General features: G+C 48.6%; 1 protein-coding gene and 2 long non-coding RNA genes across 4 annotated transcripts; 2 read left to right on the top strand and 1 right to left on the bottom strand.

Moving 5' to 3' along the window:
- On the bottom strand, positions 13,803–38,799 carry LOC108637483. Its single transcript, XR_001919096.1, has 3 exons — positions 38,753–38,799; positions 16,151–16,264; positions 13,803–14,183 (listed from the first exon to the last, which is right to left on the bottom strand). It is a non-coding gene; the product is annotated as an uncharacterized LOC108637483 (long non-coding RNA).
- TRIM62 (tripartite motif containing 62) lies at positions 18,582–56,431 on the top strand. The gene is made up of 6 exons (XM_018058094.1): positions 18,582–18,709; positions 19,141–19,665; positions 34,597–34,692; positions 39,733–39,989; positions 41,118–41,233; positions 53,917–56,431. Exons 2-6 carry the CDS (start codon positions 19,258–19,260, stop codon positions 54,465–54,467), a joined length of 1,428 nt encoding a protein of 475 aa, XP_017913583.1. The 5' UTR covers positions 18,582–18,709; positions 19,141–19,257; the 3' UTR covers positions 54,468–56,431.
- On the top strand, positions 59,724–68,319 carry LOC106503418. 2 transcript variants are annotated; one of them, XR_001919094.1, is made up of 6 exons: positions 59,724–60,089; positions 60,197–60,389; positions 63,065–63,188; positions 65,064–65,211; positions 65,508–65,626; positions 66,650–68,319. It is a non-coding gene; the product is annotated as an uncharacterized LOC106503418 (long non-coding RNA). The 2 variants fall into 2 exon arrangements; XR_001297100.2 differs by lacking the exon at positions 60,197–60,389 and having other exon boundaries at positions 59,979–60,089.

Genomic DNA, 70,973 nt, shown 5'->3' with positions numbered 1-70,973 from the left:
GGCAAGAATATTGGGTTGCTATTTCCTTCTCCAGGGGATGCTCCCAAACCAAGGGTTGAACCCACATCTCCTGCTTTGGCAGGCGGCTTCTTTACCATTTGAGCCACCCAGGAAGCCCCATTTCCAATTTGAGCTATTATAAATAAAGCAGCAAGGAACATTTGTGTACAAGTTGTCATGCAACAATGGTTTTATTTCTCTTAAACACCTTGGAGTAGAATGGCTGAGTTATGTGGTTGGTGTATTTTTAACTTTTTAAGAAACTGCTAAACTGTTTTCCAAATTAGTTGTACATTGAACAGTTCTCCAGCAATTTAAGAAAGATTTTGTTACTCCACATCCTCACCAGCACTTTGTATGGCCTTAGGTGTTACAGTAAGTGCATCGTAGTATCTCATTGTGGTTTTAATTTGCATTTGAATGATGACTAATGATGTCAAACATCTTTTTATATGCTTGTTGGCCATCCACACATATTCTTTGGTGAAGCGTTTGTGCAAATCTTTTACCCATTTTGGGGGAAGCTGTGTGTTTTCTTTTTATTGAGTTTTTATAGTTCTTTATATTCTGCATAAAAGTCCTTGATTAGATACGTGATTTGCAGTTATTTTCTCCCAGTCTGTGGCTTGTCTTCTCATTATTGTAACAGCGTCTTTCAAAGAATAGATTTTGCTTAATTTTGATGAAGTCCAGTTTATCAATTTTTCCTTGCATGCTGTAACCAATGTTTTAAAATTTCAGTACTATATACAGGAAATCTTTGCCTAACTCAAGACAAACAAAGAATTTCTTCTGTTTTCTTCCAGAAGTTTTATAGTTTTATGGCATACATTGAAGTCCATGATTCAGGTCTTATTTTTGTTTTCATTTTTTGCCTATGGATGTTTAGTGGTTCCAATACTATTTTTTGAAAAGATTATCCTTTCTCAATTGAATTGCCTTCCCATATTTTCAAAAATCAGTTGACTAAGTGTGGCTCTCTTTCTGGAATCTCTATCTTGTCCTATAGATCTAAGTGTCTATCTTGAAGCCAATCCCACACTGTCTTGCTTACTGTAGCTTTATAATAAGTTCTTCAACATTCACATTCTTTTTCAAAACTGTTTTTGCTATTTCACATCCTCTGTATTTTTATATAAATTTTGGGGTTAGCTTGTCAGTTTGTACACACCCACCCACACACAAAGTCTACTAGGGTTTTCATTAAGATTGCGTTGAATCTATAGATGAATTTTGGGAGAATTGATTTAATATTGAGTCCACTAATCTAAGACTGAGGTATAGCATCCCATTTGTTTAGGTCTTCTTTAATTTTTCTTAGCAAAGCATTGTTATTGTGGATAGGTCTTATACATTTTTGTCAGAGTCATCCCCAAGTATTTAATATATTTTACTATAAATATAATGTTTAAAATTTTATTTTCTGATTATTTGTTTCTAAGAAATAGAAATAAAATGGATTTTTTCATATTAATCTTGTGTCAAACCTAACTAACTCACTTATTTGTTCCAGTAGCGCTGGCAAGAATCTCTAGTATAATATGCAATAAAAGTGATGAGTGCTGACATCTTTACTTTGATTCTGATCCCCAGGGAAAGCATTTAATCTTTTACCATGAAATATGGTAGAAATTGTACGTTTTTCATAAATGCCCTTTATCAAGTTGAGGAACATCCCTATTATTTCTACAGCATTGAGAGTTTTGATCAAGAATGGATTTGACTTTTGTGAAACGTTTTTTCTGCTTATTAAGATGATCACATGGCTTTTCTTTCTCAGTCTGTTAATATGATGGATTATATTGACTATATTCCTGGGGCATGTTATCCTTTTGACCATGATGTATTGATAGCATCCTGTTTATATATTGTTGAAGTCAATTTGCTGGCCTTGTAAAATAAATCAGGTAGTATTCCCTCCTCTTCGATTTTATGGAAGATTTGTGTAAAATTAGTATTATTTCTTCCTTATACATTTGGAAGAATTCCTCAGTGAAGCCATCTGGAGTTGGAGTTTTCTTTGTGGAAAGATTTTAAGTATAAATTCAATTTATTTGTGTGTGTATATGTGCTCAGTTGGAGAGTCGTGTCCAGCTGTTTGCGAACCCACGGACTATAGCCCACCAGGCTCCTCTGTCCAAGCGGGAATACTGGAGTGGGTTGCCATTTCCTTCTCCAGAGGATCTTCCCAATCCAAGGAATCAAGGAACCTGCATCTCCTGCACTGGTGGGCAGACTCTTTACCACTGAGCCCCCTGAGAAGCCCCAATTTATGTAATACTTATAAAATTATTCAGGTTATCTCTTTCTTCTTGAGTGAGCTTTGGTCATTTGTATCTTTCAAGGAATTTATCATTTTTATCTAAATTATGAAACCTAGGTTGGCAGAGTACCTTCAATATCTTTGAAGATCCGCTATCTTCTAGCTTGCATTGTTTCCAAATACAAAATCTGCTGTCATCATTCTGTTTTTCTGTATGTAGTGTGTCTTTTTTTTTAAAAATTATTTTATTTATTTATTATTTTTGGTGTGCTAGGTCTTCGTCGCTGCACATAGGCTTTCTCTAGTCAGAGCGAGCGGGGCTCCTCTCTAGATGTCGTTCAGGGGCCTCTCACTGCAGGGGGCTTCTTTTGTTGCTGGAGTACAGGCTCTTGGCAATCTTCCCAGGTAACACTAGTGATAAAGAACCTGCCTGCCAAGGCAGGAGATGCAGCTCCGATCCCTGGGTCAGGAAGATCCCCTGGAGGAGGGCATGGCAACCCACTCCAGTACTCTTAGCTGGAGAATTCCATGGACAGAGGAGCCTGGCGGGCTACTTACAGTTCAGGTCCATCTGTCGTGAAGAGTCGACCACCACTGAAGCGACTTAGCACGCACACCTGTGCAGGCTCTAGGCGCTCTGGCTTCAGTGCTTGCGGCTAGCAGGGTTTGTTGCCCCAAAGCCCTTCCGGAGCAAGGATCAAACCCGTGTCCCCCGCACTGGCAGGTGGACTCTCAACCACCAGACCACCAGACCACCAGGGAAGTCCCAGCAGTGTGTCTTCTTACTCTGACTGCCATGAAGATTTTCACTTTATCGCTTGTCTTATGCAATTTGATATGCTGTGTCTGTAATTTTCTTTATGTTTCTTGTGTTTGTGGTTTATTGAATTTCTTGGATCTGTGAATTTATAGTTTTCATCAGATTCGAAAATTTTCAGACGTTTCTTCAAATTGCTTTTGGTCCCTCCACTTCTCCTCTCCCTCCAAATACACATATGTTAGGCTGCTTTAAAGTTATCCCGCAGCTTGTTTATGCTTATTTCATTTGTTACATCTTTTTGTTTTCTTTGTATGTTTTATTTTGGATAGTTTCTATAGCTATGTCTTTAGATTCATAAATCTTTGCTGCAGTATCAAAACTGTCATTAATTCCATTCAGTGTATTTTTCATCTTAAACATTGTAATTTTCATCTCTAGAAATTTGATTTGGGTCTTTTTTATATCTTCCATGACTCTACTTAACATACTTAATCTTTCTTCTAGCTTTTTGAACTTATGGAACTCAGTTATAATTTGTGTTTTAATGTCTTGTCTCCTAATTCTATCATGTGTCACTTCTGGGTAGTTCTGATTGATTTTTCTCTTCCTGATAAGTTGTATTTTCCTCCTTTACATGCCTGGTACTTTCTTTTTGGATGCCAGACATTGTGAGTTTTACCTTGTGGGTGCTGGATCATTTTTGTATTCTTATAAATATTCTTTCGCTTTGTTCTGGATATGGCTAGGCTCAGCTCAGTTCAGTTCAGTTCAGTCCCTCAGTCGTGTCTGACCCTTTGCGACCCCATGCACTGCAGCATGCCAGGCCTCCCTGTCCATCACCAACTCCCGGAGTTTACTCAAACTTATTTCCATTGAGTTGGTGATGCCATCCAACCATCTCATCCTCTGTTTTCCCCTTCTTCTCCTGCCTTCAATCTCTTCCAGGATCAGAGTCTTTTCCAATGAGTCAGTTCTTCACATCAGGTGGCCAAAGTATTGGAGTTTCAGCTCCAGCATCAGTCCTTCCAATGAACACCCAGGACTGATCTCCTTTAGGATGGACCGGTTGGATCTCCTTGCAGTCCAAGGGACTCTCAAGAGTCTTCTCCAACTCTGCAGTTCAAAAGCATCAATTCTTTGGTGCTCAGCTTTCTTTATAGTCCAACTCTCACATCCATACATGACTACTGGAAAAACCATAGCCTTGACTAGACGGACCTTTGTTGGCAAAGTAATGTCTCTGCTTTTTAATATGATGTCTATGTTGGTCATAACTTTTCTTCCAAGGAGCAAGCATCTTTTAATCTCATGGCTGCAGTCACCATCTGCAGTGATTTTGGAGCCCAAGAAAATAAAGTCTGTCACAGTTTCCACTGTTTCCCCATCTATTTGCCATGAAGTAATGGGACCAGATGCCATGATCTTAGTTTTCTGAATGTTGAGCTTTAAGCCAACTTTTTCACTCTCCTCTTTTACTTTCATCAAGAGGCTCTTCAGTTCTTCTTTGCTTTCTGCCATAAGTGTGGTGTCATCTGCATATCGAGGTTATTGATATCTCTCCTGGCAACTTGATTCCAGCTTGTGCTTCCTCCAGCCCAACATTTCTCATGATGTCCTCTGCATATAAGTTAAATAAGCAGGGTAACAATATGCAGCCTTAACATACTCCTTTCCCAATTTGGAACCAGTCCGCTCTATGTCCAGTTCTAACTGTTGCTTCTTGACCTGAATACAGATTTCTCAGGAGGCAGGTCAGGTGGTCTGGTGTTCCCGCCTCTTGAAGAATTTTCCAGTTTGTTTCTCTATGATCCACACAGTCAAAGGCTTTGGTGTAGTCAATAAAGCAGAAGTAGATGTTTTTATGGAACTGTCTTGCTTTTTTGATGATCTAGCAGATGTTAGCAATTTGATCTCTGATTCCTCTGCCTTTTCTAAATCCAGCTTGAACATCTGGTTAGGCTACTTGGAAATAATTTGACCCTTTCAAAAGTCTTGCTTCTAAACTTTTTGGACAGGATCAGAGTAGTATTTAGCCGAGAGATAATTCTCCCCATTGCTGAGGTAAAATTCTTTTGATTTCTCTACTCAGATTCCCAAGAATTATGATATTTTCCTCTCTAGTTGGTGGAAATGGCCTTTTTACTAGCTGTATGTGAGCTCTGAGAATTTTTTCCTCGAATCCTTCTGGGAGGTCTTTTCCCTTGCCTTGGGTCCTGTCCTCATATGCGTACATTGATCAATACTCAGTACTGGGCTAGTACGCTAGCTGGTACTTTGTCCTGTAAATTCTAGCTTCTCTGGCCTCCCTGGACTCCCTGATTTCAGGGATCTGTCTCCTAATTTCAGGAATACCTCTGGAGTCTGTCTGAGGTCCCTCTCCCTGCACTGTGGCCTGGAAACTTTCTCTAGGCAGTAAGCTGGGGCAGCTACAGGGCTGAGTGTGTTAGTTTCCCATCTGTCAGAGATCACTGCCCCTTATAGCCTCACGTCTGATGCCTTGGGAACCACCACTTCATACATCTTGTCTAGCTTTTCTTAGTTGTCTCAAGCAGGAAGGTACGCCTAGTTCTTGTTATTCTGTCTTGACTGGAAGAGAAGTCTTTTCCACTGCATTTAATTTTCTTCTTTCTGACGTTCATCCTTCATAAATTCTTGGAGCAACGTCTAAGATAAGATTCCCTTATTTCTCAGTCTGTAAATCTCTGAAAATTTCTTTATTTTACACTCACATTTCAATGCTAGTTAGCTGAATGTAGGATCCTAATTGTTTTTCTGTTCACTCTGAAGTTTTATTCCACTGGCATCTATTGTTGCTGATGAGAAAATGGCTTCAGGCAGAAATCATTCATTTATAGATAACCTCCTTCCTCTCTAGCAGTTTTTCAGATTTCTTTCTTTATCTTTATTATTTTCCAATTTCTTTACAACATCTCTAGGAATGACATTTTAAAAACTACTCAGAACTCAGTGATTTCATTTTAGGGGCTCATTTTTCTTCATGTATAGAAAATTCTCATCATCATTTCTTGAAATGTTGCTTCTTCCCTATTGTCTCCATCTGGGACTGATTAGATAAGTGTTGGAACTTCTTGCTTTCTCTACCATGACTTTTAATTTATCTTTCATATTTTCCTTTTCTCTGTAATGTTAGATAATGTTTACTGAATACTTACTATGTGCTATAAGAACCATAACTCAGTGACAAGAAACATAAACTCATTTAATCCTAATGGTAATACCATGAGGCCTTCCCTGGTGGCTCAGCAGTAAAGAATCTGCCTGCAGTGCAGGAGACCTGGGTTCAATGCCTGGGTTGGGAAGATCCCCTGGAGGAGGAAATGGCAACCCACTCCAGTATTCTTGCGTGGAGAACCCTATGGACAGAGGAACCTGCTGGGCTACAGTCCATGGGGTCACAGAGTGACATGACTGAGTGCACACACAACAAGCAGGTACAGTATATCTTCATTTTGCCTTTGAGAAAACTAAGACACAAGGAGATTTAAAAATATGCCTACGCCCTTATAACTGGGCTTCCCAGGTGGCTCCAGTAGTAAAGAACCCACCTGCAAACGCAGGGGACATAAGAGACACAGGTTCGGCCCCTGGGCTGGAGGAGGGCATGGCAACCCACTCCAGTCTTCTTGCCTGGAGAATCCCTTGGACAGAGGAGCCTGGCTGATTATAGTCCCCAGGGTCACAAAGAGTCAGATACGAGTGAAATGACTTGGCACACAAGGCTAACTAGTAACAGAGTTACTTATAACTAGTAACAGAGTTGAAATTTAATCCCAGGCATGTGGCTTCAGAGCCCCTGCATTCAGCTGATATTCTTTGCTAGCTGTCATAATTTCATTTCTTTGTGCTGCTTTGTGCTACAGCCTGGGTGATGTCTCCAGGCCAATCAAGTTTACCAATTCTCTCTCCAGCCTAATGTCTAGTCTGCTTCTCAAAACACGAATGAGTTTTCAATAGTTTATTTCTATTATCTCTATTTGGTTCTTTTTTTATTTAAAAAAAAGCTGTATACCTTCTATTCCTAATTTTATCTCTTTAAACATACTTCTATTCTCATCTTTCAGACTTTTCTGTTTTGGCCAGGTGCACCATTCAGATCTCCCGTCATTAAAAAGAAAAAGTCACCCCATTCAACCACAAGAGGTGCAGTTAGCTGACAACCTGGGATTATTAGTACCTTTATGACCTGCCTGGGCTTTTGAATTGAGACCATGCTCTTCCTTGACAGTCTCCAAGCAATGACTGATTAGAAATAGGGAACTAGTCTCACCATTTTTGTTCAACACAGGACTCCTCCAAAGTGCAATATCTGCTCTGTAATTCCCCTTTGGGTTAGCAGCAAAGGCTTTGTCAAGTCTGCATCACATCCAAGGCTCTCACCGCCCAGTCTTGCTTCCTCCCCTCTTATCCTTCATAAGCAACACCCCAACTCCTAACTCCACCCCGGCCTTTATTTTCTGGAGGACACAACACAGCGTGTGAATTATCCAAGTTGTTTCATCTTCTAACTTTCATCTCCTAGAAGTCTTTCTCTTCTTATACTTTGTACTGTTTTTCTAGTGGGAGTTGATTCTAAAGAAATCCTATGTGCCCTACATTGCAGAGGAGTACTTTGGGTAGTTTCACAAGAAACTTCATTCGCTTAACCTGCCCCATGACAAATTTTCTTTCAATTTCTTGGTTTTCCCCTACCACTGACACCACCACCATTGTATTGTTAATACAAACTTAACCCTCACACCCACACTATAGCAAGCTGTGATTACAATTATTCCCAGGTGACTCTTTTCTGCCTACAATTTTTTAATCTCAGCTATGTATTTAAAAACACATGTATTATATTTTATCAATCATTTCTATTTATTTACAGTAGGAGGTGAAAGGGACTTCTTCACTGGAGTACCCCATACTTACTGAAATCAAACCCCAAAACACACAGTAAGTAGATGTAGTCAGTTAATTGCATGTAACTGGTTTCTCTGGTCATCCTATCTATTTTTTTAACTTTTAATTTTGAAATAATTATAGAGTCTCAGGAAGTTGTAGAGAAGTCTTGCATGCTCTTCAGAGTTTCCCGGAATCAGGAATCTGCATTTTAACCAAATAATCAGATAGATGTAGACGCTGTCAGTTCCACATGTGTCTCCCTTGGACCTTTCCTATCAACTGCTAGCATCTGCCTGTAACCAGTGATGCTCAGAGTTGGTATATAAAACACCTCGTGGAACTTCCCTGGTGGTTCAGTGGCTAAGACTCTGCACTCCGAATGCAGGGGTCCTGGGTTCCATCTCTCATCAGGAAACTAGATCCCACATGCCAACTAAAGATCCCACATGCTGCTACTAAGACCTGGCACAGTCAAATAAATAAACATATTTTTAAAAAACCCAACTGCCTTGCCCCTCACATGGGTTATTTCTGAAGAACGTGTCTTTTACCATTTCCTAGTTTCCCTGCTAGATGAAGCGTTGATTACCAACTGCGGTAACTGGTTGTCTTCCTTTCCTTCACCACCTCCCACTTCTCTCCCAATGCAACCGACACTTCCCAAATAAGTGAACTGAACTCAAATTCTTGTCAAATCTGGACAGTCTGTACCAGAAGTGGTATTAGGAATCAGATCCTTAGGATGAAATTCTAGAGTTGGGTCACCTGCCAGTCAGGGGCGACAGGACCCCATTGTTGGAAGTCCTTGACGTGGCTTGAAGTTGGTCACCTTCACTATAACAGGTGACCAACTCCTATGATAAGGACTCTCATCTGTGGTGACTGGGGGGCTCGGATACAAGTGTAAGGGGGTATGATGGTTTCTATAGCCTCTCTAACATTTGAGAGATATGGAGGCAATGGTAATTAAAAGAGCTTGTGGAATTTGTTGGTTGTTGTTAAGTACCATTGATGTGATGAAAGAAGAAAATGATAGGCTGCAACTAACTAGCCAACTAACAATCTAGGCCATAGCACAAGAACCAGAAGACTTCTATGACAGCATTTAATGATCTCCTAATCTCCTTTGCTGGAGGGAAAACCAGAACCAGGACCCAATGATTAGAGTGGCAGAAGTGTCCCACTTCCCTTTGTTGGAGGGTAAGAGGCTCCCCTTCTTGCCTAGAGACCAGGGAGAGGCCTCACCTAAGGCAGGTATGTTGCAAGAAGGATACTTGCCCTCTCGGAGGCCTGCTACTACTTCCTCTTGTCACTCTGGCTAATCACTAAGGTCAAGTCCTAGCATAGCCCCACTGAGGAAGTACTACCTCTGCTTGGAGACTTTTATCAAAAACAAACAAAAAATGCTAATAAGTAATTAGCATTGTTATCTGACTAATAAGTAGCAACAGCAATCTGCGAATGGATTTTGAGGGTGTTGAGTCAGGAGCAGAATGGAACGTGGAGTTGGATTTACAGAAGTTTGCTGAGATGGAAGTACTTTCCTGGGTCTCTGGATCTGTCGTCCTGGCAAAGGCCCCTGGAGCTGGGATGGCTCCTTGAAACCTGAAAAAATTAATGATCTGGGTTCAATCAGGAGACAGAAACCTCAACTCTATGTTAATAAAATCTAGTATGGACAGAGGAACCTGGCAGGCCACAGCCCATAGGGTCACAAACAGTCAGACACAACTGAAGTGACTTAGCACATGGGATACACATAAAGTATTAAGTAGGTATAATGACATTAACTAGATAACTGGAAAGGTAAAAAGAGCAATTGCTAAATTATCACAAAGGCAGCAATTACAAGAGCAGATTCCATGCCCAAGGCTCATGAAATAAGGTAAAAGGGTGGAATTACAAAAATTGAAAAGCTTGGAGGAGGGATTCCAAGAAACTAAAACTCAGACCTCCAAGGAGAGGAACCAAAGTGTTGGAAACTGTTGCTACAGAGTGCTGGAAAAACTGCAAACTAGATTCAGCAGCCGCAGAGGCACTGCTGTGCTAGAAGGAAGAAGTGAGTCTCTCCTTCATGCTTTAGCCTTGTCAACACCCTGCTGCACTCCTTATTGGCAGGCATAATAGGGAGCAACTGGAGATGCTGACATGATTTTCTGAATCCTGTCTCCAGTACTAAACAACAGGGTATAACATTGATGGCGTAGTGGTAAAGAATCTGCCTGCTAATGCAGGAGACGCAGGAGATGCAGGTTCAATCCCTGGGTCAGGAAGATCCCCTGGAGGAGGAAATGGCAACCCGCTCCAGTATTCTTGCCTGGAAAATTTCATGGACAGAGGAGCCTGGCGGGTTGCAGTCCATGGTGGGGTGCAAAGAGTCAGAGATGACTGAGCAATTACGCAACCAAGCACGTACATGTAGCATTTAGTCACTAGTTTAACAACTGACAGAAAGAATAGCTACAATCAGCGATAAAGCAACACATGAACTGCCAGAACTGGAGGAAGCAGTCAAAAGGGAGAGAGAAGTGGGCTCCTGAGAAGAAAAACATTACCTAAAACAAGAGGACCCTCTAGCTGAGATGTTCTCAGTAAGCTGCTTTCACTGATACTCACTGGAAATGAGCTTATGAAGGGGACACTGGCCCATGGAGCAGCTCAGTGGTGGCTGTCCTTTCTAAGCTGAGGACTGTAGGGGAGGATGCTGTGTGCCCAGACTCTGTAGTGTTTATATTAATGGTGTGACAGTGGGATTCCAGAACAGCAGAGGCCAGGTGGCAGCACTTAAGCATCAGAGGTCAAGGTGGATGGAAGGTCTACCAAGGGGCCCTGACCCACAGGGATCTGAGGGATCGCTGATAGACCTTGGAGTTCTAAACTTGGTTCAAAAGGGGAGGTGGCCTGTGCATAAAGGCCACTCCTGGGCAGTGGTGATGGCTTGGTTGGTTAATCAGGAACCTGCAAAGAGCAAGACTGAAAACTTGGGAGTTAGGGAAATCTGGAGAAGAAGCTTGTGGATTAACCTCGGAGAGAAGTTACAGAATGTATGGATCTCAGGCTCCTTTCAGTGTCTACTGGACAGTGCCCATTGTAGAGGAGGCATGGAATAGGCAGGTAGAGAGCACAGCCCACCGCATAGAAATGAGCCGTCCTCTAACCTCAGAGCATGCACAATCGGCCAGGGAACCAAGCAGCCATGGCAGCAAGGATGGAAGCCCTGCATGGCCCAATGGCATGGGCTCCCTCTCACCCAAGCCAGTCTAGGCACTACTACTTCTCAGCCCTCAGTCTGTCAGAGCGAAGACTGATTTACTTGATAGGGTACCACCCCTGAAGGAGGGCACAGGGTGACAGGCTGATTACAAAGAACCCAACCATCCCAGAGGGGCCGTGACTCATCCACGGCTTCTTGGGATTGATGCAGGTTTGTCTTCTCAGTTCATAATCTTTTGGTTAGCATTACTATCTGAAGGCTCCCGGAGTGTCTAATTTATCATGATGGGATCCCCAAAAGCATGACCATGGAGGAAGTGGGCATGACCATAGTGACCACTGGTCTTACTCTATACCATATCAACCAGAAGCTGCCATCTTGAGAAAATATTGGGATAATCACTTGAAAGTATAACTAAGGCATCAGCTAGAAGATAGGGTCAAGATGCTGTCCTTAAGATATATACCGTCAGCCAGTAACCATCAAATAAACACATGCTATATTCCTGATCAGTAGACTACACAGCTCTGGGAACCATGGAAGTGGCCCTTCTCACCTTTATCCCTGGTGTCCCATTTGGTAAATTTATGCTTCCTATCCCCAAACCTTTAGGCTCTGCTAGGGAGAAGGCAATGGCACCCCACTCCAGTACTCTTGCCAGGAAAATCCCATGGACAGAGGAGCCTGGTGGGCTGCAGTCCATGGGGTTGCACAGGGTCGGACACGACTGAGCGACTTCACTTTCACTTTTCACTTTCATGCGTTGGAGAAGGAAATGGCAACCCACTCCAGTGTTCTTGCCTGGAGAATCCCAGGGACGGGGGAGCCTGGTGGGCTGCCGTCTATGGGGTCGCACAGAGTTGGACACGACTGAAGCAACTTAGCAGCAGCAGCAGCAGCAGCAGCAGAATAGAGATCCTATTTCCTAGAGGATAAGAGAACACTCCTACCAGAAGCTAATGGTTTTTACTAAATCTAAAATTATGGATGCCTCCTGGCAACTTTGAGCTTCTCATGTAGGAGAAGTGCAGGCAAAGAAGAGTTACTGAAGTGGCAGCAGTAAGGGACCCCAGCTGACTCAGCTGAGAGGCATCTAGAATGGGTGGTGGAGGGACTTCCCTGGAGGTCCAGTGGTTAAGAATCCTTCTTGCAATGCAGGGGATGCAGGTTCAATCCCTAGTGGAGGAACTAAGATCCCACCAGCTATAAGATCCCACATGCCATGGAGCAACTGAGCCCGGGTGCCACAACGAGAGAGTCTGTATGCCACAGGGAAGATCCTGTGTACTACAGCTAAGACCTGACACAGCCAAATACCGTTTTTTTTTTAAAAAGGGTGGTAGAGAAGGAAGCTGACGAGCATCACTGCATCTCAGGACCAACGACAGCAGTGGCGTTTTGTCTTGTTCCACTAATCCTCCTGTTGTCTTCTTTTTTAAAAAAAAAAGACTGGTTACCACCTTGAAGAAGCAGGGGCAGGACATGAAACTTGAAGTGGGAGGCTAGTTGATCTGAGGGTGTGTAAGGAGGACTGTCACAGATACTATTGTTGCCCTGTCCTTATCCTTCAGCCCCCTCAGTGGGCCAGCATGTGTACCGTGGCTGAGGGATCTTCTCTCCAGAACTGCAGGAAGCTGACAACATACATCACAGGTCACAAGTACTGGGGAGAAGCCTCAACACTCAGAGATGGTGTATAAATGCCCAGCTTCCTCGTCCTTGGGGTGGGATCACTGTGAGGCATGTTTTTTCCCACTTCCTAGAGGCTTCTGTGCAGGAGAAATTGTCACTTGCCCTCTGTGCTAGCTGGCTTAATAGTACAGCCATAGGGGCTGCCTCCTGTTCTTTGTGTCTCTTTCCCACTTCTCCGTAGTGTTACTTTAAAACACCTCCCAAATCAACTATTTTCTCAAGGTCAGCTCCTGGAAGGCCCTATGCTAAAGATACATGTGGCTCAAGAAAAGAAATGATTTAGAGAGTGAACTCATTTCTATTTTTTAAAAATCTCTCTCTTAAGAATTAATAAAAAAAAACTCCCTCTCCCCCTCCCTCTTCCCTTCTTCCTCGTGTGTGCATGCATGCGTGTATATGTGTGTGTGTGCACGTGTGATAAACGCCTATGAGGATATAAGCCAAGTATTAACAATAGGTCTTTCTGGGTGGTGTAATCATGAATATTTCAAAGTTTCTCTTAATTTGTCTCTGTGTTTTGTTTCTCTGCAGCAGCAGCTATGTATTAGCAGCTATCTTTAATTGGCAATTAGGAGGTTATTAGTGAGTTTGGTGAAATGGTGGGGAGCAGGGCCAGGCTGCCGTGGCTGATGAATGGCAGGAGAGGGTGGGCAGACAATTCTTCCAAGAGGCTGGGCTAGAGAAAGGCAAGAAGAAATGAGGTAGTGGCTCAAGACAGGGGAAGTGGAGAGAGGGCTGTTTTAAGAGAAACTCGGCCCTGTTTATTGGCTGAGGGTAAGTAGTCAATGCCAAGGCAAGAAATGAAAATACAGGCTGGAGAGGGAGAGAACTGAAGGAGTCAGATCCCAGAGGAGGCCTGAGAGGATCCAACCCAGGCCTACGTGGAAGAACTAAGGGAACTTCATGCTCAGACTAGAGGAAAGGAGCTGAGGATGAATCAAGTTATAAATGCACTGACTTCATTCCATTTGTTTATTTTATACTCAGCTTCACTGCACAAAGGATGGATATAGGCTGAAGGGGAGTGGATGCTAAGAAGGCCCCCTGGAGGGACTTTTTTCCTAGTATGGGATGCTAGGTCCCCCACTGAGAAAGAAGCAGGGGCCTGTCTATGGGACTTGAGCAAACACGCCAAGGGTTGGTGTGGTGGAGAAGGGAAGAGAAAGGGAGGCTAGCTGGATAGCTTATAAAGACCATCGGATAGAGCTATGGGCCCAGATGTGACCCAGCTCCAAGATGCACAACTGTGGAATCTTCTCTCCAATATCTGGGGGTGGAAAAGTCTGTGCCTTTTACTTTCTCTGGTTTGAGGCAAGTCACGTCTCCCCTTTGAGCTGCAGTTTTCTCATCTGCAAAGGGGGAGAAAAAGGATAAGTCTGGAGGGCTGTTGCAAGGCTTAAATAAAAGTCATGGACACCAAGCAGCTAGTGCAGGGCCTGACACACAGAAGTGGCTCAATCCATGTTCATTCTCTTGCTGCTCCCCCTTCCACAGACCTGAGCCAACGTTGCTTTGGGTGCTACACGTTCTCTGTGCCCCGGAGCTCAGTCGTGTCTGACCCCGTGGACTACTGCCCACCAGGCTCCTCTGTCCCTGGGACTTTTCCAGCAAGAATACTGGAGTGGGTTGCCATTTCCTCCTCCAGGAGATCTTCTCAACCCAGGGATCCAACCTTCATCTCCCACTTTGCAGGTGGATTCTTTACCACTGAGCCACTGGCAAAGTCCTCAAGCCAATGTTACCTGGAGGGAAATGGGCACGACGTTTGGTACCTCCTACTGATGCGTGCTGCGATTCATGGGGTCGCAAAGAGTCGGACACGACTGAGCGACTGAACTGAACTGATGACTGCTGTTAGACACAACTTTAAGTACAAGCGACTCTTGACATTCACATAGTTATGTTCCACTAAGTTACTGCAGAGAATGAAATAGGGAATATTAAACCATTGCCTCTTGAGGAAATACAGAGGCAGGTTCCTGGGAGCCTCTGGCTGCATTTTTGTCAACCAATCAACACATAACCTTGTTTTAAGTGCGTTTCTGTTTAAAAACACCTTATGTAATATATGTTGTTGATTCACTAACGTGAACTCATGGCCAACAACACTATAACTTAAACCTGAATGAAGCTTATCAAACACACTCCCCCAACTGCCTCCAGTCCCAAGGCCCATCACAGCCTTGGTGCACCTGGGAACGCAAGACAGCACTTTAGTGCCATGCTTCGGAGTTATTTTAAAATAGCACAATCACCAACAAAAAGCCCCCAAAGTGAGGAAAAAAAGTGGCACTGAAAAGATCATGAAAAGTTGATCGTATGAGAGCTGAAACAAGGAGACTGGTTCCTCATCTGTTGTGTATCAGACAATCTAAATATTTGCTACCCTGGGCCTCTGTATGTCCACAAATGACAATGAAAACACCTCAAGTGTTGATTGTGGGACGGGGGTTACAAGTAAATTTGAGGGGTAGGCAAATTTGCAAATACAGAAGCCATGAAGATGAGAATCAACTGTCTCTTTTTTTCTGAATTGTAGTTAATTTACGATGTTGTGCTGATCTCTATTGCAAATCTTTTTTCTGATTATAAAACTAAACAATAAGCAAATAGAGCTATACAGTGTCATAATTAAAGTCCCCCCCACCCTAGCCTACATGTAAACACAGTTAGGATTGCTATAGTGGTCTACAGATTTTTGCTATACAAATAATGCCTGTGAGCATGCATAGGACTGCGTGTGCCCATGTCCATGTATCTGTGTGTGTGGGGTCTCCTTCTTCCTTTTTTCTTTGATCACTCAACATCTCTTGGACAGCATAAAAAAAATTTTTAACTCCTGATATTATTCTTTAGAGTATGAATAGAAGTGGGTGGCATACCCTGCAGTCAGGATCACAAAGTCCTGGTTGACCTCTCAGCCACATCAGGTTGGAGAAACACATCCAGAAAGAGCAATGACTTGCCAAAGAAATATAACTAACAGTTTGCAGAACGGTGGTGCCCAGTATCTTAGTGGAAATGGGGGTAAATTCAGAACAACAACTCGAAGGGCAAAAAGATTGAAAGCTGGAAAGAATTGTGATGGGTCTAAGAGACTGCAACTTTCAGCCAGAGAAAACCATGTTCTATACTCTTTAGAAGAGATTGGTGCTAGGTTAAGAGGAACTTAGCTATTGAAAAGATTTAGACAGTAGCATAAAATAGTACAAAATCCTCTTCTAAAAACAGCTATAGAGTAGCATGGGGTAGACTAAGCTGCTACAAAAGAGTCCCAAATACAAAGTCTTCTAGAAAGAGGAAGTTTATTTCTCACTCTCTAGTCCACATTGGTGGGTGATCCACTCCATGAAGTCATTCAGGAACCCAGGTTCCTTCCTCATCTTTGCTCTGTCAGCCTCACTGAAGCATTACTGAAGCTGGGTTCCTTCTGTGTTTCAACATGAAAAGTCAAAGTGTTAGTTGCTCAGTCATGTCTAACTGTTTGCAACCCCAGGGAGCCCACCAGTCTCCTGTGTCCATGGGGTTCTCCAGACAAGAATACTGGAGTGGGTTGCCATTTCCTTCTCTGGGGGATCTTCTCGACCCAGGGATCGAACCCAGGTCTCCTGAATTGCAGGCAGATTCTTTACCATCTGAGACACCATGAGGGAAGAGGAAATGGAACATAGAAGAGCACGTGCCTTAGGACTATTTCTATTACATTTTATTACAAAGGATTTAGTCACAAAACCACACTCAGCCGCAAGAGCAGCTGAAAAATGTGGTACCTAGCAGACTCATCCTTTCTCCAGCTACTATATTGCTATAGAAGAGGAGGACGGATTACATGTTGAATAAATGAAGCCCACTGCTTCATCCATCATCAAGCCTTTTTTCATTTCAAATGCTTCAATAATTTAGACCCTGCCCCCTTTGTAAAAAAAATGAAGGTGCATATCAGTGTATCATTTGGGATTCTTTTGTTTGGCAAGAGAAAGCACAGTGCTATTAAACCTGCTTAAGCACTAAGACAGACCATCTCATATATCCAAAGGTCTAGACTCTCCATCAGTGCACCAGCTCCTCTTCCCCAGGATTCTCCCCGCCTCTGTCATGTATTGGCTGCATCCTCAGACTGGGAGCAATTCCAAGTATCACCCCCAAACACATACAAGTATAACCAGCAAAAAGGGCAGACTGGTTTTGATAGGGAAGAGACCCTTTGCAGAAGCTGTCTCCTTACCACAAGATTCCCCTCTGGTATTTAAGGCCAGACCTGCATCATATGTCCAAATCTAAGCCATCACTGGCAAGAGGAATGTAACCATCATGATGGATTTGGACTGAACAGAACTTATTCCTAGAGCTGGACTGGGGTCAGCCGACCCTTAGTCACATGGGGAAGGGAGGGCCACCTGAACAAAATCAGGGCTCTGACTGCAAGGAAAAACCCATGAAAAGTTGTTAGACAGACTACCAACTTATTTCTGGCAATGATGGAGACAAGAAACCAGGTAACGATGTGATGGAGGACACATAAACAGCAGAGGGGTAAACATCAAACTTTTTCTTAAATTGTGCTTTGATAAAAGTTTAACTCCAGTGAAGATGTTGCTGGAGGAGCCAGAAACTCGGGGGAGCCACCTTCATGCCTCCTTCTTTCTCACTCCATAGTCAATCCATTACAAAATTTTAGAGTGTCTATACGTTCAGTATCCCGTCTTTCTCTCCTTACCCACTGTCATGGCGCCAGCTTAGGTCTCATCACCTGCAGGCACTATGACAACATTAATCTACTGCTGCCCGGTCTCTCTTCTTGAAATCCACATCTTTGCTACTGTTATTGAGCTACACACCTTCACTGTCCACAGAGCACCGCACATATGCGGACAAATCAGAAAGTCCGCTTTCATCTTGCCAATGGCTAATAAGCATCACCTTGACTTCCTGAAACCCACATCAGACCAGGTCAGTCCCCTGCTTGAAAGCTCAATGCTTTCAGGAAATCTTTCAGCAAGACCCTCAACGCCCTCCAACCCACTCTAGCCCCTTTTCCACCCCAACCCCAACAGTAGAGAACCACTCACACCTCCCCAAAATTCTCCTCCCCTTTCACACCTCCTTGCTCCTGCACATGCTGCCCCCTCTGCCTAGAAATCCCTTATCCCCTCTCCATCTGGCATGCAGACCAGGTCTCCTATTACTCTTTCTCCCTCTCCATAATACAGCACTCATACTATAGCACTCCAGAAATGCTTGCTAAGTGGAGACAACTCCTCAGGTCAGATATCAGGGCCAGGACTTTCCAACTTCCGCCATTAGCACTGCTTAAGAAAGTGAAGAAGAAATGGGACCCCAGGGCTTGGAAGTGTGAGGATCTTGAACTTGCTGTAAGCAAGCAGGGTATTTCTCGAGTTTTATCTTTACATTTTATGCAACAGTTGTTTTCTACGCAGATTAAACAACATACTTGTATTTGTTTTAATATAAAGTATTATTTTTCACCAATCTTCACAATGATGATCCAAAAAGATCCTGTACTCCTTATCCTCTCAAATTAGCGGGCCCACTTCTCCCGCCTCCCCCCCCCCCGCTCCACCTCCGCAGCAGGGACGCCAAGCGAGACCTGGATGTGGTTCCAAGTGCAGACCCTGAAGGAACAGCTGGCTTTCGCACCCCTGGGAGCTGGAGAATGGTGGGGGCGGGGAGGGGTTTCGCAGGCTGGAGTCGCGGCCCTGCCCCTTCTCTCCCCCGCCCGCCGCGAGGGCGGAGTCACTGGGTCCCCGCCCGCGGGGGCGGGGAGGGAGCCGAGGCCGCCGGCAGCTTTGGCTCGGCTGGTTCCGGGTTGAGAGCCTGCGCTGGGACCGAAGCAGTGGCCTCTGAGCCAGCGAGGGTAAGAGGCCGCGCGGGGACGGGTCTTGGGGCCGGGATCGAGCAGCTGAGCTGGCTCACACCCCTCCTTTCCTCTGCCAGGCACAGCCGAGGGGTGGCTCTTCCCCCTCCCCGAGAATTCCCCATCCCCAGCTTCTCCCCCTCCCCCCACCGCACCCATCCTGGTATTACAGCCCCCCCAAGGCCTCTGCCCCCCTCCCTGATCCTCTTCTCCCAGCACCCATCCCTCGGGACAGCCCCTTTCCCTAGACCCTTCTTGCTGGGAGCACCCTCCCCCAGACACCCATGGCCCCCTCCCTCCAGCACCCATCGCTCCGGGTCACCCACTACCTCGAGACCACCTTCCTGGGCTCGCTTCTCGGATAGTCTCTATCCCGGACCTCTTACTTGCATTACCCCGCTCTCGGACAACACCTCTTCCTTCTCTTGTAGCTCCTGCTTCTCCGGGCCTGCTCCTGGCACCCATTCACAGGAGCTGCCCCCAACAGCGCCGCGCTCTCCCCGCCGCCCCCTGCGTCTCGGGGGACCCTCTCCACCGCCCCTGGCGCCATGGCATGCAGTCTCAAGGACGAGCTGCTTTGCTCCATCTGTCTGAGCATCTACCAGGACCCGGTGAGCTTGGGCTGCGAGCACTACTTCTGCCGCCGCTGCATCACCGAGCACTGGGTGAGGCAGGAGGCGCAGGGCGCCCGCGACTGCCCCGAGTGCCGACGCACGTTTGCGGAGCCCGCGCTCGCGCCCAGCCTCAAGCTGGCCAACATCGTGGAGCGCTACAGCGCCTTCCCCCTGGACGCCATCCTCAACGCGCGCCGGGCCGCGCGACCCTGCCAGGCACACGACAAGGTCAAGCTCTTCTGCCTCACGGACCGCGCACTGCTCTGCTTCTTTTGCGATGAACCCGCGCTACACGAGCAGCACCAGGTCACCGGCATCGATGATGCCTTCGAGGAGTTGCAGGTGAGCTGCTTGCTCGGCCTGGGGCGGGGGCGGGGCGGGGCCGGGGGCGGGGTCAGGGCTGGACCGCGCGGGCAGGGCCCAGTCAGAATTGCCATAGGGCGGGGCCAACGGCAGGGTCAGGGCCCTATCAGAATTAGGACGGGGCGGGGCCGCGGCGAGGAGGCGGTGTTGAGGGTGGGGCCTTGAGCCGGGTTCGCCAGGCTGGGTCTCAGAACTGAAGCGGGGGGTGGGTCCATGGCTGGGGAGAGAGCCCCACTGGAGTGCAAAGGCAGGGACAAATAGGATCAGAGCTGTACTGGCTGGGGCAAGGTTAGGGACGCGGCCGAATCAGAGCTGGGCAAGAGCAAGGCCACTGTGGGAGGTCCTAGAGTGGGACCTGGAGACAGGGCCCACGTAAGAACGGTTCAGGATTGAGCTGGGGACAAAGACACAGGTGGGGGATGGGAACAAAGTCAGGACTGGACAGGGGTTGGGGCCGCCGTCTGAGGATGAGTCTGGACTAGACATTGTAGCTGAGCTGCAGGCTTTGGGACATGATGTCCTTGGGGTTTCGATCAGGTATGCATCAGGACCTGGGGATCAGTACCTGGGCTAGATCACTCTGGGCAGGTCAGGGTTAAATCTAAGAGAGGGTCTAAATGAGGGTCAGCAAACTGCTGAGAGTGAATTTGGGTGCCAGGGGCTAGGGCAAGTTGTGTGAGGGTCTAAGGCTGGGATCAAGTTCAGATACTGTAAAAATCATTCTGAGTTGAAATCAGAGTAGAGGCTAATTGAGAGTGAGGATAGGACTTATAGACTCAAGATTTGGGTAATAAGACCCTGAGGTGAGGTGATTCAAGAAAAGAGAGAGAGTGGACCTCTAGGAGTTTCCAGGGACTTTTGGTGACCTCTTTAGCTCTGTCGCCCACATCAGGCCCTTGAGGACTATGTGAAACAGTACATGCAGAGTAGCCTGATAATAGTCACCCTAGGACTGTAATTGATCTCCTTGCAGCCTTCCCATCCTCACTAACCAACTCCTGTTCAACTCTCAAAGCCCTGCTCAAATGCCCTCTCTATGTAAGCCTTCTCTAAACTCCAGTCTTTGGAGTGGAGCACTGTAGTCTTTGTTAATAAGTATAATATTTTTAAAAAATAGTGTTCCAGGAACTTCTTTGATGATCCAGTGGCTAAGACTCCACACTTCCAAGGCAGGGGGCTGGGGTTAATCCCTGGTCAGGGAACTAGAGGCCACATGCCGCAACCAAGAGTTTGCATTGCTGCAACTAAAGATCCCACATCCCATAACTAAGACCCGGCATAGCCAAATAAATAAATAAAAAATAGATATTAAAACAGTGTTCCAAGATTAGCTATAATTAGAAAACAAAGTACATTCTCTATACCCGCCTTGGAGAATTCTCAGTGTACATTTGCATATTAAAGGCTTGGAGAAATCTTGTAGCAAAGAAACCCATCTTGCTGTGTTTAATAAAATGATTCCCAAGCTTTGTGGGCCTGGAATCTCTTTCTCAAGCTAAACCATTTAAATCTAGCAAACCTGTGTCTTTGGCCTCAGGATACCAGACTAGCACACAGTCACCAAGAGAAGGGACAGTGTCTTAGTCATCATATCTGTGGACCTAAAGCCTGGCACAAGGCCTGGCCCACAGCGCACATCAGTAAAGGTTGAATGAATGACCAGCCCTGACCTAAGTTGGCCCAGACTGTAGAGCCTTTGGAAGCAGAAGGTTTTGACTACTTAAGCAGGACCTAAATGACTATTTTCCCTGTTGTAGGGGGTCATCCCCCTTAAACATGAGTGTGAGCCAACCTGCATCAGCAGATGCCCTGGCCCTAGGAGAAATGACCCTGCATTCACCTCATCTGCTCCTTGTTCCTTTAATCCCCAAATCACCACTGACTCCCTTTCAATTTGGCTGTTTGAGGATGGAGAGCAAGGGCTGGGGGTTCTGGGAGCTGGCACAAGGGTGGCATTGGCCCTCTACTCCCAGAGCCCCTTGTGCCAGGCTCTGGTGTCTCCATCTCCCCATCTATGAAGTTACATAAACAGGGAGAAGGAGAGAAGCTTGGACAGGACTGGGTACGCAGGTAGTAAGAGATTGGAGGGACTCTGTCTGAAACCATCTGTCCATCCTCTTCATCATGTAGATGTGGAGACAGGTCCAGAGAGGTGATGTGACATGCCCAAAGTCACACTGCCAGACAGTGAGACAGCTGGCCTAGAACGCTCAGCCTGACCCCAGCCGGACCCCATCCCTGCCACTCAGCCCCTCTTCTCCCTGTCTGACTTTCTAGCTCGGGAGAACTCTGCCTTCCAACGTTTGAATCCCCTGTCTGCAAACCAGCAAATCCAAATTATGGTGGTGTGGGGTTTTGTCGTCTGTTCCATGACCTGGGGCAGGCAGGAGAAAGTGAACATATATTTTCTCCAAATGTTTATTTATGTATTATTATAAATCTTTTAAAATATAAATTTATTTATTTTAATTGGAGGCCAATTACAATATGGTATTGGTTTTGCCATACATCAACATGAATCCGCCACGGGTGTACACGTGTTCCCCATCCTGAACCCCCCTCCCCCCTCCCTCCCCATACCATCCCTTTGGGTCATCCCAACGCACCAGCCCCAAGAATCCTGTATCCTGCATCGAACCTGGACTGGCGATTTGTTTCATAAATGAATATTATACATGTTTCAATGCCATTCTCCCAAATTATCCCACCCTTTCCCTCTCCCACAGAGTCCAAATATTTATTGAAACACTGTCATTCTTGGGTGAAAAGGAAAATAAGACTGCTACTCACTCACCCTCTAGTGTAGTGTCCTGGGGTCGGTCACATTTAGGTTCTAAACCTTCCTTCAGCCATGTCTGTCTAATCAGCACATCTCTTTACGGAAGCCTCCAGGCTCTCGCCTGTAAACTGGCATCAGAATGATTCTTTCCTACCAGGATTTTCATGAGGCTGACCTGAAATGAATCTGTTATTGAGATGCCTGGCACAGGTTAGGGGCTGGGTCAGCACGCGCTCCCATCCTTTCTCCTTCTACGTATGAGACCTCAAGTGCCCAGCTGGGCGATTGCCCAGACCTGCCTCTCACCTGAGAAGGAGGCCTTGTTTTGGTACCTCCTTTGGGCTTGGCAAGAAAGTGGCAGAGAAACATCCTCCCCTGAGGAGAAGTAAGCTGCTGGGTGAGGCTCAAGCTACTCCCCACCCCCATGACTCCCGCTCTGTTCATGGGGAAGTGGGGCTCATTAGTTATTTATGCACTGGAAATGAGACTGGGCTTGCCTGTCACACCCCCTCCTCTCCCAGCAGCTGGTGGCTTGTCCCCAGGGCTCCTGAGGCCTGGGCTGGGCCCCTCTCCTGGAGAATAACAGACTCCGAGCCAGCAGGGCCTTGGAGATCATCTGGTACAAACTTCCTTTGACAGATGGGGAAATGGCAGCGCAGGGAGGAGAGGATCCTCCCCTTTCCCAAGGCCTTGAAGCCAGAGGAGGCTACTCCTGGCTCCGCGGGAGTCTCCTCACAGCCCCCTCTCCTCCTAACAGTTAGCCTGGAGCTGTTTTCATTTATTATAAATCCTAGACGCAGCAGAGCAGAGAGGTAAAGGGCTCTGGCTTTGTACTCAAGCAGCTCCAAGTCTGCAGTACCATTTCTGGCTGTGTGACCTTAGGGAAGTTCCTTATCATCTCTGAGCCTCAGGAACCTCCTTCACAGCATGGGAATAATGGGGTTGAATTCAATAAGATGACATTGGCCAGAAGTTGGTACTGCACTTGACACATAGTAAGCACTCAATAAATAGCAGTTCTAGTATGTTACATCATACTTGGCACTATTAACATTCGGGGCCAGATAAGTCTATTTAGGCAGTGCTTCCCAGGTGGCACAGTGGTAAAGAATCCGCCTGCCGATGTAGGATGATGCAGGAGATGCAAGTTGGATTCCTGGGTCGGGAAGATCCCCTGAAGAAAGAAATGGCAACCCACCCCAGTATTCTTGCTGGGAGATCCCATGGAGGGAGGAGCCTGGCAGACTACAGTCCATGGTATTGCAAAGAGCTGGACACAACTGAGTGAATGAGCACGCACACACACAAGTCTATGTTATGCAAGGCAATCCTGTGTACTGTGGGCTGTTAAGTAGCATCCCTGGCCTCCACCCACTGGATGCTAGTAGCATGGCCCACCCCAAGCTCTGACAGCCAAAAATGCCTTCAGGCTTCATTAAATGTCCCCTAGGGTCAAAATCACAACAGGCTGAGAACCCAGGCCAGGAGAAGTCCTACTCAGCTTTCCAGGCTCAGCTCAAATAGCCCCTCCTCCGTGAAGCTTTCCCTGACCTGCCAAGTAGAATGGCTTTGTACCCCAGATTCCAATACTGGGGTCAGATCCTGGCATCATCACCGATAAGCTGTGTGTCCTTGATCTGATCACTTCACTTCTCTAAGCCTCCGCCTGCTAACATGGGGATAATATAACCATCATGGCAAGGGTGTCATAAGAGGGAGGTTGTATCAAAAGTGCCTGACGCTGTGCTTGGCTCACAGTTAGCGGTAGCAATTTTTAAATATCTTTATTTTTTCTGAGTATAAAATTAACATAAGAAACAGAGCTATATAATGTAAAAGTTAAAATCTCCCCATAGTCCCACCCCATGGAAAAATAGGATTTTTTTCTTAAAGATTTGTTTACAGTTCTACAGAAATTTTGTCATGTTAACAGTGTGTGTGTGTGTGTGTGTGTGTGTGTGTGTGTGCCTTCCCTTTTTTTTCACTGCTGAGCACTGGACCACAGAGCAAAGTAGAGGGAAGGAGCCACCATCTCAGAAGGGTTTGCGGCTTCTCGGTCAATATTACTGAGTCCTAGTCCACTGCCCAAGAATGTGCTAAGCATTTTTCGTGTACTGACTCATTTTTTTTTTTCATCTAATGTTTTTCATAACACCCTGTTAAGTGGGTACTGTAATTTACTCTTTTTACAGATAGGGAAACCGAGGCTCAGAGGAATTCAGTGACTTGTTTGGTCACCCAGTTGGTAAACAGCAGGGACAGGATTTGAAGCCTGGCTGAGTGGACCATGCATAGCCTCTGAGCTGCCTCTCAGGGCCGGGTGGCTGTCTCCCCCGCACCCTGCCTGTCTTTGTAGTTCAAGTATACTGGGTCAGGCTCCGGACACTGTCGGCCTGTGCCAGCTGATGCTCCAAGGGCAGGTGCTGAATGTCATCTTACTCGGGCACAGCATCCGGCTCTCTGGCCATCTCAGCTTCCTAACCTCCAGGCAAGGGGTTGGATGCAGTCCCAGCCACCCCCTCCAGATCTCATGTGACCGCTGGAGCCTTTCCCAAGGCCTCCTTCATGCTAAGGGAGATAGCAATGGATCAGCCTTGGATGGGAGCCCTGAGGAGTTGGGCATGGGGCTCCAGAGACCCCTGAAGCAGCCACACGAGGAAAGAACAGAGCCGAGGGACTGGATTCAAATCCTGACGCTCGCTCCTTCCAGCCGAGCAGAAGGTGCTGCCTTCTCTGCACCCTCTCCCAACCTGGGAAGTGGAAATCAAAACAAAACTTAAAGAGGGAGCGTGAGTTGCTGCCTGTCCAGAGACAACTGCTGTGAAGGTGCTTTATTTGCCATTGTGGACAGCCGGGCTGTCTGTGTCTGGGGGAAGTGGCCTCTGCTGTTACTTTTTGCAGGAGAGGGCAGGACTTGTGTGCACAAAGCAGGCTCCACAGGGGCAAGGCTGCCAGTGAGTCAGACCCATGGCCGCAGTTGGCATCTCTACTTCCCTCTTCACGGGTGTGTGTGGGCAGCCAGGAAAAGCCCAGTTCATCCAGAGCACCTTGGCTGAGCACAGGTCACGGGGCTAAAACTCAGAATGGAGGCTGGGGACCCCAGGACATTTTCTAGAGAGGAAAGGACCGGGTAGGAAGTGACAGTAGAAAAAATAACAACCCTATAAAACACGAGCCAGAGTGTATTGGACCATTGTTATGTGCCAGGTGCTGTTACCGGCCTTGAATCCTTACAGAAGCCCTTTTCCTTTTCCCCGCTGCCCGAGTGGGACTAGGATCAGCCCCATTTCACAGATGAAGATGATGAGGCTGAGAGGCTCAGTAACTTGCCCAAGATCATGCTGCAAGTAGGAGGCACAGCTGGGTCAGACTCTGGTCTGTCTGACTCAGAATTCTTCCCCCTCACCAACACCACCCTAACTGCCTCAGGGAACATCCAAATGAGACCTCAGAAACCATCCGCTTCCATCCTCTCCCCACTGTGCAAATGGGGAAACTGACTTGCCCAAGTTTGGTCCAGAGCCCAGCTCCCTGGAATCTCAGTCCCGTGCTGGTTTCACAGCATCATTTACTTTCTGGACCTTGAATTCTGTTTGAACACAGAGGTGGTTGTCAAGGATGTGGAGATGGTGTCCTTCTTGGTTTCAGAGATTTAGTCAATAATTTACTCAGTTGACACTCCTCCGCTGGCTCACTGAGGGCCAGGAGAGAGCAAGACAAGCTTGGCCCTGCTGTGGTTCCTGGGAGACAGGCCCATAAGCTGCCGGATCATGTCCTAGGCTCCTGTGGCCACAACTGAGGGTTGGCCAGGTTCCCCAGCTGACAACTGGGTCTTGAGAGCAGAGAGAGGAGATGTTACAGAGGGAAAAGCAACACCCGTGGTCCCATGTGCAGAGTGCCGGGGGCAGATACCCGTTCTCGTCTCACCCTCACAGCAGCCCTAGGAGACAGGTCTCATTGCCCCATTTTTCACGTGAGGAAACAGGCTCAGAAGTTGTGCCTAAGGCCACACAACCAGTACACGTTGCTGAAGCCAGAACCTGGACTCAGATGATGATCTGAGTCAGCCAGGGACAGGCATGAAGGTGAGCCGGTGGTTCATCATGACTGGAGGGCAAAAGGTGGGGAAAGGGCTTGAATGCGCCACTCCTGCCCAAGGAGCATGGACTTGAGCCTGGAGATGCGGGGAAACTAGAAACAGGCTAGAGCAGGTGAGGCTGGCCTGGTCAGCGTGCCTTAAGGGGTGGCGTGTGGGTGGGCCTGGTGGGCAGCCTGGAAGAGGGGGCACAATCACTCGGTGCTGCCCTGCCAGAGACTCTGAGGCTCAAAGTGGACAGGGCAGGCTCAGAGGCTGAGAAGATGCATCAGGGTTCAGGTCTGACAGAAGAAACAGGAGCATCGAGCGTCTGCGAGTAGAAGAGAGACCTGGGGGAAGGGGGAGAAGAGGCAAGCTCAGTGTGCCCTGTGAAGATCTGGGACAGCTTTGGGCCAGAGGAGGGAAGAGAAGGCAGTACTGGGTGTGGAGGAGGGGAGGAGTCTTGAGCACCCAGGGGTCTTGAGTACCTATCGTGAGCCACGCCACTCTGGGCCCTTTCAAGAGTCTCATCTCATTTTATCCTGATCACATCCTCCGCCAAGTGGCTCTGGTCCTTTTTATGGATAAGGCTCTGAGAGGGGAAGATGTGATCTACCCAAGGGCATGCAGCCAGGATTTGAAACCAGGTTTTTCTGACACCCAAGTTCGTGCTGTTACCATGGGGCAGAACGGTGACACGCGTGAGAGGGTCCCTGAAGCCAGTGGAGATGGCTTCTGGCAGCAGCTTTATCCTCTGGGCTGGAGGAGGGATGGCCTTGTAAGAAGGGAGGTCTGGCCTTGGGGGCCTGTGAGCCCTGGTTCTCTGTCCTCCCCCTCAGCTGCTGCCCCAGGCCTGGCCTCTCTATGCGTGTGGGAGCCTCAGAGTCTCTCAACTGACATATTTGCATAATTGTGTGCTTGGGTCTGCACCAGCTCTGACTCTGCCCCCTCTCCAGCGGCTCTGCCCTCAGGAGGGCATCCCCCCACCCGCCAACCCCCCACCCCCATTCCTGTTCTGCCCCAGCATTGATGGGGCCTGCAGAATCCAGCTACCCGCCCTCCTCCCGGCTGACCTCCAAGGCCAACTCCACCCCACCCCCTTCTGCCCTCATCCCAGCCAGCCCCACTGGCCTTTCCAGCTTGGGACTCCACCCAGATACCTGGGCCACCCCCAACTGCCCCTCACTTCCTGCACATATCTGTGCCCCTACCCGACCAGTTCTCTCCATCTGGAATGCTCTGGCCCCTCCCTGGAGACTAGAAGGGACCCTGCCCAGCCAGCCAGCCAGCCATCTTCCCAGATCTTTCCGTCAGAAGTAAACTCTAAGAAACTTCCTACTTCATATACAATTATAATTATTGTGATGATAATGACAACTACGAGTGACTGAGCACTTCCTGGGCCTCCAGACAGGTCCTTTATTAAGTCACCTAATCCTCACAACAACCATAGAGCCGGTGCTGTCATTAGCTGTACTTTATAGATTTGGCAACTGAGGTGGGAGGGAGTCACAAACACAGCCGGGCTCCTAGGTGTTCCCTCCACGTTTATCCTGTTCTCCCTTGCAGTCTACCTGTTTCTATTTCCGCCTCTCCTACTCACTGCAAACTCTCAAGGGCAAGGGCTGTCTGCAGCCCCCCAGCCCCCTGGAGTGACTGGCCCAAAGCCTGACCGTGGGTGCCCAGGCGTGATTGCTGTATTGCCGACAGAGGGACTGAGTGGTTTCCAGCATGGATTTTGGAGTCACTCAGATCCCCATTCCAGATTCTTACAGGCTCTGTCCCCTTTAGCACACTGCCTGACCTCTCCGAGACTCTGTTTCCCTCTCTGAGAGACTGAGGTGACAAAGACACTAATCTCATGAGGTTGTGCGAACTACGTGACATGCTGCCTGTGAAATTCAAACCTAGGCCACACCACCTCCAGACACGGTTCTGAGCCTCCAGGAGGGTCAGTGTCCTTCCGCACAGTTAGCTCTATCACTGAGGAGTTCATCAACAGCTTCGTTTCCTGTCTGACATCTGCTGGGAGGAGATTTCCCAGTTGGTTCTCTGTCAAACTGTGTGGCCACAGGCCACTCAGTCCCTTTTTCTTGGACCTCAGTTCCCTGTTCTAGAAATCCAGATGGCTGGACTAGATGGTCCCTGGGGCCCCTTCCCATTCTGGCCATCTGAGGAGGAAAGGAGGGGCCTGACACAGCAAACCATAGGGACATGGAGAAGTGACCCAGGAACCTCACATGGGACATGGTGGCCCCCCTGTCTCCAAAGCACCCAGTGTATGCCAGGCTCTCCCCTGTAAGGCTAAACAATACTTCTTACCATTATCTCATTTCACCCTTCCAATCCTAGGAGATATTGTTATCCCCATTTCTCAGATGAGGGACTAGGGCCCAGAGAGGTTAGGGTACCTGCCCAAGATCACACAGCTAATGGATGACAAAGCCAGTCTCCTAACCCAGGGGGTCAGGTCTGATCCCAGTTCTGGAAGGAGGGAAGGCAGGGTGAGTAACAAAGCCCAGGCTGCTTCCTAGTCCTGCTCTGTGGGTTCTACGTTTTGTTTTTCCTAACTTAGCTGTTCCCTCAGGATCTGTAGCCCACCTGAGGAGAGCTGCCTGCCTGGGGACTCTGCCCACCCTTTCAGAGGTGAGCCCTGACCCAGCCTAGCCTCTCCCCAGGGCAGATTCACGATGTAAACTCTGTGCCTGGCGCTCTCCTAGGTACTGAGGGTGTGAAAATCTCTCATACACAGTCCCTGGCCTAAGAGCCTATACCTCATGGGGAAGACTGACAGGTAACCTTGCTGTTAAAATGCAGCATGTGCCAGATAGTGTGAGGGAAGGCTCTGCACACAGGGGATTGTCTGACGACAGAATGGAGTTGAGATATGGATTCTCAGTGGAGGTGACATCTGATCTAGGTCTTCCGAGATAAGCACTCACCCCACTCCAGTACTCTTGCCTGGAAAATCCCATGGATGGAGGAGCCTGGTGGGCTGCAGTCCATGGGGTGGCTAGGAGTCGGACACAACTGAAGCGACTTGGCAGCAGCAGCAGCAACAACTGGAGAAAACCATGTAGCTGAGCCTTCCAAACAGAGGGAACAGCAAGTTGCTTCATGCATCTAGAGCAGCACTGTCCAGTAGTACTTTCTGGAATAATGGAAGTGTCCTGCATCTGCACCATCTGATACCATAGCCACCAGTCACCTGTGGCTGTTCAGCACTTGAAATGTTCACTGTAGTATAGCTGTTGTTTTTCAGTTGCTCAGTTGTGTCCAACTCTTTGCAACCTCATGGATTGCAGCACACTAGGCTTCCCTGTCCATCACCAACTCCTGGAGCTTGCTCAAACTCATGTCCATTGAGTTAGTGATGCCATCCAACCATCTCATCTTCTCCTGCCTTCTCCTCCTGCCTTCAATCTTGCCAAACATCAGGGTCTTTTCCAATGAATTGGCGCTTCACATCAGGTGGCCAAAGGATTGGAGCGTCAGCATCAGTCCTTCCAATGAATATTCAAGGTTGATTTCCTTTAGGATTGACTGACTTGATCTCCTTGCTGTCCAAGGGACTCTCAAGAGTATTCTCCAGCACCACAGTTCAAAAGCATCAATTCTTTGGCATTCAGCCTTATTTATGGTCCAACTCAATACAGCTTAGGAACTGAATTTCAATTTTATTTTATTTCATTTGAATTTAAATAACCATATGTGACTAGCAGCTACTGCATTGAAAATTAGGTCTGGATGAAGAAAAAAGGCTGGAGAAGAACTCTGGGGTCAATACTGAAGGGCCTTGAATGCCTCGCTCAGGCTTGCTGCCCTTTTCCCCAGCATATGTGTGTGCTCAGTCACTCAGCCATGTCCAGCTCTTCACAACTCCATGGACTACAGCCAGGCTCCCCTGTCCATGGAATTTTGCAGGCAAGAATACTGGAGTGGTTGCCATTTCCTACTCCAGGAGATCTTCCCGACCCAGGAATTGAACCAGTGTCTCCTATAGCTCCTGCATTGGCAGATGGATTCTTCACTACTGAGCCAACTGGGATGCCCTCTTCTCCCCAGACAATGTGGAAATCCTGCAGAGGGACCTGGGGAGGAGATGCAGGGACGCATCCATCCTGGAGAACCATCATCCCAGCTGCTCTGTGGGGCAGGGAGGAGCCTGGAGCCACAGTCCAGAAAAGAAGTGATAAAAACTGAGCTGGGCCAGTAGGTATAGAGAGGATAGGACAGATTCCAGGGCAAGCCTGATGACTGATTGGATTGGTGACTGGACCATGTCAAGGGTGACTCCTAAATTTCTGGCCTGGGTAGCAGCAGGGGTAGGGGGTGTGCCCTGCACAGAGATGGGGAACATGAGAGGAAGGGCAGTTTTGGGGTGCCATATCACTATTCCAGCTTTCACTGTGATGTAAATGTCTCTGTCCCTGTCTCTCCCCCACTCACCCAGCCCATCTACACACCTCCTGAGGCTTCATGGGTTGGGACTCACCCCCATCCTCTCCCTGTCACTGACACAGCAGCATGGGGGGCCCAAGGAGGCCTCATTCAGCACATGTTTGTGGATGGACGAATGAGTATTCCATTGCTCCTGGGATCCTGTTGTTCCCTGACCCTGAAAGCAGGGAGGAATTTGGCCATGTCCCTGGGGTGCCCTGAGCAATGTGAAGAACGTGGCCTCCAGGGCAGTTTTCTCAGAGAATCTGAAGAACTGCCTGACTGGTTGGGTCTGGGAGGGCCACCAAGGGAGAGAGTTGTAGCATTTGTTTCATCTCCTCAAACTCTACATCTCAGGCAGACTGTCCCAAGCTGGACAGACCCGAGGCCGTCAGGGAGGAGCAGTCATTCTGTCCAGCTGAACATGATCTGTCTATTCCAGTGGCTCAGATGCATGAGAATCTACTAGGAATGACTCCCAACTGTTAGTAATAGAGAGCTGCCCAAAGTACCTGAAATTAGATGAGGATGTATTTCTCTTCCACATAAAACAGGTCTATAGGAAAGGAGCCCAGGCAATGGTCTACCAGGGCCAACTTGCCCCAGTTCCTGAGAACTAAATGTGCAAATCTTGTCTCAGCTCTGCGTCTGATGACCTCACTTGGAGAGCTTGAAATTGGCTTTGAGGGAGCCTTTACACCATGGAAATTGGCCAGCACTATAAACTGAGGCTATTTATCTTTTTTCCAGAGGGCAAGCTTCCTAGCACATCCCTGAGTGCAGTGATGGTGTGGCTACCCCATCAGGGACTCAGGCTGCTTCTTCCTTCCGTTTCACTGGTTTCGGCCTGTCATATCCATCTTTCTGGTTGCCTTATGGCCTGAGATGGTACTAGAGTTCCAGTCATTATGTCTGTGCAGCTCTCTACTCCCATAAAACTAGCTATTCCGAGTTTTCTATCTAGCTTGTGTTTTCAAGCTTCCTCTTCATCCTTCACCTGTCATCTGAGGTGTGCCCTCCATAGAGAAGGCTTCTCTGACACCCTACTAAATTCATCACCCCTCCTACGCGGCTTTATTTTCTCTGGAGCATAGACCATGTGTGCATGCTATGCTGCTTCAGTCGTGTCTGACTCTTTGTGACCCTATGGACCAGGCTCCTCTGTCCATGGCATAGACCACAATGGATAACTATCTGAAGGCTTCCCTGGTGGCTCAGTGGTAAAGAATCTGCCTACCAATGCAGGAGATGCAGGTTCGATCCTGGGCCAGGAAGATCCCCTGGAGAAGAAAATGGCAACCCACTCCAGTATTCCTGCCTGGGAAAACCCATGGACAGAGGAGCTTGGAGGGCTACCGTCCATGGGGGTCACAAAAGAGTCAGACATGACTTAGTAACTAAACAACAATGTTATCTGTCTTCCCCACTAGACTGGAAGATCCCTATCAGTAGGGACTATGTCTGTCTGGTTCTCTGCTGTGTTCCCAATGCCTCACACTGCCTGGTACATCACAATTGCTCAATAAATATTTGTTGCGTGAATAAGGGACAGTAAGCGCAGATCATTTTGTTTTCTACATGCTTCCCTTAGCATGTCATTGTGACCATTTTCTCACGTTGCTATCTAGCCTGTAAAATTAGTTGGATTAGATGTTTTCAAGGACTCTCCCTGCTCTGACGAGACAGGTGAACAGCAGGTGGGGGTGAACAGGTAAGTCAGCTCCCTGGCACCACTGACACCCCAGGCTGACTCGAGAGCCCAGGCCAGAGGCTGTTTCCATGGAGATTCACTCCCAAAGAAAACTTCTTGGAGTCCCATTTCAATGCCAGGCCATTGATGGGTACAGGGGAGATAGAAAATGGTAGGGTAGGCCTGCCCTGCGTGGGGATGGATGAAGGACAGCCAGAACAACCAGCTGTGATACCATGAGCTAAATGTCCAGAAGTACTGGGAGCCAAGGCCTCCCAGGTGGTGCTAGTGGTAAAGAACCCACCTGCCAATGCAGGCAGACATAAGAGATACAAGTTCAGTCCTTGGGTTGGGAAGATGCCCTGGAGGAGGGCATGGCAACCCACTTCAGTATTCTTGCCTGGAGAATCCCATGGACAGAGGAGCCTGACAGGCTGCAGTCCATAGGGTTGCGCAAGAGTAGGACGTGACTGAAGTGACTTAGCACGCACACACCCACTGGGAACCATCCATCTCTATGCCCCATTTATTCATTTGACAAATAATTTTTGAGGCCCTACTGTATGCTGGGCACTGTTCTAAGTGCTGGGGATAGAACAGTGAACATGTCAGTCAAGATTCTTGCCCTCCTAAAACTCACATTCCAGTGGAGGAGAGGAACAGTAAACACACTGTCAGATAAATAAGCAAGATCATGGAGACCATGAAACAGGATGTGATGGAGGGTGGAAGGGATGCCACTGTGCATGGGCTGGTGAGGCAAGACCTCTCAGAGGAGGCAGCAGCTGAGTTGTTATGTTAAAACTATAGAAGAATGGGTGGGGTGGGGGAGGGGCTGCAGGAGTTGTGGATCTGACAGTGAAGTGCACCAGGCAAAGGAAGCAGCAAGTGCAGTCACAGGGCTGAAACAGCCCAGAGTGAGGAACAGGAAGAAGACCGCTTTGGCTGGCTGAGACCGATGGGGGAAGGATGGTGGAGACAGCGGTGGGACGAACATGAGGTCACTGAGACACTTGCTTCAGGCGCAAAGCTGAAGCAGATGCCCCAAAACTCAGTAATCAAGATGAATAATTCTTAATGAAATTTTTAAAAATCACAATTAATGCCCAAAAAACTGCATGATGAACAAAATATTAGATTTGTAAGTAGAAACAAGATGACTAGCCATGTCTTACTGAGCCATATTGGAACCAGAGGCAAAGGAAAAATTAGTCATAATGATCCTGTCCTTTAAAATTTTGACATGTTGTCTATCATGGATTTTTGTTGTTGTTCATTACTGAAGAAAGTTCGTCACCTGGTGTCATGATCATGGTCTCCAGAACTAGGCTCCCCGAGTTACGATTCTGGCACTACCCTTCCATGCTTAGCTGTAAGTTTGGGGGCCAGTTTCTTGGCCTCTCTGTACTAGTTTCTCCATTGGAAAATGGAGATAATAACAATGCCTACTTCAGGGTTATTGGGAGGATTAGATGACCCCATACAAGCTAAGGTCTGAGGACAGTGCCTAGCCCACTGTGCTAGGGTCGGGAAGTGCTCAGAGGATGTGGGGAGTTTGTCACAGCCCTGGACAGTGGTACGGCCTCGGTTCCTGCCAGAGGAGTCTTGATCAGGGGGTCGGAAAGTATGTGGAGGTGGATTGGAGACTGGGGGACCAGAAGCTCCTCGGACGGCCCGAGTGGAGGCTGTTGCAAAACTCTGGATGAAAGATGGGCACAGACTCTGGAGATACTTGGGAGACAGACTCTACAGGACTTTGTGGTTGCTGAACTGTGACGGGAGGAGGGTGCTGGGGCAGGGGAGGCACGGGGCCAGGACAGCTTCCAGCGCCCGCAGCAGTTAGCCCTGGCCTCTGCATCACCGTCACCAGGAAATACCGGGCTGGCTCTGGCCTGCTCCGCCATTCCTGTCTTGTCTGTGTTCCAGAGGGAGCTGAAGGAGCAGCTTCAGGCCCTTCAGGACAGTGAGCGGGAGCATACGGAAGCGCTGCAGCTGCTCAAGCGACAGCTGGCAGAGACCAAGGTGAGCCTGGTCTGGAGGTGGGGGCGGGGCTGCTGGAGATGGGGGCGGAGCTTCGTGGAGGCGGGGCCAGTTGGCGGTTGAAGGGAGGGGAAATCGAGCCTGCTGCGAGGGGCGGGGCTTCGAGGGCCCAAGCTCCAGGTGAGAGGGGTGGGGCATGCGGACAGGGCGGAGGCTGGGGCTTCTGCGAAGGTAAAGTGGCAGGGACCTTCTCCCAGATGACAGAAGGAAAGAATTTGGGCTGGTGCCCGGGGTTAAAGATAGGATCCTCGCTCCCTGCTTTGGGTGAAATTTGAGGTGGGATCAGGGACCCTCTAGGAAAACCTTGACGTCCTACGGGACTGGAAGAAGGTACTTAGTCTCTTTTTCCTCCCTGTTATTAAACACACCCATTTTCAGAGTTAGCAATCCCTCCAATCTCTTGGAGAGAATGTTCCCTCCAAGTCCTCCTGATGATTTATGGCTCAGCGCTGGTATAATCTCCTCTCCGAAACTCGGACCGTGAAGATATAAAGAGTAGGAGCAAACCCTGCAGGCTTTGGATAAGATGGTCTGAACAGAAAAGTCTTTTTCCTTGACCCGAGAGGAAGGCTATGGGGTCTGATCCAGGCACTCCATGCTGTGTGACTTTGGGTAAACTGCATACTTTTCTGCACTCTTAATCTTCCCATCTGTGCAGCAGGGACTCTGCCAGGCTCTGTCCAGCCATGCTGTTCTGGATCCTAGCACGCTTCCAAGGGACTCCTTCCAAGTCCTCCACAGATATCTCTCTAACTGAGCAAGGCTTGCTTGACTCTCTGCTGTCCTTCTGGGACCACGCACCAGGGACCTAGACCTGGCTGCTAAGCTCTTGGGTGGTTTCATTGTCCTGGTAGCTCAGTGGTAAAGAACCTGCCTGCCAGTGCAGGAGACAAAAGAGACGTGGGTTCAATCCCTGGGTCGGGAAGATCCCCTGGAGCAGGGCGAGGCAACCCACTCCAGTGTCCTTGCCTGGAGAACCCCAGGGACAGAGGAGTCTGGCAGGCTACAGTCCATGGAGTCGCACGACTGAAGTGACTTAGCACACACAGCACAGCACTCCATTTGCAAATGCCGCTGCCAGCAGCAGCTGGAGGCGAGCCTTAGGAATGTTCTGGGCCTCCAGAGGTCACTGGAGAGGCCATTGGAGTTTCAGACTTGTGCCCCAGCTTGGCTGCCAACCCACTGTGGGGTCTCAGGGAGGTCATGACAGAGATTTCTTAAAAGAACATTCTGGAGTGCCTCCAGGCAGGCCCCTCAGTGAGCAACAGATGAGAAACAGACCCAGAACTCTGGCATCTTTGCTTCTCACAGCCTCAGTTTCCCACTTGTGTGGGGATCCAGTACCTCTCAGGTGAAGAGAAGCAAATGAAAGCCTCTGTCTGGGTGAAAGGGGAATATTATGGTCTGGTTTTCTCCCCAGCATTCTGTTCTTCTCTCCAACCCCCCCCCCATTGTTTTTCTCCACTGACCTCTTCTTCCCCTGCCTTCCTGTCCATCTGTCTACCTCTGGGGGGTCCTGTGGGGCCACCTTCCCCTCCAGTTCCCCCAGCCCTGCTTCCTGTCTGGACTGGGGTGTTTATACAAGAAATGCCTATGGATGCTTTGGAGGTCATATTTCACCTGGTGCCTGACTCGGCTCAGCTTTCTTGCGGCGCCTGCCCCTCCAGTGGCCCGGCTTGAGGGCCCGTCTGATCTCCCTCCCCGGGCCCAATGTTTTCCTTGGTCGGCCCTGACCGAGTGACGCATTCTTGGCAGGGTATTTTTCTGAAACAGCCCCAGCTCCTCCAAGCCCCAGTGCGTTCCCAGGGATGTGGTGGGCTGAGGTGGGGGCTGCTTTCTCAGTCGAGGCACTGAAGGGATTGGGGGTGGGGCAGGCCTGGCTCTGTCCTAGAAAAAACTAGAGTAAACGGGGCACACCAGTTTAGCTGAATCTTTCTCTGTGCTGGGAATTGTGTTCCCTACCCATTGTCCTGCTGAACTGCACAGAACGTCACCTCCCTGACCGCAGGATTCCCCAGAACCTATACACTGTCTGGCACACAACAAATCAGTTCAGTTCAGTCACTCAGTCGTGTCCGACTCTGCAACTCCATAGACTGTGACACGCCAGGCTTCTCTGTCCATCACCAACTCCCAGAGCTTGCTCAAACTCATGTCCATTGAGTTAGTGATGCCATCCAACCATCTCATCCTCTGTCATCCCCTTTTCCTGCCTTCAATCTTCTCCTGCCACAATTGTGCCTTCAATTGTGCCTGCTGCCACAATGATAAATAGTTGTGGAACAAATGAGTGAGGAAAAAACACACCTTTTGAAGTAGGAATTGTTGTGTCCATTTTATTAGCACGGAGACTGAGGCATAGAGAGATTGTGGGACATGCCTGAGGCCCCATGGCTAGTAAGTAGCTAATTGAGAGCTTACTGTCTAATTCTGTCAGATCATAGGGCATATTCTAGCCTCACATTGGGTTGTCCTCAGCAAGATCTCTGGCTCTGTGGTCTGCAAGCCCAGAAGGCCTAGAGAACCCATCAGGGACATACTTAGGGCTCCTGGGGTGGCTGTCACTCTGATGTTTCACTTCTGAGTTGCTCTCTCCCAGCTTCTTTCTCTCCTCTTGTGTTGGAGACACTGGGCCCCCACCAAGAAAGATGGTAGAGTCTGCACCCACCTCTGCAGATCAGCCTTGGGCCAGACCCTTCCCTCCTTCATGCAGGGAAGCAGGTTCTGACCATCAACCTTGTGCCAGGCCCTGGGATGGGCACAAGGAGTGCAGGGTTAAGAAAGATGTCATTCCCACCCAGGAAGGGTTCATTCACTAGTTGGGGAGCCACATAAAATGTGGGGCAGCATATTAAGAATATTTACAAAATGTTGTGGGAGCATTTAGCTTGTTGAACTGGCTACAAAAGTTAGGGAAGGTATCACAGAGAAGGGAGCTTTTGGTCTGGGTCTCACAGGATGAGTAGGAGTTTGCCAGTTGAATAAAACATTTGCTGGGGGAGGGGTCCACTCTAGGTGGGTAGACTTACAGTGCAATGGCACTAGAGTGGTAAGCTGGGATTAGAGTGAGGACTTTGAATTCCAGACTAAGGAATTTAGCGGTATACTAGTCATCAAGGTGCCAAGAGATGTTCCTGAACACAAGACTGACTGTGACCCAGTTTGCACTTTAGAAGGATCACTCCAGCAGCAAGTTTGTTGGCAAAGATTAGGTGTAGTTGACACGTTAAACCAGTGAGTTGGTGGAACCCAGGGCCATATGTGAAGGAGGCAGGTGTAAAGATGAATGTGGAGCTTAGGAGACACGTAAGGCCTTCAAGATGGATGGATCTGGAAAGTAGCCTCAAAGCAGCAGGAGTTGAAGACGAGAGAGGGCATGTCATGTATGAACAAAAGGAGCCAGGACTGGATGAGTCCTCAGGAACAGGGATGGCAGGGAGGGAGCAGCCACAGAGGTGGGAGGCAAACCAGAATTCTCAGTTGGTAGAGGCTGGCCCTTGGGCCAAATGTTGCTGCAGACTGGCCGAGGAGGAGCCAGAAGGGCTGGCCATGAGATTTAGGGTTCTTTGGAGGCAGCAGCAGATGGTCCAGGGTGGGCAGGCCCCATCTTCCCCACCATGACCTGCTGCTGCAGGAACCTCGCCTTCCCTGGGTGAGGGGGCTCCAAGAGGCCACGGGCAGCCTGGCCCTTCATCCCCAGCCCCACCCTTCACCACCCCCTTTGTCTGCCTGGCGAGCTGGGTGGGCATGCGCAGGGAGGCTGGCCCACCGCCAGCAGCTCTTCCTGCCGGCCCACAGCCACGACCAGGAGGGAACAGGCCCTAATTGAGCCTTTGTGGAGCTTCCCACAGAGCCTTGGGCACTGAACACAGCGGGGTCTCTGACTCTGTGAACTCCCAGTCAGAATCCCACAAAGTCAAATTGCAGAGGCAGGCCCCACACGCTGCTGCCGCTGAGCAGCACTTTTGTGCCCTGTGTCATTCTGCCTCTTGCTGTCCCCTCGGCCCGTCCCCCCTCCACCCCCAACTGACATCCTGCTCACCCTTCAGGCCCCAGCTCAGCAGCCATCTCTCCACGAAGACTTGACTCTCCACGAACAGGAATGTGCCTGTTCCAGTGTTTAAATAACCAGGCTCTGGGGCTGCACCTCAAACAACGTCATGTACTTTGTGAACCTCCCCTCACTTATCGTACCCCTACAATGTCATTATGTCACCCTCTTCCCAGATAAGAAAACCAAGGTTCAGAGATATCAGGTGACTAAAGTTGCCACAGCGGGAGACCCAGTGCCCTTGGGCACCGAAGCTATGCCTTTTACCACTCAACCCCCTCTTGGGCCTGGCAGTGCCCTTGGGGACAGAGAGAATCAATCAAGTCCATGCTTGTCTTTCTGTGACAGTGGCTTTAACCCCTAACTCTTGTTCCCTGGCAAGAAGGTCTGGGGGAAGTGGGACAGGTTGCATGACCCCCAGACTTGCCCAGAATGTTGCCATTTATAAAGCTCTCTGGCGTCTGTGATCTCCTTGGCATCTTTGCTTAGGCTGCATGAGTGATGTTTTCAAAAAATGAAATTTTCCCTGTCTCGTAGACTGAGCTCAGCACCTGCTCTCTGCCCATCCCCCCATATCCCCGGCCCACTTCCTCATCCCTCCCATTCGCAAGCCAGAAATCCAGACATCATCCTCACATCTGTCTCTCCTTTACCCTTACAGCCAGTCAGTTGGCCACCAGAGCCACGGAGGCCCCCCCTACAGATGTCTTTCAAGCCATGTCCATCTGCTGCTCCTCTAGCTCAAGCCTCATTGTCTCGTCTGGACCACTTCATTTGTTTCCTAACGGAGACTATTTGTTGTCCCTGATTAGGCCAGTTCTCTTCTGCTGCCATGCTTTTTGCCATTTCTTCACTGAACGTACCTTTCCTGCCCTTTCCTCTCTGCGTGCCAAGACCCTCAGTTTCCTCCTCTCACACAGGGATCACCCCATCCATTCTCCCTGACTAACCCCTGATGACCGTGTTCACAGTCTTCCACCAAAAGCCTGCGGACCACCATCGGGGAGGCGTTCGAGCGGCTGCACCGGCTGCTGCGGGAGCGGCAGAAGGCCATGCTGGAGGAGCTGGAGGCAGACACGGCTCGCACACTAACCGACATCGAGCAGAAAGTCCAGCGCTACAGCCAGCAGCTGCGCAAGGTGCAAGAGGGAGCGCAGATCCTGCAAGAGCGGCTGGCTGAGACTGACCGGCACACCTTCCTGGCCGGCATGGCCTCGCTCTCCGAGCGGTAAGTGCCTAGCTGCCCCAGCATCTTCTCCACATGGGTCACCCCCTCCCCGGCCCCTGTACGATGGAGGGAATGGAGGCAGATGGGGGCGGTTAGCAGAGAAATCATTCATTAAAATCTCCATCAAACACACAGGACATCTGCTCTGTGCCATACCCTGGGGTGAAGGCTTTGCGTATGCACGCTATTTTATACATCATATTTATAATCCTATAGGATATTACTTGTTTTGCATGATTTATATTATAAATATACATTTTATACTATTTATTATAATATATATTTTTTATAACCCTACTAACCCCTTGGAGGTCGTTACCACTGTCATCCCTATTTCACACATGTAGAAACTGAGGCACAGAGAAACTGGAGCAACTGGCAAAAGCCCTTCATCTAGTACATGGGGGAGCCAGGATTCCAGCCCAGGTCTCTTTGGTTCCATAGCTACGTTTAATAATAATACTTGGGACTTCCCTTGTGGTCCAGTGGTGAAAACTCCTTGCTCTCACTGCAGGGGGCATAGATTCCATCCCTGGCTGGGGAACTAATATCGTGCATGCTGTGTAGTGTGGCCCTCCCAAAATAACAAATAGATAAAACTTTAAAATAATAATAATAATAACACTTAATTATTGGTTTTCCCTTGTGGCTCAGCTGGTAAGGAATCCGCCTGCAATGCAGGAGACCTGCGTTCAATCCCTGGGTTGGGAAGATCCCGTATAGAAGGAACAGGCTACCCACTGGAGAATTCCATGGACTATATAGCCTATGGGGTTGCAAAGAGTTGGACATGACTGAATGACCTTGACTTTTGCTTTCAATGACCAGCACTGATAGCTGATATCATGTATTGTGTTGACCATGAGGCACACACTGTGCTAAGCATTTTACATGCATTAAGCCACACAGTGTTCACAAGCCTAGGAGGTAGGTGTTATCATAGTACCCATTTTAAAGATGAAGAAACTGAGGGTGATAGCTGGAGACTTAGGAAGTGGGAGAAGCAAGCACTTGAGTCTGGGTATGGCAGACTTCCCACGCATGGCCTCTCCCTATGCCAGCGACCCTGAAGGTGCTGGGATGGGAATCCAGCCCTCAACGTGGTCTGCTCTCTTGCTCTCTTTCCAGGCTCAAAGGGAAAATCCACGAGACCAACCTAACCTATGAAGACTTCCCAACCTCCAAGTACACAGGCCCCCTGCAGTACACCATCTGGAAGTCCCTGTTCCAAGACATCCACCCAGGTAAACCCCTTCCTGCCACTCACCAGAGGGCCCAGGAAGAGGCAAGGATCATCACAGGTCGGAGCTAGATGGGCCATTGCCCAGTCCAACCCCCTGCTCTACACACAGCATGGAGGCAGGGAAGAGGGATGGGAAGGGTACCTTAATAAGCACCTACTATGTTCCGAGGCCTGTGCTGGCACCTGCGGTAGCCCAACCCAGGGAATCTTTATAATGAAACAACTCCAGGAGGTTGGTTCTACTAGTGTGCCCATTCTCTAGATGAAGAGACTGAGGCTCTGAGCTGTTCACTCATTCACTCTATGAGTACAGAAGAGAGCAAGCACCGACCTCACACCAGGCACTATTCTAGGTACTGAAGATAAAGCAGTGAATGAAACAGGCAAAACTTCCTACCCTCGTGCATCTCAGTTATATCCTTGGGTGTGAGAGAGAAAGAAAACAAAATTATATAAGTAAAATACATAGTTTATTAGATAGTGATAAAAGATAAGGAAGGGGGCTAACAGATGTTGAAGCAGGATAAAACGTTTAGTAGTGGATTCAGTCAGAAGACCTCCCGGAGAAGGAGGGAGTAAAGACCTGAAGGAAGATGGAGAAGAGTAAGCCATGTGGATACCCTAGGAAGAGTGCTCCCGGCAGTGGGAATAGCAAGTGCAAAGGCTCTGAGGCAGGAGCAGCTGGGCATGTTCAGGGAGGAGTGAGGAGACCAGGGGAGTATGGAGTGCAATGAGTGAGAAGGAGAGTGGAGGTAGCAGTAGCCAGACCATGAGGGCCTGTGGGCCCAGGTGAAAACCTTCAATTTTGTGCTGAGTGAGATGGGAGCCATTGGAGGGTTTGGGACAGTAACATGAGCTACTAGTAGAGTTTTTAAGTGTTTAGAGTATTCCTCTGGCTGCTGAGTTGAGATTAGACTGCAAGGAGTAAAGGGTAGAGGTCAGGAGCCTACTGCAGTAATCCAGGTGAGAGGCAATGCTGGTCTGAAGCAGGGTGATAACAGTGTATACGGTGAGACGTGATTGGATTTAGGATCCATCCTGAACAGAAAGCCAACAGGATTTTCTAATGCATTGGATCTCAGATGTGAGAAAGAGAAGAAAAAAAAAAAAGGAAGACTACAGTGATTTTGGCGGGGGTAACCGGGAAGACGGAGTTGTAAGCATGTGAGATTCGTGATGCCAAGTAGATGTCTCAGTGCAGATGTGGAGAAGGCAGTGGAAATGACCCGTATGCAGTTCAGGAGGAGGGTCTGGGCCAGTGGTGTCCACATGTGGACGGAACTGAATGAGCAAGAAGGAGATCACCTAGGAGGTGAGTTGAGGGTAGAGAGAAAAGAAGAGGACCATGCCAACAATTGGAGCCCTGGGGCCCTCCTAGAAGTCAAGGACAGGAAGGGGACCCAGTCAAGGAAACTGAGAAGGAACAGCCAGAGCATAGGAGGGAGACCTGGTCCATCCTGGAAGCCAAGTGGAGAAAGTGTCTCGAGAAGGGGAGTGGCTGGTGGTGGCCAGGCTGCAACGCCAAGTGTGGAAGGATCAGCACTGACTGTTCTCTTGGTCTTGATGGCCTTGACAGGAGCCGCTCTGGTGGAGCGATGGAGGCAAATCCTGATTGGAGGCCATCCAAGAGAGAATGGGAGAGGAAGTGGAGACAGTGCTTTCAAAGAGTTTTATTTATGGGAAGGAGAGAGTGTGGCAGGAGCTGTTTGTTTAAGATAGAAGAAATGATGGCATGTTTGGGGGGAAGGGGGGCTTCCCTGGTGGCTCAGCTGGTAAATAATCCACCTTCAAAGCAGCAGACCCTGGTTCGATTCCTAGGTTGGGAAGATCCCCTGGAGGAGGGCATGGCAACCCATTCCAGTATTCTTGCCTGGAGAATCCCCATGGACAGAGGAGCCTGGCAGGCTACAGTCCATGGGGTCGAAAAGAGTCAGACATGACTGAGCAACTCAGCACAGCACATGGGGGAAGTGGGGCACAGAAAAGATGCAATAGAAAAAGGTAGAATTGAGGATGAATGAGAGAGAGTTGCTGGAGTGCTGTCGGGTGTGGGGTCCACCCCAGCCTCTGCTGGGAGCCCAGAGGAGGTAGAATACACGGGCACCGAAGCAGAGGGGCAGGTGGTGGGAGCTCGGAATTCTGTTCTGATAGCTAGCTTTGCCTTTCTTAGTAAGGTAGGAAGCAAGGTCCTCTGCTGGGATGAAAATGGGAGGTTGGCTGAGAGGGGAGAAAGTCTGAAATGGATTTCTAGTAGAGTCAGTAGACCCTGGAACTCTGAGTTCAACACCTTCCCAACATTACACAACCCACCAGGGCATCAGAGTCTAACCTACTGCCAGCAGGGGACCTTCTGTGTTGAGTCAGGCGCAATGTCCAATAGAGAGGAGACGAGGATGTAGAGGGGACTAGTCCCTAAGAGATAGACACTATTATTATTTTTTAGATGAGGAAACTAAGGCACAGAATTGTTAGGAACTGATCATGGTAATAACCTGGTCAATGGTAAAACCAGGATTTGAACCTGATCTATCAGACCCAAAGGGTGTGCCCTTCCCTACTAAGCCTACCAGGCATTCTCTGGCCTCATACCACCAACCCAGGAAGGCTGCTGGGGAGGCTGAGGCTCAGAGAGACTCACCAATTTTCCCAGGTCACACAGCAATCAGAGCTCTTTGCACCTGTCTGGATTCATTCTTTCAGTCTACAAACATTGAAAGTCCTTTGAGGCACGTTCAGGAGAGACAGATGGGACAACAGACCCTGAGAGTCCATGGGAAAAGGGCCATGATGAGGGACTTGCACAGAGCCATGGGAGCCCAAGAGGCAACAGGAAGCTCTGGGTGGGTCAGGGCCGGAGCCAGGGGAGCACTGAGCAGATGGTGTTTGCACTGAGCACTGAAAACTGAAGGCTTTCCCACTCGGGGAGGAGGCGGCCTAGAGGTGTCCCCAGACAATCCCTGGCATTGAGAACGATATACGCAAAGAAGCATCCCAGGATGCTCACGATTGGCCTCCAGGTACAGATGGAGAAGGACTGAGGATGATCACTGAGGGTGCGAGTGCTGGGCAGGGATGGGGCTCCCCTCTAGGTGACTGAAGGCTGCCTCTGATGCATCATGACCAATTTCACAAAGATGAAGGAATACCTCCTAGTACCCTTTAGTCTGGATCTGTGCCCTCGTTGACAAAGGGGGCAGTAGTTGGGGGAAGGGCCCATTTTCTAGCCGACTGTGTAGGGCTCTGGACTATCCTCCTGGGGTGGGGGTGGGGGGGTCTCTGTGCGCTCCCAGCCTTGGAGGGACCTTCACAGTGGGACCCAGCAGGGTGAGGGCCACACATGGGTGAAGCGGCATAATTCAAAGAAGCAAGAAGCCTGGCCAAGGGTCCTGACCCAGGGAAGCCCCTCAGGCAGATTGTCTCAGGAGCTGATTTATCTCAGCTACCACCTGCCCCACCCCCATCATAGCTCAGTAAGGCAGTCCAGACAGTTAAACCTTATATATCAAGGCACTGTGAGATTTGGGCCCTGCAAATGGCAACCCACTCCAGTGTTATTGCCTGGAGAATCCCAGGGACGGAGAAGCCTGGTGGGCTGCCGTCTATGGGGTCGCACAGAGTCAGACACAACTGATGTGACTTAGCAGCAGCAGCAGCAGCAGCAGTAACAGCAGCCTCTCTTTCTCCCTCTACATCACACCCAGACACACTGAGCCATCTTCAGGTCTTACATGAGCCATATTCCCTCTCCTGCACACTTTTCTCACTTTTGCACAAGCAGTTCCCTTAACCTAAAACCCTTGACACAAACCTCAGTCTTTGAGAACTAACTCCTACTCTCTTTCACATCGTAGTTTATAAAAACCTCCTCTGAAATGCCTTCCTGGATTTCTCCAAGTAGCCCTGGGCTTTCCTGGTCTTGCTGTCTTATTAATGTCTGCATGGCTGTCTTTCTCACTAAACTGTGAGCTCTGAGAGGTCAGGGGCTGAGTCTGATTCATCACTCTACACCCCCAGCAGCTAGCGCAGTAAATGTTTGTGGATGATTGAATAAAAAAATGAATGAGTCCTGGTCTCAGTTCTGTTACTGTAATAGCCTGGTATTAAGTAGGTGCTCAGTGATTATTTGTTAAATGAAGGAACTTGCTGCACATCCTTGGACAAGCCCCTTCCTCCCTCCAAGCCTCTGTTTCCTCCTCTGTTATAGGGATACTGGTGTTCCCTTCTTGACTCCCCCACAAGAGAGCAAACGGATGTGGGAATTTGCTGATTGCCCCAGGGCAGGCTTTCTCAGCCTCAGAACTATTGACATTTGGGGCTGGATAATTCCTTGTCTTGGGAGCTGTCCTGTCCATGGTAGGACGTTTAACAGCATCCCTGGTCTCTACCCAGCTAGATGCTACACACACATACACACCCAGATGTGACAACCAAATATATCTCATTCATTGTCCAATGTCCCCTATGAGGCGGATCCACCCCAGTTAAGAATGACTTCCCCAGAGAAAGCAGCCTGTAGGAGAGGGGCTGAGGGAGCCCCAGTGTGCGCTCTGAACATCCTGCCAAGGATAGCAGCCCTGGGGCTTCAGAGAACAGTGGCCTGGTTAGCCGGGCCTCTTCCTTTGTCTGTAGGGCCTGTGAAGTCACTCTGGCTCTTCTGCCAAAACCAAGGCCCTTTATGTCTAGATGGGAGGGGCAGGAGCCCCCAGGGACCTAGCCCTGGATTCTAGCAGCTTCCTGCCTACCCGCCTTCCAGTTCAGGCTTCCTACTGGGTCACCAGAGAATTTTATCTATCACCTGTTACTCCCCTGCTCTGGAACCTTGACTCTCCACCTCCCACCCACAACCCGGCCCCACCCCTCAGCTGACACTGGAAACCCTCCTGCAACTGCCTGTCCTGACTGCCCCATCTCCCGGGCACCAACTTCCTCCCCACCCAGGACAAGTGGCCATTGTCCAGAGGACACCAGACACTGCTTCCTTTGCTCCTGCCACCTCCCTCCCTGGGCTGCTCTCTCCTCCCCCTGCTTATCTGAATCCAATCATTTTGGGTTCCAACATATTCACTGTCAAGCTGTGTGACCCAGGGCAGATCTCCACCCTGTCTAAGCTTGTTTCCTCATCTGTGAAACAGATGGTGGAAGGTATGATTTATGGCCAGGGTAGGTAGGAGAATTAAATAAGATTATTTATTTGTGATAATAATCCTGGAACTTAGTAAATGCATGATACCTATTTGTTATGATTATCATGAATCATCAGATGTTTCCTCAGTCTTGCTGAACAGGCTTTCTGGGGCCTAAAGGAAAGAACATGAGTGAAAAGACCTTAGCTTGAGTTCCGGTTCTACATCCACCCCAAGTGGCAAATTAAGCAAGCCACTTAATTCAGAGAAATCTCCTCGGAACCTCAGTTTCCTCTTCTAAAAAATGGGTACAGTAATTTGTGCTGCTGGGGCTGCTGTGTTGGTCTCATGAGCTAGAGGATGTGAAAGTGGTTTTTTTTTAATGCCCCACTGGGTGCAGCTGAGGGCCTGAGTAGGCAGGAGGAATCAGACTTTTTAAAGGACTGACCAGAGAAAACAACTGATGGTGTTTCTTGCTCTGTCAGGCCTCAAAGCTGTCCTTGAGAACAAGGAGGCACAAATGACTTGCTGCCCAGTCTTTGGAGCTGCTGGACTTTGGAGTTTCTCTGTTGCTTGGGTTGCTGCAGTATGTGATTGATGGTGGCCAGGAGACAGATCCTGGGCCCCCTGCAGTCCATGCTCCTTCCTGAATGCCTTTTGACCTTGAGGTCTCAGTTCAGTTCAATCCCTCAGTCTTTGCAACCCCATGGACTGCAGCATGCCAAGCTTCCCTATCCATGACCAACTCCCAGAGCTTGCTCAAACTCTGTCCATCGAGTCAGTGATGCCAACCAACCATCTCGTCCTCTGTCATCCCCTTCTCCTCCTGCCTTCAATCTTTCCCAGCATCAGGGTCTTTTCCAATGAGTCAGTTCTTCGGATCAGGTAGCCAAAGTATTGGAATTTCAGCTTCAGCATCAGTCCTTCCAATGAATATTCAGGACTGATTTCCTTTAGGATGGACTGGTTTGATCTCCTTGCAGTCCAAGGGACTCTCAAGAGTCTTCTCCAACACCACAGTTCAAAAGCATCAATTCTTCTGCACTCAGCTTTCTTTATAGTCCAACTCTCACATCCATACATGACTACTGGAAAAACCATAGCTTTGACTAGATGGATCTTTGTCGGCAAAGTAATGTCTCTGCTTTTTAATATGCTGTCTATGCTAGTCATAGCTTTTCTTTCAAGGAGCAAGCATCTTTTAATTTCATGGCTGCAGTCACCATCTGCAGTGATCTTGAAGCCCCAAAAAATAAAGTCTGACACTGTTTTCACTGTTTCCCCATCTATTTCCCATGAAGTGATGGGACCAGATGCCATGATCTTCATTTTCTGAATGTTGAGTTTTAAGCCAACTTTTTCACTCTCCTCTTTCACTTTCATCAGAAGGCTCTTTAGTTCTTCGCTTTCTGCCATAAGGGTGGTGTCATCTGCATATCTGAGGTTATTGATATTTCTGCTGGTAATCTTGATTCCAGCTTGTGCTTCATCCAACCCAGCGTTTCTCATGATGTCCTCTGCATATAAGCTAAATAAGCAGGGTGACAATATACAGTCTTGATGAACTCCTTACCCAATTAGGAACCCATCTCTGGTTTCTTGTCCAGTTCTAACTGTTGCTTCTTGACCTGCATACAGATTTCTCAGGAGGCAGATAAAGTGGTCTGGTATTCCCGTCTCTTGAAGAATTTTCCACAGTTTGTTGAGATCCACATAGTCAAAGGCTTTGGTATAGTCAATAAAGCAGAAGTAAATGTTCTTCTGGCACTCTTGCTTTTTCGACAATCCAGTGGATGTTGGCAATTTGATCTCTGGTTCCTCTGCCTTTTCTAAATGAAGCTTGAACATCTGGAAGTTCTTGGTTCATGTACTGTTGAAGTCTGGCTCGGATAATTTTGAGCATTACTTTGCTAGTGTGTGAGATGAGTGCAATTGTGTGGTAGTTTGAACATTCTTTAGCATTGCCTTTCTTTGGGATTAGAATGAAATCTGACCTTTTCCAGTCCTGTGGCCACTGTTGAGTTTTCCAAATTTGCTGGCACATTGAGTGTAGCACTTTAATACCATCATCTTTTAGAATTTGAAACAGCTCAACTGGAATTCCATCACCTCCATTAACTTTGTTCATAGTGATACTTCCTAAGGCCCACTTGACTTTGCACTCCAGGATGTCTGGCTCTAGGGCAGTGATTACCGTAGTTGTCTAGGTCAAGGAAGATCTTTTTTGCACAGTTCTGTGTATTCTTGCCACCTCTTCTTAATACCTTCTGCTTCTGCTAGGTCCATACAGTTTCTGCCCTTTAGTATGCCCATCTTTGCATGAAATATTCCCTTGGTATCTCTAATTTCCTTGAAGAGATCTCTAGTCTTTCCCATCCTATTATTTTCCTCTATTTCTTTGCATTGATCACTTAGGAAGGCTTTCTTATCTCTCCTTGCTGTTCTTTAGAACTCTGCATTGAGATGGGTATATCCTTCCTTTTCTCCTTTGCTTTTCATGTCTCTTCTTTTCTCAGCTATTTGTAAGGCCTTGTCAGACAACCACTTTACCTTTTTGCATTTCTTTGTCTTGGAGATGGTCTTGATCACTGCCTCCTGTACAGTGTCACAAACCTCGTCCATAGTTCTTCAGGCACTCTATCTATCAGATCTTATCCCTTGAATCTATTTGTCACTTCCACTGTATAATTATAAGGGATCTGATTTAGGTCGTACCTGAATGATGTAGTGGTTTTCCCTACTTTCTTCAATTTAAGTCTGAATTTTGCAGTAAGAAGTTCATGATCTGAGCCACAGTCAGTTCCTGGTCTTATTTTTGCTGCCTGTATAGAGCTCCTCCATCTTCGGCTGCAAATATAATCAGTCTGATTTTGGTATTGATCATCTCTGATATCCATGTGTAAAGTCTTCTCTTGTGTTGTTGGAAGAGTGTGTTTGCTATGACTATTGCATTCTCTTGGCAAAACTCTGTTAGCCTTTGCCCTGGTTCATTTTGTACTCCATGGCCAAACTTGCCTATTACTCCAGGTATCTCTTGACTTCCTACTTTTGCATTCCAGTCCCCTATAATGAAAAGGACATTTTGGGGGGTGTTAGTTCTAGAAGGTCTTGTAGGTCCTCATAGAACCATTCAGTTTCAGCTTCTTCAGCATTAGTGGTTGGGGCATAGACTGGGATTACTGTGATATTGAATGGTTTGCCTTGGAAACGAACAGAGATCATTCTCTCATTTTTGAGATTGCACCCAAGTACTGCATTTCTGACTCTTTTTGTTGACTATGAGGGCTACTCCTTTCTTCTAAAGGATTCTTGCCCACAGTAGTAGGTATAATGGTCATCTGAATCAAATTTGCCCATTCCAGTCCATTTTAGTTCACTGATTTCTAGGAAGTCAATGTTCACGCTTGCTGTCTCCTGTTTGACCACTTCCAATTTACCTTGATTCATGGATGTAACATTCCAGGTTCCTATGCAATGTTGTTCTTTACAGCATCGGACTTTACTTCCATCACCAGTCACATCCACAACTTGGCATTGTTTTCACTTTGACTCCATCTCTTTATTCTCTCTGGAGTTATTCCTTCTCTCTTATCCAGTAGCCTATTGGGCACCAACTGACCTGGGGAGTTCATCTTTCAGAGTCCTATCTTTTTGCCTTTTCATACTGTTCATGGGGTTCTCAAGGCAAGAATACTGAAGTGGTTTGCCATTCCCTTCTCCAGTGGACCACATTTTGTCAGAACTCTCCACCACAACCCATCCATCTTGGGTGGCCTTACACATCATGGCTCATAGTTTCATTGAGTTGGACAAGGCTGTGGTCCATGTGATCAGTTAGGTTACTTTTCAGAGATGCTTAAATGGATGGAGAACACACCTGGAGACCAGATGGGCTGCCTCGGCTCCTTCTTTCTGTTTGTGTAAAACAGTATCCCAGGATCTAGAAAAGAGCTCTGACCTTTAAAATGTTGAACCCCAGGGGACAGGATTTGTTCATTCTCAGGAGAGTCTGGCACCTCTCCTGAAAATAAAGGATGGGTGGAAGGTTTGCCAGTACCAATATGGGGACTGACTTCTCAGAGTTCAGTTTGGTTCAGTCCCTCAGTTGTGCCCGACTCTTTGCGACCCCGTGGACTGCAGCACGCCAGGCCTCCCTGTCCATCGCCAACTCCCAGAGTTCATGCAAACTCATGTCCATTGAGTCTGTGATGCCATCCAACCATCTCATCCTCTGTCATCCCCTTCTCCTCCTGCCCTCAATCTTTCCCAGCATCAGGGTCTTTTCAAATGAGTCAGATCGTTGCATCAGTTGGCCAAAGTTTTGGAGTTTCAGCTTCAACATCAGTCCTTCCAATGAACACTCAGGACTGATCTCCTTTAGGATGGACTGGTTGGATCTCTTTGCAGTCCAAGGGACTCTCAAGAGCCTTCTCCAACACCACAGTTCAAAAGCACAGTTCTGTCCGGAAGTACAGAAGGGAGGACTGAAGACAGGACCTCTTTTTATGAGAAGGTGGACCTCAGCCCAGGTTTTAGGGTGCAAGAGCCTCTGAAGAATCAGGTCACACCCTCTGCCTAATAAGGATGCCAGGCCTTGCCCCTAGCCTCGCCCTTTGGGCTGTTGGACCCTGCCCACTGTGGATCAGGTCCCGCCCCCAACCCGCTTCTACTGCCGGAAATGACCAATGAACAGCAGACCCCTCCCCTAGGCCCACCCAATGAGTGGTGAGTCCTGTCCCTTGCAGGTCCGCCCCCAGGAGTTAGCACTCAGTTCAGTACGGATTTCCTCCATTCTACAGCTCATCCCTGCCAGTCCAATCTCAGCACCACTGAAAACCCACTTGGCTGCCTCCTAGAGTGCCCTCCGTACTCATCAGTGGCACTGGAAGCGCCCACGTTGCCTTACTTCGACGTAAGAGTATGGAGCTGAGCCCTCCAGCGTGCTAGTCTCTCGCCCCCTCCCCTGCCCCATCCTTCTCCGAGCCTGGGTTCTGCCTGTCGCTGGTCTCCGCAGATCATCCTGGCACCTCCGATGTAAGGCCCAGTTTCCCCCGAGGCACTCAAGATAGCTGCCCACACCTTGGCATTGTGCCCATCTCCTGTCTCTCTTGCCCCTCTGCCACGAACACCTGAGTATGACCCACATTCCACAGCCAGGAGTGGCCCCATGTGTATCTGATTAGATTTTTCCTCTCTCCCGAGCTCCCCCATACACATACCTCCAACACCCCTTCCACCTCCTACCTCTTGACCCCGCGGTGGGAACGCCCACATTCCACGTGGCGGGAGCCTTCTGGTCTGACAGGCTGCACTGTGACCAGAGGACAGGGTGAAACGTTCCTCTGCTGACTCGGTGTCCTCCTTCTCATGGCTCCTCTCGTCTGTGTCTCTGGATAGAGAATTATGTTTCCTTTGACCTCTCCATTCACAGGGCTAATTGTTTCCATACAGCCCTCTGGCTTCTAAGAATAGGAAAGGAGGGTGTAAAACTCAAGACTAAATTTATTCCTGACAGAGCTCAGGAAAGGAGCTTGCTCTAAGTCAATGGTCAGCTTTGTTAGTCGACTGAGAACAGGAGCACCGTTCAGGGACTGGCTGTCACTCCCTGTTAGAGATGATGGCCATCACTGAGGCATTTTATTTCTCTACATACACACAGCCAGGAGAGGTGGCTGAATTTGGAAGTGATGCTCAAGCCGAGCATCATCATGGCCCTTCTCTGCCAGATAACGAAAGCACCAGAGAGTCAGATGGAGGAGTCCCTCCTTTGCTCCAAGGAACTAGTGACAGAATTCTTTCTTCTTTTCTCCCCTCTGTCTTGCTCTGCCATGGAAATGCTCCAGGCTAACAGGAGCCAATTCTCAACTCCTTCTTCTGGCTAGGCATCAGCTCCTTCAGGGAGGCAAGAGTAAACAGAATCTTTGACAAGAGTTCATGAGACTTTGAGAGCCAAGCCTGCAAAATCAATATGGCCACCTCAGAGCTGAGTGTCCCAGCTTGCCCAAAGACCAACACAAGCAGGGTCCGTTTAATATGGTGAGCCTTTCTGGAAACCTTCCCCATGCCAGGCCATGGGGAAGATTGTATATGTCAATATGTAGATGCTGGGCACGGGGCACACCAGGGAGAACCTAGCTGGGAGAGTACGTGGTCCTTGCCCTCCTGGTGTACATGATAAGTTGTGGGCACAGAAGACTATCCCAGGTGTCAGGAGAGAGGCACAAACAATGTTGAGAAATTTCAGAGGAAGCAACCAGGAAGGCTTCCCTGAGGATGAGCGATGGGATTGAGCCTCATGGGGATGATTACAACAAGCAGAGGTGAGGTGGAGAAGGGAAAAGTCTGGGTGAAGGCTTGGGCCTGACTGGAATGGGAGGTGGTGAGTGAGAGGCAGGCAGGAAGAGAAGGCTGGGGCTGGATTGCACCTGGTCTTGATTAGTCCTGGCTCTGCCAGTGTTTGTCTGTGACCTGAGACTAGTCAAGTCTCCTCTCTTGGTCTCAGTTTCCCCATCTGTCAAATGGGAGAATTGGCCTAGAATCAGTGGTTTTCAACTTTTTCAGACCCATCATATACTTTTCATAACAAGTAATTTGTAATGACTCAAAATTAGTATGACCTTCTCACAATGTCAAGTATATAGGCACCCATATATATGTATATATTCTATGATACATATAAAGGAAAAAATAGAAGGAAAGGGTTATAATAAAATACTGTATATGTCAATATGTAGAAGCTCACTCACAACCACCACAGAAAACATAATGAATGAGTCGGGTGCTCACACCACAGGTAAAACACCATTCTGCCTCAGATGCAGTCTGAAATAGGTAGGTTATCTTGGTCAATAGTGTTCTTAGAGATGTACTTTCCGAAAAAAAGCGAACAATTCTTAGTGAAGTTCCAGACAAAACAAATTCAGTGTTCCCGCAGTTTATGGGGTAGTTGCATTTCAAAATATTCAGTATATATTAAAACTGTACAAATATTATTTCATATTTATGTGTAAAATTGAGTTAAACTGTAGTTCTGGGTCATTGTAAAGATTTTTTTCATCCACATGAATATCTGGGGGAGCATCTGAAACTTATTGGTGGGGGGGTATGGGACCACCCTGCACATTTCATTCAGGGAATTTAGCATCCTGGATCCTACCTATGGAGACAACTCAAACACCCCCACAAGTTTCCAGATTACCCCATAGAGTGATTATCCAGCACCTGAAGACTCTTAAAGCTTCCTCTCAGCTCTGAAATCATCCAATTCTGGACCTCATTCAGGTTTACTCAGCAAATTTTTGCAGAGTACCCACTGTGAGCTTTGCCCCAGGGGAAATCATCAGTGAACAAGCCGCCATAGCTCTTTTCCTCTACAACCGAGTTTCAACCTGTCACCGTCCCGTTTTACAAAGGAAGAAGCTGAGGCCCAGAGAGGGCAGGCTTGTATTCAGCATCACACAGCCTCCTGGGGGCCAGCCAGAACCTGGCCTCAGGGAGGCACCATAGAGTGGGTCCACAGCCTTCTCTCCACTCATCTTCTCTTCCTCCCCCATCCCCGCAGTGCCAGCCGCCCTGACCCTGGACCCGGGCACCGCCCACCAGCGCCTGATTCTGTCCGACGACTGCACCATCGTGGCCTATGGCAACCTGCACCCACAGCCGCTGCAGGACTCGCCCAAGCGCTTCGACGTGGAGGTGTCAGTGCTGGGTTCGGAGGCCTTCAGTAGCGGCGTCCACTACTGGGAGGTGGTGGTGGCGGAGAAGACCCAGTGGGTGATCGGGCTGGCGCACGAGGCCGCGAGCCGCAAGGGCAGCATCCAGATCCAGCCCAGCCGCGGCTTCTACTGCATTGTCATGCACGACGGCAACCAGTACAGCGCCTGCACGGAGCCCTGGACGCGGCTCAACGTCCGCGACAAGCTCGACAAGGTGGGCGTCTTCCTGGACTATGACCAAGGCCTGCTCATCTTCTATAACGCCGACGACATGTCTTGGCTCTACACCTTCCGCGAGAAGTTTCCGGGCAAGCTCTGCTCCTACTTCAGCCCCGGTCAGAGCCACGCCAATGGCAAGAACGTGCAGCCTCTGCGGATCAACACCGTCCGCATCTAGTGCAGTGGAGGGCGACCGTGGGCGCCTGGGCTTGGCCACCAGCAAGAGCCTTGCCCCCATAGACGGGAGGCCTGGACTCCACCCCAGTGGGGCCACCCCTGAGATCTCAGGCCTGTTGTTTACCCTTCAGCCTCATTTCCCCATCTGTGAAATGGAGGGTGTGCTCTGTGACCCGGAAAATCTCTTCCAGCACTGATGTTCTGTAGCTCTGACCTTGATGGGGATGCAGTTGTGGTCCAAGAACTAGACCTGGTTTCTCCTCATGGCAGCCCCTGCCTAACCCCTCATCCTCCTCTCTGGCAGGTGACTGCATCCCTGTCTCCTTCCCGCCCACATGCCCTGACCTCAGGATGTGTCAGAGTGTTGCCAGCAGTTGGCAACTGCAGAGAGAACCCTCTTATGCTCCCAGGCCTGAGACTTGCCCCTGACCAAGCGAGTGATGGGCTGTTTTGTCCTTGATCATAGCCCATTGTGGTCACAGGTGGTAGCTAGCCCCAAAGTCGCCTGAGAACCACCCTCTCCTTCCACCCCTGTACCAAGAGTTTTATAGTTCCTGATTTTCCCATTTATCTGTGGGTAAAAGTGATATTGGGCTTCTCTGGTAGCTCAGTGGTAAAGAATCCATCTGCAATGCAGGAGATGTGGGTTTGATCCCTGGGTCGAGAAGATTCCCCTAGAGAAGGAAATGGCAACCCACTCCAGTATTCTTGCCTGGAGAATCCTATGGACAGAGGAGCCTTGTGGGCTACAGTTGCAAAACAGTCGGACACGACTTAGTGACTAAACAGCAACAGCAACAATAAAAATGACGCTGTGGCCTGTGGAAGGCACCCAGGAGTTGAGCCCACGTGTTACAGCCAGTAAGCCCACAGGTCTTAAGGCAACAGGATGGCACACCCCAAGGCTCATGTAGGACAAGCATCACTGGATGGTGGAGGTCCCCAGCAGCTCTGAACAAAGGTCCAACCAGGCCTCTTGACTTGGTAAGGGTGTAACAAGGCTGGGGAGAGCAGTTGTTTAGGCCCTGAGCACTGGGGTGGGCTGTCGGTTAGGCCCCCCCATCAATCTTGGCATCTGTCTCAGTTGGGATACTATTGCAGAAAACATGAGCTGCTTTAGCCTTTTTTAATTAGACAAGGATTTATTACCACGTCCCTAGTGGCTTTGCAAAATCACTGCAAGGGCTAGAGGAGCCGACTCTGCTGAATTTCCAGGAACAGCTCCCAGCCGCCAAATTCATCACGTCTGCTATGACCAGGAACGCTGCTCCCATCGGCAGGCAGCCACTGCATCAGAAGCCGCTGGCTGCAGAACTGTGCAGTCTGTGCTACTGTCCATGCCAGTAAATGATGTCCCGAGGCCTGCCTCCCTCCAGACAATTCAGTTTCCAGATCCAAATCTCTACAAGGGATTCTGTTTGGGGAAACATAAATCAGATCCAGAACCTTGGCTGCAAGGGAGTCTGGGAAATGTACTTTTCTTCTTTCCAGCTTCATCCATACAAAAAGGCACAATAGAAGAAAGTGAGAATGGGTGTTGAACAAGCTCACTTTAAGTTTTTGCCATTGGAATCCACCTCTAGGCCTTGGGTTTGAGGCAGCAGAGCCTCTAGGTGTCCTGCTCCAAGGCTGTGTCCCTGTCCAGGACAGGCGCCCCTAGAGTGAGCCTGCAGAACCAAGCTGAAAGCCTCCCACCCTAGGCTTTCCTTTCCAGTTCTGGGGCCTAGATTCTGAACTTGGGGTCTTTGGTCATACCCATCTCAAAGGAGCCAGACTAGCTGAACCTGGGGGGGCTCCCACCTCACAACTGCTGCCCATGGGGACCTCCCTTGGGCAGGAGGAATCCTCAGTCTCACCCCACCCATTCAGCTACCAGAATCTGGGTCACCCCCAGCAGTGTTTTTATCTTAAATGTTACCCATTTTGTGAGTTATGATGAATTTGTATTAAATTAAAGTTACAGGCTGTGAGTAGTCAGTGCCATTCATTTTGACATGCACAGAGGCCCACCCATCCTGGCCCAGGCAGCATACATAAATCAACATGGCTAATCCACAAAGCAACCCAGCTGAGTAGCACCATACCCATTTTACAGAGGGAGAAAATGAGGTTCACAGAGAGGACATGACTTGCCTACAGTCCCATGTCCCACACTGAGCGAGTTTAGAATTGAGCCCAAGGCACTCTCATCACAATTTACCAGTCAGGGAAGACTGTCAGTCTTGGCCTGGAGGAGGGCATGGTGGTAGCCTTGGAAGCAGAGAGGAGCTCACGAGACAGTGGCAAGAGACTGGGCCCTAGAACCCCACAGACCTAGGCTTAAATCCAGGCTCTGTCACTGTGTGCCTCTAGAAAAATGAATTAACTTCTCTGGACCTCAGTTTTCTCACATGGAAAATGGGGATAATCACACCGATCTCACATGATGTGTTATAAGCTGCAAAGTGCAGTGCATTTAGGGAGGACCTGCCTGTCACCCAGCTGCCTCCCAGAGTCAGTGCCTAGAACTGGGTGGGTTTTCTCAACCTCTGGGCTGGCTCTGCTCCTAAGGAGTCTATCTTCTTTCTTGTGCCTTGTGAGGGGGTGTGGGACCACCCAGGCCAGGCAGTTCCCCAGGTTCTCCATGTCAGAGGAGGTCCATCCCACCTCTGCCAGGAGTCACGGCCTTGCATGTGGGCACACAGGTGTGTACGCTAAGGAGAAAGGCCACTGGGCCCCCCTGGAGTTGTGCAGTGCAGAGAAGCAGCCTTGGAAGCAGGATTCCTGGGCCTAGTCTTGTTTCTGTGCTGACTTGTTTTGTACCCTGAGGGTCCCTTCCTCCATTGCCTCACCTACAGAATGAGGGAGGTTAGACCGGGTGCTCTCTAAGGCGCCAGGTGGATCTTCACCTATACCTGGAGGCGGGGAGGAAAGAGAGAGGGAACTACCCAAGTCACTACTTGTTTGCGGTTCTTAGAAGATGGACATGAATGAGGAGGAGGAGGGGCTGTTGGCAAGGGCAGAGGGAAAGGTGTCTGAATGGCTGATAGCGCCCCAGTTTACAAAGAAGCTGTAGGGAGTGAGCCTGGGACCAGAGAACCCCATCACCCCCTCGTCCCATGCTCTCAGATCCCTGTGACTCCTCCCAAGCCCACTCCTCTATTTTGCTCAGGGCATCTGTCCCCTGGAAGAGGAGTAACCTGTCCACAGGCCTTCCTTCCCCTCCCCTGACTCAGGTTCAGCACCTGATCCCAGAAAGGCTGCTTGCTGCCCTATCTTCACCCCTGGTTTCCAAGTGTCTTGGAGTGTAAGGATCTAATCTTAACACCCAACTGGGGACTCTGGGAAGTCAGGGGACCTCCAGGTATGAAGTGTCCAGAGACTTCCTGAATGAAAGAATCTGTGGTTGCCAGTATAACACCAGGAACCCCACATTTAATACAGGTAAGTGAAGAGGGGAGACAAAGGCAGTCCAGCCTCGGTTTGGAAGCATGGATCAGCAAGGATCTTCCCCAGGGCAGGAAAGAATTGATAGAATGACAAAAACCCCATTCACAACCATGTTCATGGTCAGCAAGCAAAGCAGTGGGACTTTTTGCACCTTATCTAACATCGAAATAAGCCCATGAAGTCAGTATTATTATCTCAGTATCTGAGCAGGGAAACACTACTTCCCAGGGGACCCACAGCCAGTACACAGTAACGCTGAAAATCAGACTCAGGCCTGTCCAAGACTAAAGCCCAACTCTTCACTGGCCTCCCTGGAAATGCTTCTCAACTTTGAGAACAGCTTCAGTGACAGGCAGCAGCCACCAGAAGTGTGATGCCCCTGGGATTCAAGGTGGGAACTTAACCCAGACTCCACACCATTGAATTATGCAACTGTGAGTTAAGTTTCACCTATAGACTCCACCTCATGTACCTCACAGATCAAAGGTGGACTCGTGAAGGCACTATGTGACCCGGAGCGGGTCTCTCTCCCTTTCTGGACCTCTGTTTCCCCATTTCTATCAAGGAGATTCAGATTCTAGCTAACTGATTGCCAAGGCAGTGGTTCTGATGGCCCAGGATCCTGTAAGTCTTATGTTGGTCCCAGGGCTTGGCCCGCTCAGCACCTAACAAGGCCAGTAGCTCTGGGTCTTTCTCTCTGGGGTGGCAGCAGGAATAGAAAACAACAGAGATAAGGCCTCCTAGCAGCACAGGCTCAGCTCAGGGGCTCAGGGGATGGGCCTCCTCTCCTGCCAGAGAGGCCATCCCAGGAGGCTGACTGCTCACACCTGGGCAGCATCCCCGGCTTCATCCCCTCCTGTCTGAGTCTTAGCTCTATTCACTCTCCCCAGATGCTCCACCCAAATGTAAGTTGCAAAGGACCCTGTCACAGGCTTAAATGCAGATGGAAAGGAGTGGGATGAGGTTGGGGGAGGGGCAGTGTGCTGACCGAGGTGCTGAATCTTCATTCCCACCAGAGAAAGGTAATTTCTCCTTACTCTGGGACATCTGCAATTCTAGCCAGCGTCTCTGGGGAAGAAGGAGTGCTGGGAAGCAAAGGAGAAATGAGAAGGAAAGGGAATGAGAGAGGGAGGGAGAAGGAATGAAAGAGAGAGAAAAAGAGAGTCGCATTTAGGAGGCGTAGTCTCTAAAAAATAGCAAGAGATGGGGACTTTTATTTTGAAATATGCTCATTTTCCTTTGTTTTTCTCTTCTATCTGGTTTAAATTTTGTGGATTTTTGTTTACCCTAGATAGAATATAGAATAGAATATAGAACAATCTTCCATCTTCTTTCGAAATGTTGACAGTTCTATCATATTTCTGACTGTTACAAAATGCTCCCCATTCACCCTAGGAATTCAGTGAAGTAGGGGAAGAGTGGCCACTTTGGACCCGAGGACCAGGGGCTTCCTACTCTGATGTCATGTCAAGGGAGGGCTTTTCAGGAAGCTAGAGCCAGAGGTACAAAGCCCAAGCCCTGGTGAGCTCCCCAAAACCGTGGGCTGCAATATGATCAAGTCTGAATGCTCAAGGCACCCAAGGGCTCCTCCAGCCCAATCTGGAGGCCCAGAGAGGGTTGGTTTCTAGTTCAAGGTCATATAGCACATGGCAGAGCCAAACCAGGGAACCCAGGTGAGGAAGAGGAACAAGCAGAGTCAGGAAGTCCTCTCTGAGTGGAGACAGCCCAGTTGAGCATGCTAGTCAGCATCATAGACTTCAGGACGGCTGCTAAGAGACCACTGGCCTCAACGCCATCATTTCACAGGTAAGAATACTGAGACCTGGATGGGAAGTCACCAGTCCATGAGGGAGAGCAGGCCCAGACCCAGGTCTCCAGACTCACAGCCATCGGTTTCTCATGCAACCTTTAATCTCCCCCCTGTGGATTCTGATGCCTCCTCCTACCCCCTGGGAACTTGGAGTCAGAGCCAACGGAGAAGGGGAGTGGCCTGGATCCCTGCAGCTGGTTACCTAGAAAGGAGAACCATCCTCTTCCCGAAAGAGAACGGAGAATTGGCCTGGACCCCAATGGCCCCTCCTCCAGGGCAGAGTCAGTCGGTGCCTACCCACACCTGGTACCTCCCTTACTGGCAACAGAGTCCAGAGCTAGTAACAGCCACCTGGGCAGCTGCTGGAGCCACTGGGAGTCACAGGTAAGAGAGGGCACTGGGGGTGATGGCCCAAGGAGGTCCCCTGATTCCACAGGGATTTGGGGGTTTTTTTCCTAAAGAAGGGGCTTTTGCCCCCTCTCTCCCTGTAGGCTGAGCCCCTGGGCCTGCTTCCTGTGCTCACAGCAAACCCCAGGTGAAGCCCCTCGATGACTAAGCTGCCAGATCTACAAATCAGGAATGGGGTCCCAGGCTCAGCAGCTCTTCTCCTGCCACCCACCAGGAGGAAGGAGAAGCAGATAAGGGCCCCAGGAAGTCCCAGGAAAAAACAGAGACCAGCTGGAGGTGTGTGCTTCTCACAGGTGTGGGCTGTGGGCCGAGATCTAGACACACCTGCTAAATCTGGAGTGGACCCCCACTCAGTCTCACTGACTCACCAGTGACCCTGGACAACTCCTGGAATAGCCACCTTACTGATGTCCGCTTCTGGTTGGTTCAGTGGAAAAGACGGGTGGCCGTGGGCTATGGGACAAGTTTAGAAACTCTAGTTCTAAGGTTCTAGCTTGAGGCAGCCTCATGGAATTTGTCCAACAGTCTCCACCCACTTCACCTTCCCTCTTCTTTGGGGGTCTCCCTCCGTCACACTTCTGGAATGCCCTCCTCTACCCCTTTCATTCCTCCATCAACACTTACCCTCCTGTGTTCCTTAGAGTAACTGACTTGTGGTTTTCGATGCCTCCTTCCCCAACCCATGCACATGTATAAAGAAACCTCTTTTAGAGAACAGCTAGTGGTCGGATTTCAGACACCACATCAAGCAGGTGGGAGAAAGATAATAGTGGGAATAGGACGGCTCCATATAGGCAGCAATAAGGCAGCAGTTACTGTGTGGGCACAGACCTGGCCAGAAATGACCGTGGCTCTCATGTACTGAACCGATCCAAGTCCTACTCTTGACCCAGCCTTCAGCCCTCACTCCCCCTCGCCAGCAACCAACAGGCTAATGGTGACTCAATACTGCCTTTCTGTTTTGAGGATCTCCTGGTGGAGGAAAAAAAATGATGATGTATATAATATTACCATCAGAGCACTCAGAATATTAAAATCAGGACTTCCCTTGTGATTCAGTGGCTAAGATTCTGTGTTCAAATGTAGGAGGCCTGGGTTCAATCCCTGATCAGAGAACTAGATCCCACATGTTGCAATTAAAGATCCCGAATGCTGCAATGAAGATCGAAGATTCCATGAGCCACAACTAAAACCCAGGGCACCCAAATAAATAAATAAGTATTAAAAAAAAAAAGAATATTGGGATCTCAGGTGGAGAGTGTGGAGCAGATTTTGGTCCTTAACACTTCCGCTTTTGTAATACCTGTCTACCTCCTAGAATATCCTTGCCCTCCTTTTTCTTCCTGTTGAAATCTTACTCATCCTTCACGTCCCATTCAAGGTGAAGCTGTCCTCATCATTCAGGTCCAGTGGAACGCAGAGTTCTGCACCCTTGAAGCACTTCGGGTCTCCCACTACCACTAGACCATGAGCATCATGAAGCAGGGATCTTGTTCCCTGGGGTCATGGGTACAGAGAGGGTCACAGAAAATGTTTGCTAGGGAATTCCCTGGTGGTCCAGGGGTTATGACTTTGCCTTCCAATGCAGCGGGTATAGGTTCAATCCCTGGTCTGGGAGCTAAGATCCCATATGCCTCGAGGCCAAAAAAAATGAAACAACATAAAACAGAAGCAATATTGTGACAAATTCAGTAAAAAGACTTTAAAAGTGATTCACATCCAAAAAAAAGAACTTATGAAAAAAAGAAAGAAAATCTTTGCTGGCTGGAGCTGGTTAGTGTCCAAGCTGGTTAATGTGTCCAAGTTGGGAGGGAGCATAGAGACCAGGAATGGCTCCTCCCTAAAGATGCCCAGGACGAGCACACTGACACACCCCCGGCCAGGCTCTGCCCAGAGAGAACCAGGAAGAGCCAGCAAAGATGAGGAACATTCCTTGATTGTCTTTTTTTTTTTTCATTATAAAATAACTTCTGCTTTTTGCAAAAAGATTACAATAGATATAAGCCTATGAAACAGAAAGTCCCCTCATTCTGCTCCCAGGAGTCAACACCTGTTTACAGTTTGTTGCAGGTCCTTCCAAGCATTCTTGTTTATACATAAACAAAGATAGCCTTTTCTTTTATAAAAATATGTTCATTTTTAATTTCCTATGAGTTCTGTGCATGCGTGCATCATGTCTGACTCTTTGCGACCCTGAGTTCTGTAAATTCCTACAATTTCCTGGTCAAAAGCCTTCCACATTCTATTTTTAAATTTTATTTATTTATTTATCTCTGGCTGTGCTGGGTCTTCGTTGCTGTGCTCGGGCTTTCTCTAGTCGTGGTGACCAGGACTACTCCCTAGCTGCCATGCACCAGCTTCTCAGTGTGGTGAATTTTCTTGTTGTGGCGCACAGACTTAGTTGCCCTGCAGCCATTGGGATCTTCCCAGCCCAGGGATCAAACCCATGGCCCCTGCATTGGCAGGCAGATTGTTCACCGCTGGACCATGAGGGAAGTTCCTTGCTCATTTTAAATGTCTTGCTTTCCTAAGTAAACTTTTTTTCATATAACATGTTCATTGCAGAAAAATTGTGAAATACAGTCAAGACACACAGAGTGCATATTCCCATCAGCCACTGTTCAGAGATAACCACTGCTCATGTCTAGGTGATCACATTTGCAGGTTTTTCTCCATGTGAGTACAAGTGTTTGTTTACAAAAATTGGAACACACTCTCCTGTTGTTCGCTAGTTTATTTTTTTTCTCCGCTTAATAATAGATTGTGTGCATTTTCCCATATTGTTGAATAGTCTTCTACAGCATCAATTTAATACAATAAGGTTGTTTGACCTTGAGGTCCCCCTAGTAGCCTGTTTTTCCTGACTCCCCTTCTGAGTACGGAGCCTGCTGCAACAGTGAGCCAGAGCCTGTTGCACCAGGGTTTAACCTTGGCCTGCCCCCTACTTTCAGGAAGGGAAGGCCCAGGAAGGCCTTGAATACCTGCCGCCTCACCCCTCCTGGGATAAGGGTCCCACCACCCCACGGATGGGCCCAGGCGCCCCCTGCAACTTCTCCACCGCCGCCCACCGGTGCAGTAAGTAGATACCTGCTGCTTTCCAACCCTGCTGCTCACTTAGACCCTGGGCTCCTTGAGTCCTGCAGGGTGGGGGACTTGGGCAATCCCGACCTTGAAGTGGAGTAGGGAGGCTGGAATCAAGTGGAAGGGGAGGAGTGGAGTGCCACTTGCCCTTGTACTTCAGCCAGCTCTTCAGCCAGCTTTTCCTCATGCTGCTGGGACTGGGGGAGTAACAGGGGCAGATGGGGATAGGGGGAGGATAGGGGAAGGAGCTGAGCCACTTGAAAGTTTTCTGGTTCCCAAAGCAAATAGCCAACTTCCCAGCCCATGCTCTGCCCCAGGAATTTACCAGCCAAATAGTAAGGAATTAAGTGTGATCCTGGACCAGACTCTTATCCACTCTTTGGGCGGGGGGCGGTGGTTGGGGGGGTCTCAGTTTCCCCTCCAATGTACCACGTGGTTCTTAAGGCAAATTCCCTGCTCTGGAATTCTGTAACCCAATTCAAACCCATGTTTTCCCAAATGCTCTCTTTTCTCTCCAAGCCCCTGAAGACTGTAAGGTTGGTTAAATCTAATTGTGCACCAGGGCTTGTTTGAGGGGTCATTAACATAATGTGTATTATTAGCTGTCAACTTGTTTAATCCTCACAACAAGCCTAAGAGGAGGTATCCACTTTTATTCCCATTTCACAGATGAGAACACAGCCCATAGAGTTCAAATGATTTTCCACATTAAATGGTAAAGCTCAGATATGAACCCAGGGCCGTGGGACCCCAAGCCCACGTTCCTTATTATCACCCCATCCACATACCACTGTGCTGTGTGCAGAGATCATTCTTCCCTGGCTACAGCTGAGGAAACTGCGACCGGAGAGGGGACGTGGATTCCTCAAGGTCATACAGCGTGTTCATGGCAGAGCTGGGTGAAGCCAGGCTTTCTGCCTCCCAGCCCACCCTCCCCTCCTGTGCTGCCCTGGCTAGCTTTCAAAGAGGGAAACTGCTGAGCTAGAAACAGCCCTTGGACTGGAGTCAAATGCCCAGAACTGATTGGGGCAGTCAGGTAGAAAAGGTTATGTTTGTTCAGCCCAGCTTGGTTCTACCCTCCCCTGGCTCAGTTCCGGGAAGTGTTGACTTTGGGCAGGTCCCAAAGGAGCAAAGGTGACATTACCTGTGGGTGGGGGAGCCCCTTCCCCACTCTCCTCTTAGCCCCACTGTGCTCTCCACTCCCTCATTCTGCCATTCAATCTCTTACCTGACAAACCCTTATTGAGCGGCTACTATGTGGTAGCACTGAGGTGAGCAGGGACAGGTTTGTCTCAGGTCTCCATCAAAGGCGATAGTGACCAGACAGTCACAGCACACGCGCAGAGGGCTGGGCTTGGACAAGAGGAGAGAAAATCAGAGGGGCCACTGGAGGAGGTATCGTGGAAGTCGAGACCAGCAGCATGAGTGAGAGCTGGGGACAGTGTTCCGGGCAACAGGAACAGCATGTGCTAGGGATAGGAGGCCAGAAATGAGATCATGTGGTTAAAGCATTGAATGTGAGCCAAAGAGGCAGCCTCTGCATCTCAGCTTCTTCATCTGCTAAGTGGAGGCGGCAGCTTGCTGCGGGCTAAGACGCGGTATGGAAAGCACCTGTGTTGTAGAATCACCCCTCTCCCTTTCAGTCCACAAACACGTGCCTAGCAACACTGGGGGAAATGAACTATGGCCTGCTTGTCCGAGGCCACTCAGTCTTTGCCTCCAAGCCTGTGACTGCTCTGTACCAGTCCTCCTTCAGACCTGGGGCCCCAATATTATGTGGGGCCCCAGCTACTGAGGGCCAGGGAACAGCCCGCCCTTGGGGAGCACTCCGCTGCCCCTGCCCTGATGCCTCTGTCCCTTCGTCCCCAGACGTGGGTGGCCTGCCGGCGGCAGCGATCATCATCCCAACCCTGCTCTCCTCGTCCACTCTCCTGATCATCAGCTTCATCTTATGGAAAACTTGCCGCCGGCTGTCTCGGGTCACCCACCCCCGCCTGCCACCCACATGAGGGCCCAGGTGAGCCACTTAAGCACCTTCAGCACGGGGGGTGGTTCTAAATCAGCTTTATTCTTTGTCTCCCATAAGAGAAGAAATTCTCCTCGTTGTCTTGAAGCAACAAGGGATGATGTACTGGGTTGGATAAAGCCTCGCAGAGGCCACAGCCACGTGTGCGGCCTCACAGTCCAGGTTCTGCTGGACGTAATCATCAACCCTGCAGGTCAAGGAAGCTCATTCTGCAGCCCCCATAACTGTGGCTCTGGGTGACTATGAGACCTAGGCTGCCCTTACCACACTGCCCCCTTGCCTTCCAGGGATGCTCCCTGCCTGGTGGGGCCTCCACAGGGAACCTGACCAAGGAGCAGAAAGTCCTCCTCCTGGGACCGAATGAGAACACTCCTGGTTTCACCCCGGTTGTGGCATGGCTATCACGGTATCCAAGGCCTGCAGTCCTTCAGTCTTTACACTTCTCATATCTCTAAACACTCGCATCGCCAGTGCTTTCCTGAGGTCGTGCTGTTTCAGCTTTTTCTATGGTTCTTAGAGGGGAGTATAGCCCTATGGCCCCTGGCAGGCAAGGCTTGGATGGCACGGAAATTGCCAGGAGACTCCTCGTCTACCACCTGAGACCTGGGATTCAGAGGAGCAACAAAGTGAGGAAATTGGATCTCACGCAGCTTAATACAAAAGCCCAGAATTTGCAGCACTGCCCTAAGATGTAGGGATGTCTGTTCTGACTGTCTGCCAGCCACAGGTCCATGGTGTCTTACATTCATCCAGTGGTACCCAGCTGTGTAACATGCGCCAGGCATGCCAGGTGCTGGATTATAACAACAAATGAGACCCAGACTAGAATCTAGCAGCTGTTACAGAACAATGGTAACAGAGTGTGAGAAGTGCTTGGATAGAGTACAGGAGTCTAGCAGAGCGTAAAGCAGAGACCAACAACAAGCTAGAGGAGGAGAGTTAGGGAAAGTTTCCAAGAAGTGGCATCTAAACTGGGACCTGAGGATGATGGGAAGTTGCTGGAAGGAAGGTGGGAAAGGATAGTAGAGGCAGAGAGAAAAGAAAGTACAGGGTAAGGTGATGGCAAACTATGGCCCACTTTCTAGTGCTATAAATACAGGTTTACTGAGACATAGTCATGCCCATTCATTTATGTACTGTCTCTGACTGCTCTTGCTTTACACAGCAGAGTGGCATAGTTGTCACAGAGACTCTTTGGCTCACAAAGCTTAAAACATTTACTATCTTGTCCTTGAAAGAAAAATATTGCTGACTCCTAGAAGTTAGAGAGCTTCTACTGCCCCTTAGGAACATAATGGCTGTAGGGTTGAGGGTGAGAACTCTACAATAAGCGTCTCACAGCGAGTGCTTCTTGTCTTAGTCATCGTGGATTGATCCAGAAGTAGTCACACCTGATTTAAACTGACCTAATCAAATTCTCTCTTCCCAGGAATTTGAATCATGGAATGTGACACCCAGAAATGGAGCTGAGTTATATTAATGCCTGTCAACCTCTGCTGCTGAGGCCCCTGGAGCTACCCTGCTCCTTTCAAAGACCCATTTATCAATACTCCTTTTGATTCTAAAAGTCCTTGCAATCAATTCCCCAAACTTTTAATTTTCATTTCTTTCAGAATCAGTTTGTTACTTTTCAAGAAAAAACTTTAACTAAAATGAACAATGAAGAGAGATGAAGTTGGTGAGGTATACAGTCAGCATGGTCCAGTGTATGTATAATAGGACCCACATATGTAATTTTGCGTTTTCTAGTAGCCACATTTTAAAAATTGAAGTTAGTGAAATTAACATTAACAATGTTTCATTTCACCCAATATAGATAAATATTATCATTTCAGTATCTAGTCAAGATTTTTAAACTGCTAATGAGATGTTTTACATTCTTCTCTTTGAACCATGTCTTTGAAATATGGGGTGTATTTTACACATATGGCATATCTCAAATAAGACTGGCCGCACTTGGAGTGCTCCATAGCCACATGAGGCTGGTCGCTTGCATAATGGATAGCACAGATTAAGATATTCAAGGTGATGAAGGATCTGCTAAGAAGTCCTGGCCTCACTCTGAAAGCAGTGGGCATCCGCTGAAGAGATTCAAATCTAGAAGTAACGTGATAAAATATATATATAACTTTAGGACGATCACTCTGACTTCCACTTACAGAATGGACAAGAAAGGACTTGAAGCTCGAGTTAGGGAGATCAGTTAGGAGGAGCTGAAGAGAGAATGAGAGGTAAAGATGTTGATGATAGACTTTGGTGGCAGCAGCTGAAATATTGAGATGCAGTCCTTCCCATCACGCCATCTCACATATCTTCCCCTATTCTCTCTGGCAACCAAACAGGCAAATCTATGATCTTTAAGGCATAGTCCCCGGTAGTTATGCCTGCAAAGTGGTCCACAATAGATCAATCAACAGATGTGTCTTTCCTCCCTCAATGGAATGTCCTCTGAATGCTCCTGCTCGCACCTAACTGCTGATCCTGAAATTTGAAAGACAGGAATATTGGCCCAATCTATGGTAAACTGGAGGCCCTGTCCTAGGAAGTTTCCAGCAACTCTAAGAAGAGCTTTCTGCTGCATGGGTGAAGGTGGAAAGTTATATTTAACCAGAGTTGTGGTTTTGCTTAGAGAGTATACACACAACAAATAAAAAAGAGGCAAGGAAGTAGTGGGTGAATGCAAGGGAATGATGATAAAAATAACTATGGAATTTAAGCCAGCATGGGAATATTTAAGAGATATTCATAAAAATTCCAGTTCTCCAACTCCACCCCTTGCTTCTGGACTCTGGGAAGAAATGCACTTTTCTGTCCATTTGAGGCTAGGTGTGGCCGTGTGACTAGTTCTGGCCAATTAGATTACAGACTCTAGATGGAGCATTTAATTGCCAAGACCCTCCAGAGTTCTCTTTTCCCTCTCACATATTGACCAATGTTATTTGAAATGGTGGCTTTTCCATCAGCCTGGGTTTCTCACTATGAAAAGCAGAGTCCTCTGTCGACCAACAATGTTCAAGTTGTGTGAGCAGAAAATAAATCTTTCTTCAGTGTATTAAAGCTTAAAATGCAAGCCTTAAATATAAACCTGAAATATTGGCATTGTTTGTTACTACAGCACCACATAGCCTAGCCTGACTGATATAACCAGAAGAGAGGACATGAACAGGGAGGGAGAAAATGCAAAATGAAAGATTAGTAGATTTCAGTTCCTGGCACTGAAGATTGATGGAGTCACAATAGGAGAGAGGAGAATAACTGGAAAGACACGAGGTATTGTTAGAGCGTTAAATCCATGGCAAGGTCTAGGACAAGATCTCTGAAGCAAGCAACTGAGAGAATGATGTCAGGAGGATCACCTCCGTGTGTATTAAAACTGTCAAAGATTAAGACAGAAATAACGTCAAAGAGGATTAACAGGCAGAAGCCAAAATTCTTATTGCTTCTCTTCCTGCGAGGAAGACATGAATGCCATGAAGGCAAAGACTTCTGTGCTCACATTTATGTCCCCAGTGCCCGGGACAGCACCTGCCGCAGGGAAGACACTTACTATATACTTGCTGAATGAATGAGCAGAAGAAGGGGAGAATAGTACACCATACGTTTTGACAAATAAATTTAATTCAGGGAAGAGAGCACTTTCCAGTTCTTACTCCTTTGATTCTGTGTTTTTCTGCAGTACCTTTCCCCCAGACCACAGTGGCTGTTCTCTTTGTCCACGAGTCTGCTTGTTGATCTATCTTCTTGTTGCCAGAAATCTCAAGGAGCTACTTCTTAAACTCATCCCCAGAGGCTTGCATGCTGGCAACTCTAGCTAATACCATCTCCCATGTTACAAAACACCAGTGTTATTTTCTCCTCCACCTTCTCCCTCATTCTTCATCCAACTTCATTGCCAAATATCTTTTGTTTACTTCCAGACCTATCTCAGATCCATCCACCCCTACAGCCAATGCCCCAATCCAGATTCTCATTATCTCTTCCCTGGCCTAGAACAAGTATCCCCTCCTAATCAGCCTACTTTCTGTTTGCTTCTAATCCCTGTCTATTATCTAGTTATCTACTGCTGCATTAAAATTACCTTAAATTTTTTGTTAAAGCTTAAAGCCACAAATATTTATTATCTCGAAGTTTCTGTGGGTCAGGAATCTGGGCATGGCTTAGGGGGTGCCTCTGGCTCAGGGTCTCTCACATGCCTGCCAGCAAGTGTTGACCAGGGCTACAGTCATCCCAGTGTTCACCTGGAGGCGGATCCAACTTCAAGCCCAGTAATGGCTATTAGAAGCCCTCAAGTCTTTGCTATTGGACAGAGACATCCATTTCTGGACACCTAAACCTCTCCATAGGACAGCTTGTAACGTGGAAGATGTCTTCCCCAAGAGCAAGTGAGCAAGTGAGTAAGTAAAGTAGCTCAGTCACGTCCAACTCTTTGCAACCCCGTGGACTGTAGCCCTCCAGGCTCCTCTGTCCATGGAATTCTCCAGGCAAGAATACTGGAGTGGGTTGCCATTTCCTTCTCCAGGGGATCTTCCCAACCCAGGGATCGAACCCGGGTCTCCTGCATTGCAGGCAGACGATTTATCCTCTGAGCCACCAGCGAAGCCCCAGGCTGTCAAAGACAGAAGCTACAGGTTTTTTGTTGTAATTTAATCTCAGAAGTGGTAACCCATCAGTTCTAACATAGTCTGTTCATTAGAATGGAATCAACAAGCCCAGTCCATACTCAAGGAGAGAGAATCATAGCAGGGTGTGAATACTGAAGTTTGAGGTCATTGGGGACATCTTGGAGACTGCATACCACAACCTCTTCACTGCCTCTAATGAGCCACCTAAAGTGCAAAGCTGATTTCTTCTCTCCCTTTCTCAGAAATTTCTGTTAACTTGCCAGCACTACCACATTGCCTTTCATAATATGGCTCAATCGCTGTTACATTCTCATCTTCCAGTTCCTGAGAAAGTGCACAGAATTATTGCACCACTATCCCTTTACACACCATTTCCCTGGTTTGGAAAACTTCCCTCAGTCTTCCCAGGCTTTTCTTCCTGGCCAGCTCCTACTTTTCCACCAAGGTTTCTGCTTCCATCCACTGCTTCTGCCAGGCCCACCCTAACTCTAGCAGGCAGTTTCAGCTATCACTAACCAGACCTCGCTTGCAACCCTCTGTTTCCCACTAACACACAACTTACCACACCAAGTTATAATTGTTTCCATTTGGATCTCTCATAGGATCTCAGATTCAACACATTCAGAAGTTCATTTCTGCTGACTTTTATATCAGTGAGATTTAGCAGGAGTGGATCTTGCAGGCTCATCATCTTCAATGGAGATGTATGCCAGTGAAAAGTGTTAGTTGCTCAGTCGTGTCCAACTCTTTGCGACCCCACGGTCTGTCCATGGAATTCTCCAGACAAGAATACTGGAGTGGGTTGCCATTCCCTTCTCCAAGGAATCTTCCCAACTTGGGGATCAAACCCGGGTCTCCTGCATTGTGCGTAGATTCTTTGCCATCTGAACTACCAGGGAAGTCCATCTTCAGTGGAGATGTACAGAACAAGTTATAGAACCTCACCATCTTGACTGGCGTTATTTAAATGCCCAGAGAGCAGTCATTTGGTTATAGGGTCTCACTAAATAAATACGTGTGGGGCTCCTAAGACAATCATGGTCCCCACAGGATTCCACAGGAAGAGGGCTGGGTGAGTATGATTGAGAAGTTCCTCCAGAGTGGGCAGAGCTGCTTCCCTACCTACCTTCA

This window comes from Capra hircus, chromosome 2, assembly GCF_001704415.2.
Source record: "Capra hircus breed San Clemente chromosome 2, ASM170441v1, whole genome shotgun sequence".
In the NCBI taxonomy this organism is placed as follows: domain Eukaryota; kingdom Metazoa; phylum Chordata; class Mammalia; order Artiodactyla; family Bovidae; genus Capra; species Capra hircus.
This window is presented reverse-complemented; position numbering and strand designations above follow the sequence as displayed.

Bases quoted from the DNA above. Each gene is read 5' to 3' on its own strand.
- TRIM62 (XM_018058094.1), top strand. From the start codon at position 19,258: ATGGCATGCAGTCTCAAGGACGAGCTGCTTTGCTCCATCTGTCTGAGC. The intron at 34,693-39,732 runs GTGAGCCTGGTC...CCGTGTTCACAG, and splicing joins GACAGCTGGCAGAGACCAAG to TCTTCCACCAAAAGCCTGCG. The intron at 41,234-53,916 runs GTAAACCCCTTC...CCATCCCCGCAG, and splicing joins GTTCCAAGACATCCACCCAG to TGCCAGCCGCCCTGACCCTG.